Genomic DNA, 72,089 nt, shown 5'->3' with positions numbered 1-72,089 from the left:
ATGAATTGGTTTAGTTAGCCTTAATGGATTTATATATTTAGTGTAATAATTTGTTTAATGTTAAAAAAAGAAAAGAAATATATAATATTTGGATGGCGTATTTATTAAGAATTAAATTAAAATCCGACTTCTCTCGGTTGAAATTAATAAAACTATTTACTATATCACTTAATTTTCATTATAACATACAACTTTTTTATAATTTATAACTGAATGTACTTATTATTCGATTATACAAATTTGGAGAATTTATTTCATCATAATTGTGGGTAAGTTTCATTCCAATGTAGAGCTGCACGAAATTATTTAAATCAAGAATTTAAAAGTAAATTTAAATAAAATTCTTATTCATTTTTTAAATCTACAGTAGGAACTATTTTAAATTTTAATATTCACGGTCGAAATCAATCCATGCAAAGGGAAATCCGCTAAGCACGTCACGTAAAAATTAAGCCTTTTTTGATAACCTCTCCCCCTTGTCATCCTTCAACCCGAATTAATTAATTAAATTTCCTGTTTCATAAAAAAAATTCATAACATATAACACTAGTTGTAAGCCGCGGCTTTGCTTGCGTGTTGATGTTTGGTGGTCATGTGACAGGCAAAAGTGAGCCTATGTCCTTTTTTGCAGCATTTGCTTCATACCAAATTCGATTCAGTAGAGAAATAGCGACGGACAAACAGAGTTACTTTCACATTTATAATAACAGTTTAGATTTAAAATGTATTTTAGCTGTAAAACCTAAATTATAAAAATGAATCAGAGATAAATTGATTTATAGGACGTAATGATTGTACTAAGCAGGTGCCTTGTTTCCTGAAATACTTCGATTATTGGTTTTTAGATCATAATTTGTGCAAGCCCGCCTGGGTAGGAACCACCCATTCATCAGATATTCTACCGCTAAACAACAATACGCAGTATTGTTGTGTTCCGGTTTGAAGGGTGAGTGAGCCAGTGAAACTACAGGCACAACGGACATAGCATCTTAGTTCCCAAGATTGGTGGCGCATTGACGATGTAAGGAATAGTTAATATTTCATACAGCGTCATTGTCTATGGGTCATGGTGACCACTTATCATCAGGTGTTCCATATGCTCGTCCGCCAACCTATTCCATAAAAATATATATATACCTAATCCCATAACAGAAATGTCAGTGGATTAAAATTCAATGAATAAACAATGAACTCGCCAGTGTAATTATACATTTCAATCAAACGCTTAGCCTTAGCCTGATTGATTTGTTTTTTGTATATAAACCAGATTGGCGTTTCGAGCGATTATATCGACACGTCAAAAAATATCCCTTTATGAATGTAAGTGGATTAGTTTTATGCTATTGGTTGAGAAACGAGCGTGTGGGCCACCTGATAGTAAGTGGTCACCGCCGCTCATACATTGGCGCTGTATGAAACATTAACCATTCCTTTCGTCGCCAATGCGCCACTAACCTTAAGCTGGTGTGTGTGCTGTCATGTCCCTTGTACACTGGCTCACTCACCCTTCAAACCGGAACACAACAATACCAAGTACTGTTGTTTGGCAATAGAATATCTCATGAGTGGGCGGTACGTAACCAGATCATCTTGCACCTGCAGTAAAGAAGTAATTAATAATAATAACTTCATTGTGGTTCTTACTTTAACAAATATTAATAATACCTACATCCAAACTAGTAAGAACCGTGAATTAAGTCACTTGACATACACTAACTATTTCTTTTAAATTAAGAATTGAGTCAATGAAATATAGTTCGCATTTGTTTTTTTTTATCAATCGTAGATAAACGTTTTTAAGAAAGAAGTGTGAGATCTCCAGTTTCAGAACGATGCAGATTTGTAGAGTCCAGTTAGCGTTCACAAATTAACAACTTTTATCTATAATTAAAAAGTTGACTGCATTTACACCGAATGGATCTTTTTTAAAAAGGATAATTAAAATAAGTTCTGGTAACGAACTAGACACGAGCCTGATGTAATTTTTTAGCGCCTTTGATAGGAGCTACGAAACAATTTACCTAAAAGTTGTATAATCCAACTGCTTAATTTTTTTTTTAGATTTACTCGACATTGGAGTTTTCTTTGTATTTTAATATTATTCAGTGTTTTAAATATTTCTTTTCATTTACTACTAGCAACAAAGCTTTCTGAATCTAGGCCTATTGTATTTATGAAATCGACGTAATAATTACTTTATAGAAGTTGTATTAATTTTAAAAAATCATTTCTATTCCATTAATTACTACAAAGTAATTATATTTTAATACAAGGTAAATATTGAAAGAAATTTAAGGAATTTTAATGATTATAAATAGTCTGTAAATAATTTTCTTTTTCAGGCTTATTGAGCTGAAGTTTTAGAGGTTTTTTGCAAACTGTTTGTGAATGTATGACCATTGTCACATGAATAATTTATTCACTCTATCTTATAAGATATGTATGTCAAACTATAAGGACATAAAGGCGCGTCTACAATGGTACCGCGTGGTTGAGCCTCGTAAGCTTATAAGCGAGGCTTGAATACCGTGGTTTCGCTAAGTCCGATTACGGGCGTACTTCAGATAAATCCCCTCGTTCCTTAGTAATTACAACGAGCTGTTCGAACGATTATTACATGTTAACAACATTGCAAAGGATTAAGTATATTAATAGTTATATCAAAATAGATACGTAATTATAATTATAGTTTATTTGTGTTAAACATGATACATATAATTTGTTAATAACGTATATATATTGAGCATATACTATTACTAATAATTTGAAACTAATGATAATAATTACATCAGAATTGTCATATCATATCGTCAGTATAGCTTAGATGGCCCAGTGGTTAGAACGCGTGCATCTTCAAACCCAGACAAGCACCCCTACGTATATGTGCTTAATTTGTGTTTATAATTCATATCGTGCTCGGCGGTGAAGGAAAACATGGTGAGGAAACCTGCATTTGTCAAATTTCATTGAAATCCTTCCACATGTGCATTCCACCAACCCTGATTGGAACAGGGTGCTCTTCTTCTTAATGGGAAAGGAGACATTAGCCCAGCAGTGGGAAATTTACAGGCTATTAATTTACTACTTTACTATAGTTCGTATTATTAAGGTTCCAAATCCAATGACAGAGATGACAGCTATCTCCAAATTCATTCAAGTTTTGGGAACAAACTCATGGTAATATCACTAATCATATTGTCAAGAAATTTTACGTTGCTTAGTTTTATTTTGAATTAAAATAAATAGCTTATTAATTGTTTTGATCTCGAACGGTTGATCTTACATAGACGGAAATACAAATTTTATGTTAATTCCTAGTATTAAACGACACAAAATTTTGACGAGTATCACAATAGCCATTATTATTTTATTGTAAATATAAATCATTGTCAATATTTCTAAACTCGTGATAAGAGGCTTCCGTGATTGCATCGGAATTTTGTTTCAATTTGCCCTAATAAAACCCTATATATATATCTGAAGTGTGTATCAAATCAAAGCTGTACCTAATATTGGAGTCAACATAATGGTTAAAGATCTTTATTCCCATAAGAACATACATAAGTTCACTTACATGAGATTAAATAATGTTAAACACATACATTGATATTTGATACATGGAATGGCTAGTGCTACTTAATATTGTCTTATATATATTTTTTAAGTTTATTTTTAAAAGTATTTAAACATTCACATTATTTTATGTAGTTCGGCAAATCATTATATAGTTTTACTTCATCAAAACGTATATTTTTATGTCCATAATTTAAGGTTCTGACTTTAGGTAATTCAAGTTTGTGTCTGTTTCTTAAGTTATGCTTGTCTTAACATAGCTATAATATTCCAATCAATTTGTATATGTTTTTAATGCAAATATAAACTTCTTGGTTTTATTACATAAGCATGTAAAGCAAAGAACCCAGGAGCAAAATTCATGAAAGCTAATTTATAAAAAATTAATTGTATTTAAAAGTTACCTGGTCTAAATATTCCTGAGTCCATATTAGCGATATTTTTTTTTAAATATAATTTTTCTGTTTTTTGATTCATATATTTAGTTTTTCTTAGATTATATATATTTTTATATAATATATATTACGATAACTTCTATAACTTCTTATACAGACAGTAATGAGAGTGTTGGTTATGAATATTGAGGTCATTTATATAGGTTAAAAATAAGAGTGGCCCAAGAATACTCCCTTGAGGCACCAAAGCATCTCTAGAGATAAATGCAATAGAATCGAAAGGGAACCGAAATTGGTTGATTATTTTTTCTCAATTAATTAATATATATGATAAAGTTATAGCTTTTGTTGATTTGTATCAGAAGAGCTCATTGTTATAGTGGTCCTCGTCTTCGTGAATAATGCGACTGATGTGGACGCCGTTTAATTATTTTCGCTATTCATTGGCTGCCATCTTTTGTTTTACTCTCTGAGCAATTGTTTTCAAAAACCAATGAGAATGTATATTGAATATTAAACAGACTTTGATTGTGTGGTTTTTTCATTAGCGTGCATAAAACCTTATTTATTTTTAATCAATTTAATTAATAAATGCCAGAATATAGTTAATTGGCGGGCGTAGCGGGCATAGATAAACATCTATGATTTCGTTTTATCTTATATATTTTGGTTTCGTCTTTTAATTAATTAATTAATAATATCAATGTTTCTATAATAGTGAATTAATTGAAATACATAAACGTTAAATATAACATAAAAATTAAAGTTTTAAATTATATTCCGATATACAAATTAATTGGTACTTACTACCTTTTTGCAAGTCTAGGTAGATTACCGCTGGACCTACCCCCCGCCCCCTCAGATCAGTAACACTCAGTATTGTCATGTTCCCGTTTGAAGAGTGAGTGAGTATAACTACAGGCTCAGATTGTAAAGTGTTAATTATTTAGTATTTATATTATAATCTGTATTGATATTTCAAGCATTTAAGTAATATTTTTTTTAGTTAATAGCTTGTTGCCCACGGTTCGAATTGAAATTAATCATATTACCTGATATTTCAAATCCTTTTTCACCCCCTAAGGGATACAATTTCCATTTTTTTTCCTTATTGGATGTCTACTAGATAAAACGATCCTACCCACCAAATTTCAAACTTTAATAAATATAATAAATATTAGACAACATCACATACATTACTCTGAGCCCAATGTAAGTAGCTAAAGCACATGTGTTATGGAAAATTGAAGTAAAGAAGGTACCACAAATAACCAGACCCAAGACGACATAGAAACCTAATAAACCTTCTACATCGACTCGGTCGGGAATCGAACCCGGGACCTCAGATTGGCGTACCCATGAAAACCGGTGCACACACCACTCGAACGCAGAGGTCGTTAATAGTTTACGCTTCGCGATGATGTGTCAGTCTCTCAGGACTTATTATGTTATAAGTATATATAGGGTCGAATAAAAAAACATACAATTTCATAGAATTCGGATTTTTAATGGTCATTTACACTTTTTAATAATTATTATTTTTTTTACAAAAATAATACAAACGATAATATTTATCATTATATTTATAATATTTACAATAAATACGTAATTAGACTTATCATATAAACAAGTTATACTTGAGTACAACAATTACAATCTATAACAGATTAATTAAAAACAAAACAATCATTACAATTAAGTTTCATTATAATCATTACTAATGAATTATTAGTAGTTTTTTATTTACATCACAATTTGAAAAGACTTATTAAAAAATGATTTACTTAATTAATGATTTAATAAATATTCCCAATGATTATACTATAATGATTGAGCTTGGCTTTTTTAGTTAAAACATTTGCTTAAAATAGTACATAATATTATATTTATTTAGTACGGGATATTTAGCATGTTTTTATTATCTACGAATGTCTTGTTCACAAGATTATATATATAAATATGCCGTTATAAATAACTGTATTAATAAAAATAACCATTTAATTTAATATCTTATATAGTACATAATACTTTTTACATTTAAGAACGTACATTTTTTAACATTGAAAATAATTATATACATATTAATTATTTCAATTTTTTCTCACAATCATTCAAAATTGACAGTGGTTTTTTACGTTAATTAATTAGATCTGACACAAAGTGCAGACGAAAACATTCCATCGAATTGTGCAGAAATCTACAGTCGTAGTAAGAAAAGGTTCGTCATCATAAGATCTATTTTCGTGTGCTCAGTATGAGCGAAATCTCCGAATCTCCTATACCGTTCGAGAACGATATATGCGTCGCAATTATTTGACGTTTAGATTCAAAAGGAGAATGATTTTGAGAACTGACGAAGGGTTTCTTACTGACTGTACCAACATACAGAAATACTAACAAAATTTATTATAATTTTAAAGAGAAAATGTTTTATACATTGTGGCAGTACTTTATATATTTTAATGAAATTTTCTTAAAATAATAAACACAATATTATATAATGAAATTATTGAAGATATACAGGTGTGCGTGTATATGTGTGGGTTGAACCATTTGTGCACAACTGGATCCAATTATCATATAGTGTTTTCTTACTTAAACTATCCTTAATTAATACAATACATCAATGTCTTATCACGTGATATCATTTTAATAGTTTTAACAGTGATGACACATTATGGTGAAAAGTAATTTATATTATACGCAATCTTTCATACAAAATTATATACAACAGCCTAACAGCCTAACCAGTGGCGGATTTACATATCTGCCGCTAGTAGGCTAGTAGGCTATTCAATTTTTGCCGCCCCTACTTTTTTTGCAACATTTATGATTTGTGATCTATTGTCCTCATTACATCGGTTTTTACCCGTTATTACTATGAATATAAAGTAGGTGATATTTCTGTCAGTTACTAGATTATTTTTCCAAACCGCTATGTAGTGACGAGTATACGGATTACGGACGTAATGTGCATACATATAATTTTATTTTTATTTTTGTAAGATAACAACAAATTTGGGCTAAATTTACCGCCCCTCTAAATCTGCCGCCCTAGGCACCAACCTACTTAGCCATTGGTTAATCCGCCACTGAGCCTAACGAAGATCATATCAATCAAAAGGCTGTCATCTAAGATGTCATTGATTTTGTAAAAATAAAGATATTAGTATAGTTATTTAATAATCTTGAAAGTCCATTTTTTTTAATTAAGAATTATGCTTATAATTTTACAATCAAGCTAAGAGAACAAGGAGGCAGCAATTTGCTAATAAAGTGTAACTTCCTTTAAATTATTCGTTCTTTAATCTTAATTCTCTTTGAACTATATTTTAGCGCATGTAGCAAATATAATAATACCAAACGATACTCATATTTCATAATAATTCTCCATAAAGTATCTCTTTATACAGATTACCCAGAATAATGAACGGTTTTGTAAGCTTAGTCTGCCTAAATAACGTTCTGTGAATAAATTGACCTGACTTAGTAAATTTATACAGTCAATACACTTTGAAAAAAAAGGTTTTATTATATCGTTTATTTGGTTACATTTACATAAAGCCGCAGTTTTCAAGGTCTGGCGTTCAAACCTTAGATGGGACTGATAAATTATATTTTCAATAAAAAGTTTGGCATTTGTGTGTATAATCACGTTTCTTGGAAACACGTAGAAACTATTGGTGTACGACCGAACTCTTTCCGGAAATGTATTTGTCGTCTCATCTAATTATGAAAGGGAGAAAGAGTATTTATTATAGTGTGCACCTCTATTTGCGTACATACTTGAGCACAAGATATCATAAGAAATCCATCAAGATGACGTCATCGTCATCACGTTTATCTTTACAGATATTTTTAAAGATGGAATGAGGGTTATAAGATAATTATTATTGGGGAAACAGATTTACAGAATTTTCTTGCCGATTGAAGTTCCTGGACTATATATTATACAGAGATTAGATTTAAATAGTTTTGTAAAGTTATAATTCAAGCTAATTTGAATAAAGAAGATAATTTTTTGTGTTTCTTAACTATCTTAATCAAAACAGAACTTTTCAGCTACCAATAATTATTCTCATCTCACATTTCAAATTATTATTTATTAGTTGATTAAAACAAGTTTTATTAGAAATATTTAAATATAATTTTATATTCAATTATATTTGAAAAGCAATCAATAATTAAATACATAACTTTTATAAAGGAACTCAATTAAGTTCACTATTTAAATATCAGTATTGTTTTAAATATTAATAAATTAATAATAACTGACAAGCAAATAAAATAACTATAATCCTAAATGACAGATGGATAGGGAATATTGAAACGTGATTACGTAATCTTTTAACAGGTCACAACACATATAACATACATATACACAGCGTAGCAATATGTTTCAAGTGTTTAACACATATGGGAGTTAACAGCTGCTCGTAGGGGTTAAATCATGTTATTGCATAAAGTTTAGTGGTATTAAATTCTAAGATATATATGCGTTAATATATGATAATATTTTTATAACATCTACACTTTTTACGGGACGTCTTTGTATTGATAGGCTTATACTAACTACTGATACTGATATATAAAACTATTATCTATAATTCAATTGTTAAAAAACATTTATGACCTAACTAAAGGGAAAGTTATGTTTATTAAATGTATATTGTTTTAACATTCAATGTTGTAAAATGCAAATTCGTGTGACTTTATTATCTATATGTATAATAAAATTTGAGTGTCTGTTTGTAATATTAAAATAGCCTTTTTTTACTCAATGCATATGTATGTATAATGGTACATGTACCAAAGTAACATTTTTTACAAATTTTGTCTGTCTTTTCTTTTGTTTGTTGCGGCAAATCTCTGGAACGGCTGAACCAAATTTGATGAAATTTGAGCAAGGAAACATAAACTCCAAGAAATGACAAAGGCTATTTTTACCTGAGACATGACAACCAACACTATAACGCGAGAGAAGCCGCGTTCGACAACTAGTGACACATTTTCTCCAAAAGTAACTATTTATGTTTTTGGAGTTGATGTATATGATAATAAATAGATTTCGGAAATTGTCTGTGTTTATAACACTATCCTATGAAAGAACAAAGGACATATAAATAATGGATGCTGTGATATCAATCTTGTTCAAGAGACTATTTATCAATAGTCAATTTCCGAAATCTATTTATTTGCCCGGCCTTGAGGTTTGAACTTTATCTAGCCACACAGACTATGACGGAAAACAAGACATATTAGGCCTTTTATAATAATCTATACATGCAATGAAATTGGAGTGTCTGTTTGTAACATAAATATAATCGCTTTTACAGACAACAATTCCTGCCAATTTTTGTTTTCCCATATTTGTTACATCTAATCTCTAGAATGACTGGACCGATGTTGACGGTACTTTCACTAGCATATAGCTGATCTAATAAGGAGTAACAAAGGCTACTTTTATTTAGGAATTATATATAAAATAATAATAAAGTTACGCTGCAAAGTACAAATACTATCCAGTACCGTAGCCCTCACATGCCAATCAAACTAAATTCAAACGAGCGCGAAGTCGCAGGCACAGCTAGTAATATTATAAAAAAGCCGGGTAAGTGCGATTCGAACTCGTTCACTGGGGATTCCGTATAACCAGACAGATATACAAACAGACACTGATCGCTGTCTCAACAAATTACCGGTTTTCGGATTTTTCCTATACTTATGCAACAAAGTATTGCTTTTACCAACTTTTATGAATCTAGGTCAACGGGAAGTAGCATATAGGTTTTGATTCCCTTTGCCAAATGCGACATTTATATTATGATTGCGTAGACTTGAGGTTTGATATATTTAAAACCCGGTCTCATTTTATAGACTTTGGTGTTAAATTCACTTTGATCACTATGCGTTTCTGAGATAAAGGGTCTCGAGGGGCCGAAGAAGACAGGTGCAAGAAATGATATTACTTGGATTTCTTTTTTTCCATCAAAGGTATACGGAACCATCCGTTTTCTTCGTATGATATTTTCCATGAAAAGGTTAGTTAGAAAGATGAATAAATAGGTCATCTTCGTTCCACGTTTCCATAGAAAATGACATAATAGCCTTTATGCCAATTTCTATGGTACAAATGGGTATACTGACTGTGAATGCGCCTAATATCTACGGGCTCTAGAGTCTATACAACGTTACATACCAATTATTAGTAATCAAGTATTGCTTTTGATTGTAGATAATCTGAAAGAGTGATTTTTACAGGGTCAATACCTTTTAATCACAACATAATCTATCCCGATAGTCTGTAGTTTCAAAATTTTGGGTAGTTTTTTTGTGTTCAATATAGTAGGTATAGATAATAGATCTGCCATCAGTAATGGCTTTTTTATGGAATAGGTGTGCAGACGAGCATATGGGCCACCTGATGGTAAGTGGTCACTATCACCCATAGACAATGACGCTGTAAGAATTATTAAATATACCTTACATCGTCAATGCGCCACCTTGGGAACTGAGATGCTTTGTCCCTTGTGCCTGTAGTTACATTGGCTCACTCACCTACCCAGGCGAGCTTGCACAAAACCCTATCACCAAGTAAAAGGACTGATAAGTATATAAAAGCAATCCTATATCTTAATTAGTATATGGAACAATGTCCTAAGTGCTTAACAGAAAATTACATTTTGCCACATATTCTAATTTCTAATAATATAATATTAATTTTGTTCTTATAACAACCATTTTCTTTATATAATATGTAATATGCCGTAACAATATCTAGTATGAGTTATTGGGAACCTAGTGCAAAAAGATTTATCAAAGTCAGTTTCTGAACATAAGTTATCCCGGTCATACATAAGACAATATTTCGTTACTAGAAAGGAATAAGGGCTTAAGCGCCATGAGGATACTTTTCGAAAATGAGTATTAATATTTTACCTATAAATCTCATTTCATGAAAGTACAAAGTTAGCACTTTATCGTTTCCTCCTTTCCTCTCAGGATATGTTTAATTATATACGGAGATTGCGAGATAAAACTCAGAGAAGTAACGCTGTATTTTCATGTTCTTAATTAGAGTTTCTAATTTATATCATGCTGGGCGATGACGGAATATATCGTGAGGAAACCCTTTTTTTTATTGTATAGGTTGGCGGACGAGCATATAGGCCACTTGATGGTAAGTGGTCACTATCACCCATAGACAATGAAGCTGTAAGAAATATTAACTATTCCTTACATCGTCAATGTGCTACCAACCTTGGGAACTAAGATGTTATGTCCCTTGTGCTTGTAGTTACACTGGCTCACTCGGCCTTCAAACCGGAACACAACAATACTAAGTACTGTTATTTTGCGGTAGAATAACTGATGAGTGGGTGGTACCTACCCAGACGGGCTTGCACAAAGCCCTACCACCAAGTAAACCTGCCTCAAATATAACTGGAATTCTGCAATATACATATATATACATATATATAGTACATATTGTACCTGCATTGGAGAAGCGTGGTAGAACAAACAGCAAGCCTAAAGGCTATATAAATACATACGTTAATATACTAACAATTGAGCACTCCATCTTCGAAGTCGACTTAAAAATACTTAAATATTCTAATTCATATTCTTAAGATGCCACATCGAGATTAAATTACCTCAGATATCAATTTGTATATTACAATTAGGTAGCACTATTCTGTGATAAATCACTTCGGATCTCACTTTTAAAATGTTGTAAATTTCTGTGTTACACCATTTTGTTACGTATACCCTATATTTTTTTAACTATTAAATTCAACCTGTCAATTTTTAATCTTATTGTGCAGTAAGTTTCGAGTTTATTTAACAGAATAACTCTACAGCCGATTTAATTACATAACAATCAATAAATATTTTCTTTACTTAATTACATAATTAATTACATTATTTTAATACTATAAAATTATTTTAATTACAATTAAATTAGACACCAATTAAATAAATTGTTTTTCACTTATCGTAGTTATTTACACTTTACGCCCATGAATGAACGCTGAAAGAAAAATCAAAATGTAATTAAAAAAACTTTATTAAATTAAGTTATATAAAGCACTTTTGAATCGTCATATCACACTGTTGAATCAAATGTTAAGCTACTACCGGTTACGAAAGTAGATTCTACTTAGAAGAGCAAGATACTCAGTACTTACTATTTGTCACTCTTTTCCACTATAAGTAACAGATTATGTCGGTATAATACTATTATTATTTTTTATATATTTATCCTAGATCTCAGTACAGTAGTTAATGTTTTTAGTCCAAGCTTTTTTTATCTTAATATACTCTAGTATTAAGTATATAATTTATCGATTTTTGTTCCTATGAGCTTTAAAAAAATCTATGGAATATTATTAAAGGAGTGAATATCGTGTCTCAGGCAGGTATAATAATTAATCAATAAGTATATTGAGCATTTGTTAAAACATAAGACGTAATTCATTATTATAATAATTCTTTTTTTTTAATTAAATTCCATGATTTTAAACGTAGAACATCAATAATAAATTATAGTATTACACTAAAATGTGTCTATATTTAGGTAAATTATAGAAATTCCATTTCTTAATTGTAAATTAAAATTGTTTTTTTTTTGTTATTACTTTCAAATAATAATAATTTACTTATTAATATTAAAATAATAGTTATTCTTATAATAAATATTAGTATTTTTTTTCTCATCAGTCCTTTAAAACGAACTAAAATTCAAAATTATCATAATTAAATTAAAGAATATATTAAAAGCAAACGTTAATATTGAAAACTTCTTCTTATTTTCAAGCCGTTTCAAACGGGTAGTGAACATATAGCATGAAACGATACGACAAAGAAAATATTTCTATACGATTAATAAACCTGGTCCACAGTAATAGAACAGATTCTAGTTCAACTATGTTTAGTTGAACAATAATACGATCTATTTTTAGGGGTAGCCTTTGTATATTCAAGCGCAGACGGAAATCTCTCTTTCTACACATTTCATATGAAAATTTAATTCAATTACGAAAACAATACGTACAAATAACTTATCGAGGATTAGGTTAATTTTATTCTATATGTTTTAAACTAGCAAACTATTGGTACATAATGTACAAATAAATTTTATTATTTTAGTGTAGTCAAGCATTAATAGCACAATAATTTACAGGCCGCCTAATGATGTAATACAGGATCAATACTGATTGACCGCGCTGTTGTCATCCCTGTTTCTAACAAATGACAATCTACTGTCCTTAGAGAATTAAAAAACTAGCACTTTGTTCCGTATATTCGGTTAGAACGCGTGCATCTTAACCGATGATTGCGGATTCAAACCCAGGCAAGCACCACTGAATATTCATGTGCTTAATTGTGCTTATAATTCATCTCGTGCTCGGCGGTGAAGGAAAACATCGTGAGGAAATTTTCGTGTATCTAATTTCATAGAAATTCTGCCACATGTGTATTCCACCAACACGCATTGGAACAGCTTAGTTGAATATATTGTATACATTCTCCTCGAAGGGAGAGGAGACCTAAGCACAGCAATGGGAAATTAATAGACTTTTGTTGTATATCCGCAACAGTACTAATCAATTTAATCTTACTATGAATACAGCTTGTAGTCAATTCAATAATTAGGTTAAATTAAGCGCGTGGTACTTAAGAGCTTTGATATATTACGGCATCTACATTTGTATAGGCTATGTTATATAACCATATTATACTTAGGCTGAAGCGTTTCCAATAGATCTTCAAGGTTCAGGGATGATGATGGTTATGATGATGGTGAAGCTAAAATATGATGATTTATAAGGACAGTATGATTGATTTATGTTTTTCTTATATTTGTTTTTTTTACTATTAAGTGTAATTATAATTGTTTGCTTCCCCAAATAAATAAATAAACAAATAAATAAAATAATGTATATTTTTGATAAGTCATAAATAATTGTTAATGGTGATCAAATAATATTCTTAACTAACCAGCTACCTCCCACTGGTGCAATTCTGATAGAGAATATACTACAGAATGTGTGGCTGACTTTTTTGAAGGTCTTTATAATGTGTACAATATTTTTTATTTTGTCTATCTAGGGTTTGCAATGTAAGCGAAAAAATATGTATTTATTTACGACATCACTTAAGAAACCTCTAAAATGATCAATGTTTCTCTACTATATTGTGCATGAGTTCGTGCCTGCGATTTTTATTTTAATATAATATCTATATCTATAAATTCAATTTTATTTAACATTATTACATTATTATATAAAACCTTATTTTTACAATATTTAAATAGAAAAAGTAATGTGTAAAATCGAATATTCTGTGATCTTCTTTTGTTTTATTATTCACTTACTATTTTTTGCAACGAAACAATATATAATATTAATATTACTAAAATTATTAACATAAACTAGTTTTTAAAGCAATTTATTGTTTTAATTGATTTCTGACTCCAGTGTCTCAGGAATAGATAGCATGTATTATACATATAAATCTTCCTCTTGAATCAATCTATCTATAAAACAAAACGCATTAAAATCCGTTGGGTAATTTTAAAGATCTAAACATACATAGGACTAACTTTGTTTTATAATAAGCAATGATAATGATTTACGTCTTGGTTATTAATGATATTTCTTTAAAATATATAGAAATAATAGTGATACACCACAGAAGGCTAATAGTCTCGTAAGTCCTTAATATCGAGACGTTTAGAATATAATGTAGATACGTAAAATCAGAAATAACAAGGAACAGTGAAAACTGTTGAGTCGATTCTTAGATTTAAAATTAAATAATTTAATTTATATAACTCATTAAATAGAATCTTATTAATTGTGTTTAAATTAAATTAATATGATAACAATAATAATATTCTACTTGTTAAAGACAATTGTGAACGTATCGTTAACTGTTCTATTTTCAAAATTTTTACCAATTATTTTTTTTATTATTGCTGAGACGGCACATATTGTTTCGCAAATGTCACATGCGTTCAATTTAATTGGATATGACGCAACATACCCTCTTCCATTGAACACGATCAACTGTCATAGTCACGATCATAGAACCTCTAAATATAAAACGCGTGTGAAAATGACAAACGCTTATACCGAAAATAAAAATGTAACAATGACAATAACAAGATAAAATGATCGCAGATACTCGTTGGAATTCTAATAATAAAAATAAATTTAAGGCCGATGATAAAAATAAGTGAATAAATGAGGCATATTGATATGTAAAATATTTTCTAGATCATAAATTTTAAGGTTATTTATTCGGCTATTTTCGGCTACAATTAATTTTAAGTAACTTAATATTTCACATACTTGATTGGGGTGATTTTTATCTAGATCTACAGACGGAACCTGGGGTGTTAAGAAGAATGACGACTCAAAAGTGCTTGTAAAGACTATTATGGAATAAAGTATAGTACCACACAACTTAGATGTAGCATCGGAAAAATTCGTAGAATCGATTACTGCCAATATAAATAGCTCCCTATCGCGCCATTCGACGTTATTCGTTGCTAAAGATTCTCGCGTCAGTTCAAATCGAGAAAGCAAATCGACGTGTCATATTGACGAATATATTAAGTCGTATGATTACAAGTTATCACGTTTGTGTAAAGGTCATATCCACATAAGAAATAAATATTGATAATTTGGGACAGCGTACTTAATTCGGATGTGATCGGTTTTACGATTTTGCCGATGCTACAACTAAGTTGTGTCGTAATATACATGATTATGTATTGTTCTTACCGTCGTAGTACGTCCGGTGCGGACACCGTGGACAGCTAGCAAGCGAAGGCGGTCTCTGCGACCGCTGGACGAGCTCCCGACACGACGAGCGCGGCCATGCGACTGCTGCATTTCCTCTTGAACTTCTGGGCTCCTCTACAGCTATAAAATTAATCATACATAGTGCAAAAACCGAATATGTTCTTTGTACTATAAGGTCTCACTCGTTGAGTTGACTGCAACTCTGGGCAGGCAGACATTGATATGAGAAATTTTACTTTCAGTGCATTTTTATCACTATAGGCTAAGTTGGAACTACAGTTATCTCTACATTTGAGGAAATGTTTTGCACAGGAGATACCCATTTGGTAAAATATCAACCGGTTATTTTCCTTCATCGCTGAACACGAGATTAATACAAATCTTAATACACAACATTCTGTGATGCTTGCGTGGGTTTGAAGCTGTGAACTTCGATTAAACTTTCCACGATCTTCTTTGCCATGTATGCGTTTATATAATGTGTATGAAAAACCTAAGACGTTAAATAAGGACACGTGTAGCAAGTTTGGGAAGTCATAACTTTCTTAATTACAATTTATTACGTGCCCTTAAGAATTTTCTTATCAGCACGTAAAAGATTGATAGAATTTTTACCATTAAAATAAAAGTGATGTTCAAGATTTGAATTCAGACAGACAGAGTTATTTTCACATTATTTTATTATATTATTATCGAATTCCTAGTATAATAATTCTTATATGTAATTATTGTACGTATTAGTATTAAGTTGTTAATGGGTTAAATGTAAATAAATAAAAACCTCTCCTCAGAAAGTTAGTGCGCAGCCAATCACTGGATCTCCGATGCTTTATATTTTACTAGATTTTGAGAACGACTGGTCAGCGTAGCGCCTTAAGATTACAATTAAATCGTCAGATTTTAATCTATTGAAATATTGTGAACCGTGAAAAATGATTGCATTTCAACGCATTATTTTTCGCTATATTGCAATTTATTAGTGCATTCAAATTACAAATACAATAAAAGTAATTTCAGTTCAGTTTTTTTTTCGAAATTGTAATATTTATGCTAGAACTACATTAAAACTACGCTTAAAACCAGAATACAAATTTTATTGGGTATAGACTAATATACTCTTACTGCGCGACCTTACTCGTTAATTTTACATTTTAATACAATAAACTTAACAAACACAAACACATTTTGAATGAGTTTGTTCGTCAGAGTTGAACTTTGTGGTCATTTAATGTTAACCCGAGTAATTTGAATGACATTCAAAATCAAATTCAAAATCAAAATAAACTTTATTCAAGTAGGCTTTTACAAACACTTTTGAACCGTCATTTTACAATTAATTGAAGCTACCACCGGTTCGGAAAGTAGATTCTACCGAACCGGCAAGAAACTCAGTAGTTAAGCTTTTTCAACATTTAAAAAACACAAAGCCATGTTAGTTAATACAATTATTTAAATTAATATATCCTGCCTGGAAGTCAACAGGTAATTAACTCCACTTTTTTATCATCTATAAAATCTTGTATCGAATATTATGCCTTATTTACCAATGTAGTTTTTACAAACGATTTGAATTTACGAAACGGCAAAGTTAAAAATGTCTGCGGAATTTTATTATAGAAACGGATACCTTGCTCCAAGAAGGATTCATTGACTTTGCCGAGTCGGAAACTTGGCGTTATAATCCTATCCTTACTACTAATGCACATACAATGATTATTACTGATTTTATCAAAGTGATCAACGTTACTATGAATATACATAATATTGTTGTAAATGTACTGTGACGCAACAGTGAGTATTCCTACTTTGTCAAAAACATCTCCAAAGAGAGTCTCTAAGTCCAAGATTATAAATAGACCGGATTGCTCTCTTTTGTAAAATAAAGACAGATTCAATATGTACAGCATCCTTTTTGCGTCGCTACAAATATACAGACACTTTATTTTTATTATATACAGTGTTTTAATATATATATCTGTCACAGTGTATGTCACAAATAAAGTTATTTCAAATTCAATTTAATAGAACAAATGGTGTTTCATTAAAAATACGAGTATGAAATCTCGAATTAAGACGATAAAACTAGTAGTTTAATTTCTTCAATAAAAGCGATTGCACGTTTAGTTATTTAATGAAATACTCGTCTGCAATATTTCTATTAGTCTCCTGTTTCAGGTGTAATTGGATGAAACTTCTGTTAATTTAATTATATGAAGCCAAGTGTTGTCTGATTGGACAGATCTTACGACTTTAGTTGTCAATTTTCACATTGCACCATATGTTTAGATTCGCTGGAAATACAAAATGTTTTTAGAACATGGAGGTTTTATAAAAAAAAATGAACCGTCTATTCTTCTATATTAATATTATAAATGTGAAAGTAACTCTCTATGTCTGTCTGTCTGTCTGTCTGTCTGCCGTACTTTCACGGCCAAACCGCTGAACCAAATTGAATGAAATTTGGTATGAAGCAGACTTGAGCTCCAAGAAAGTACATAGGCTACTTTTTTGGCTAACACATGACAATCAACACCCCATCCGAAAACTACTTCTAAATATAACCTAGAAAGGTGCATTCTCCTAATTTTTAAAAAAACAATTCTCAAAGGTTATATGATCATGATGTACCAGAATTAAATTAAGATCTTGATTTCTCATAAGAATTTTACAATTCACTTGAAATAAGATTGAAAGTATATAAAATAACTGAATGCTTGTTAGTTATCAGACCTGAAATGTTCCATTACTAGTCTAAGGTGGTTGCAAGGTGGGTGGTGCCTGTTTGAATTTGAATCGTCAACCTTCAGCTGAGCGATTAACGTGTTCTCACCACTTTCCTACATCAGCTCTTGGATTATTCAGGATTTGTTCGTGGTTTAATCTTTCACAATAAATCTGAGACAGTAACTGACAATTAACGATAAAGCTCATTATTATTTTTTTCCTATTTTGAAGTTATAAATGCCTGCACTTGAATACCGTGAATATCAGGTTCCGAATTAGTATCTTTATTTATATTAGTAGATTTTGATCATTGATTCCAAAAGCATCAGACTGGTTGAATCAGGCAGTTATTATTAACCATTAATTAGATTTTTTTTAACTAGTTTACAACAACCACAGGCTCGCAGATGCCCGTGCCTTTTTTTACATTTTACATTAAACATTTTGGCGTTTTATATTATATATTTTTACTAAACATCAGCAGATCCTCGCTGGATTTCATTCTTGTCTTCTTGGGAGACGTGGCCACACTGACTACTTTTTTTTCTTTTTTTTTTATATATTTTTTAATTCGATTAAATATTTAATCAACCAAAAGACCAAATATTAACATAGAAAAATAAAAATATGAATAGAATTTAAGGCTAGAAATCCGCAGCCTGAGTTTATCACATTCACGTGATTCAATACATGAACAAAAACATTTCCTCATTGCACTTTAAATGTCCGCCACATGCTGTGTTGTGATATAAGGTCTAGGAATTTGAAAGGTATGTTTCATGGACGTTATTAAATTGTATATTCTGTATGAATAGAAAATGGAATGCAACATAGTCATTCGTTATGGTATATTCGTACTGAAATTGGCAATTTCTAAAATTCTTTAGAAAGTTAGGTCCCTTCTCTGAGACCGCTCTCTATTCCTGTAGTGTGCACAGTGCTTACTTCTTAGCATAAGTATTCAATAAAAATGTACTAACAAAACAATATTTTTTTTATTCCATTTCCTTCATATTTATGTGATAGTAGAGATGGTCCAGTGGTAAGAACGCGTGCATCTTAACCGATGATTGTGGATTCAAAACGAGGCAACAACCACTGTGCTCGATGGTGAAGGTAAAAATTTATAGGTTGTTGTTATTGTTTACGTTTTATTTATAAGTCTTTTTGATATTCATCTATAGCTATTATCATGAACAGTGATTAAGAAAATACATTTATGAAATCAATGTTAAAATGATAACACGTACTTACTGATTATAAATTATTAACAGACTTATACGAGGTTATGTTATTGTTTAAACTTTAAAGCACGAACGGTATAAGAACAAATCGATTTGATTTGCATATTCGATACTGATTTTCTGAGCAATATTCCAAACTAACTATTCAAAAAATTGGCATCACAATAGAATGATAGACTTAAGCATTATACGAATCACTAGTTCTGAAAGAAACCGATGAATTATCCACTGCTATCAAAAGCTTTTCTCTCGTTTTTTCTCAACACTGTCTGTTGATGGATTTATAATTCTCCTGACACGTGGAGATTTTCTCTTTAACACGTTGTGATAGGCAAACTTGAAATAGGTCAATTGATGGTGAGTGGTCACTGCTGGTCATACAGCTGCAGTTAGAAAAATTAATCCTGCATGTGTCTAATTTCATCAAAATTCTGCCACATTCCACCAACGTGGAATATGTTCGAAACCCTCTCCTTAAAGGAAGAGGAGGCCTTATCCCTGGAGTGGGAAATTTACAGGCTGTTGCTTTATATTACCAATGTGCCACCAACATTGGAAGTTAAGGTGTTACAGCTGTGATTTCACTGACTTACTTACTGTTGAAACCGGATCATAACAATGGAAAGTATTGCTGTCTGGTATAATATATAATTAGTAGGTGGTGCTAAACAAGCCCGACTATCAAGTAAATAACAGAAAAAACATTCTTTACAATTTAAAATCTCTGGAAAGGCTGGACCAACTTTGACGGGACTTTTACTGGCAGGTAGCTGATATAATGAGGAGTAAATAAGGCCATAGTACAACTGACTTTTTTGTAAAACTCAAAATACTGCGAAGTCGCAGAAACACACAGTTCGTAAGTAATTTAAGCAAAAATCAAGCAGAAATAAACTTTCGTTATGATTTCCCAGATTTGCTTCAGCTATCTTCACTTGCAATCTCACGTATGCTACATTATCTAAATTTAATATATTTAAAATCACTTCAAATTATAATTACGTTAACGAGTAAAAACCTGATCTGGATCGGCTGCCTGATTGGGAGATGAAATCCGGTGGCGATTCTGGCATCGGCCGTTTCCTTCGGAAGCACGTATCTCGCCAACGGCACAGAATTGCCGTGCGGAAATACGACCTAAACCTGTGGATGAGATATTATAAGTTACAGACAATTTATCAACTTTTTGTAACGAATTAGAAAAAAGAAATACAAAATATCAACAATATGTAATACCTATCAATATAAATATTTGACAACATCACATACATTACTCTGATCCCAATGAAAGTAGCTAAAGCACTTGTGTTATGGAAAATCAGAAGTAACGACGGTACCACAAACACCCAGACTCAAGACGATATAGAAAACTAATGAAATATTTCTACATCGACTTTGCCGGGAATCGAAGTCATAAAAACAGGTGTACACACTACTCGACCATAGAGCTCGTCAGTATCAACATTATTATTTCTATAATGTCATTCAATCTCGACTTAGATTTTCGATAGAAGCGGTAGGTGTGAATGATCAAGGTTAAAAATAGGAACATTTTTCAACCAATACTAGTTTCTCCAAGAGGAAATAGCCAATTTTGCCCGTCCAATTGATTTTCCTCTTATCGAGAAAGAAATATTTTCGAAAATCTGCATGAAAAATGAGGTAATCTTTTTGATTTCAGACACTAACATCCGCTAGATTCTATTCGGAAATATCTGTCATATAAATAAGTTTATTTTTTTTTAAATGTTATCTTTTGAAGATATTTGTCCTCCAGTGGAATCCACAAAAAAGTTTCGTTTTCCTGGCATTTACATAAAATTAATTAACAGCCTCTAAACGTCTAGTCTTATCACTGAAACCGCTTATAATTTGCTCAATAAATTAATTATCAATACCATAAGTAATCAACATTGTGTAGTAATTAATATTTTGTTGTAAAGGAAGAAAGTTATCGTGAACAAATAGGAAATATAACTTTCTTAATTAATTAGACGTAATAAAGGAGATTAAATAATAAATCCTTCTTGAGTATAATGTGTTTCCTTTTTATTTGTATTATTTTGACTCTCTCGTTATCTCGTAGCTCGTTACCAAGATATCAGATTTAGTCTGGTCAGGCTATCTGAAGTTTCAAGATTGGAAGTACAACGCAAAGTATGTAAAGTTATGTTATTGTCATATCGGCATTGCTCGACTACATTCGGTGAAGAGATAGGCTATATATATAGTTGATAATTCGTTCAAAATGGCGAGATCATCATTTCAATTATTTTTCGATAAAAAGCGTTTGATTAGTTTAATTTTGTTGGTAAAATATTAAAGCAAGGCTATTAAACTTCACTAAATGTTCTGAAGAAGCCATTACATTTTAATTGTATTATTACGTACGATATGATACGATTTCCTGTTCAGCGCTCGTTCCATTTTCCACTTTTCAATTTCTGACACTTTTAAGCTTGTGTGCGTGTATATATGATCGACTCACAATCCCTTTAAAACGTTCGTAAAAACCAGCGTAATGATATACAGTATGCTTGTCTTTGTTGTTCACGCAACTCCAGTTTTGATTAGTAGATATGTATACGTTGTGGGATTTTTTGATGGTTTGGAGTTTTACCTGCCATATACAGATTCCTCACGTTTTTTGTCCCATCATATCAAGTAATTAATAAATATGTTAAATAAATTCATATATTTCATTGAAGATTTTGATGTCATATTATGTTTTAATTACAGATTACTTACAATGACTTATATAAATGAAATGAAATGAAATGAAATGAAATTTATTTGCAAGAATATGGTTACAAAGATCTTACAGTAATTATGTCCTTATCATATTCAACCGTTTTGGTATGCAAATATTATACTATATTACACTGAATCATGCAATCAAACTACACAATTGGAATAATTAAGGCAACCATAATGTCTTGAATAAAATATTTATACAATAAAGGTAATATTTTCTAAAGTTTTTGAATAAATATAGAAAATAACAGCCGATTTATGTAACGTTATTACGTTATAATTATTCATCTACAAGTACCCGATTTCTAAAAGTAATATAATACACAATTATACAAAAGCTGGGGAATAATGACGATTGAATTTCAGATTTCCTCGTCTAAATATTAACGTTTTTTATCTCTTATGGCCCGTCTACACGCAGCGACTTAACCTTGAATACGTTTATTTCAATTTGAGTAAAACAGCAATATTAAGATTGATGTTGGCATTTTATATTTATAAAAGTTTCATTGGGCTACATGTAATCTGTGTCTATATGTAATTTATTCGATTTGACGATGATATCGTCATCATGCAGTTGCTGGAATCGAAATGCTGCTTTAGGCTATTAGACCTTGGCCAAAACTAAGATCATGTTTAATATGTCGTACCGAAACCCATACACGTCAAAATTTAATCTCTGGAATATGGTTTGCGTATGATTTGACCCGGATGGGGAGGAATTATGTCTAGGCTGTAGGTTTCAGAAATTGAGGAGTGGAAAATGGAAAAAGCGCTGAGCAGGAAATGGTATCATATCGTACGTGATAATACAATTAAAATGTAATGGCTTCTTTTGAACATTTAGTGAAGTAATAAGTCTAATGGCCTTGCTTTAATATAAATAAATAAATAAATATGACACAACATCACATACATTACTCTGATCCCAATGTAAGTAGCTAAAGCACTTGTGTTATGGAAAATCAAGAATAACGACGGTACCACAAACACTCAGACCCAAGACAACATAGAAAATTTATGATAATCTATATCGACTCGGCCGGGAATCGAACCCGGGACCTCGGAGTGGGGTACCCATGAAAACCGCTGTACACGCCACTCGACCACGGAGGTCATCAAAAAATGTAATAAATGTAATATGTAATGTAATGTAAATGTAATATAAAAAAATGTAATATATGTATGTAATCTGTGACTATATGTAATTTATTCGATTTGCCGATTATATCGTCATCTTTGCAGTTGCTGGTACTTTCGAAATGCTGCTTTAGGCTATAAGCGAGCATCAGCATGAACTTGGACAAAACCAAGATCATATTTAATATGTCGTTAAGAAACCGATACACGTCAAAATTTAATCTCTGGAAGATGGTTTGCGTACGACTTGATGAATATATCTTAGTATATCTTGGTAGGAATTATGTCTAGGCTGTAAGTGTCAAAAATTGAGAAGTGGAAAATGGAAAGAGCGCTGAGCAAGAAATGGTATCATATCATACGTAATAATACAATTAAAATATAATGGCGTTTTTTGAACTTTTAGTGAAGTAATAAGTCTAATGGCCTTGCTTTAATTTTTTACCAACAAAGTTAATATTTCCTAATGAAAAGCTTTTTACCGAAAAATAAAGCTGATCGAAGAATTTGTCTAGGGTGGGGAGTTTTCACAACATTGGTTATATTGTGAATGTTTGATAAAGTAAATTTTCTTATCTATTATGACGTATGGTGCGATATGGACAATAGCTGTGGTGTAAATTGAAGGTCGCTCAGGCTGCCATTATTGAACTATTGTCGAAGCATATTTCAAGGATAAAATCAGGAACGAGATTACCCGGAATAGAACCAGATTTACCGACGGCACTCAAAAAATTATCAAACATATAAGTATCATACATCAGACAGTAAGCAGATATCAGGGTATGTGAATAATGAATACAAGAAAGTTTGTTAATATTTGCTAAGGGAAACAAGTATCGCTCCTCTTTTGACATATCCTTGCATGACGCGATCTAAAAGTTCATAATGAAATAAAATAAGTTATGGAAAGGGTGGTGACACCATATTCGTTATCTTTAAGCAAATCTTAAGTAAATCGACTGATAGACCGTGGAACATATGAGGTATTTGAGTGGAGATCGCAGTTCAATAAGGGTAGTGTTATAGGACGCCCTTAAGCCAGGTGGATAGATGACCTGCATGTGGGTACTTGACTGAAGGAGAAGTGAAGACTTTAAGAGACGCCTATCTAACAATCAATGATGACTGGATTTTTGGTCATATAAATCATATAAATAAAATCAAAGGCATTAAAATGAAAATAAATCAAATAAAATGAAACAAAATTCTCGGTAGCAGCCGGAGATTTGAAAGCTGACAATTTTTAGACACCTGCTCCTCGGATAATGCCTTAATCCATACTGTGTTTGAGTTCTCTCCGGTCATGTCCGATCGCTATCCCATAGGATTAAGAGAAAAAAGAAAAACAGCTCAATAAAATACCTAGCACGATTGAATATTTCCTATTATATAGGTCGCCGTTAAAATCAGTGAGAAGAACATTATTATCCAAGGGAAGTATGAAGGAAACTTACTTCGCATTCATCCAATAGTAGATGATAGGATTGACCATCGCATTCGCCATCGCCAGCCAGTAGAACCCGAGGTAGACGTGCTGTATATACTTCATGTATAGTATTGAGGGGTTGAAGTGTGTGTAGATGAAGTAGGAATGGTAGGGCAGCCAGCAGATTCCAAATATAACGATGACTAGAATAAACATCTTCACAACCTGTTAATAGAAACATATATATTAATAAAATGATAATATAAAGAAGTCGAAACCTGCCCTGCTTAATGGTAAACAATACATGAGCATTTTTGTATATTAATATGTTTATTAAATATAATGCGTATGGTTTTGAAATGTATCATTGAATTTATTTCTATGCGATTATGTATGTTATATGAGAAATAATGATTCTAAAATAATACACTTGATTAATATCTGCACCGGATTTATAAATAGAGAAACTTATCGATACGTTTCGATGTTCTTATATGAGAGAATAAAAAAAAACCGCTGAGTTTCTTTCGCCGGCTCTTCTCAGATCAGGGTATTTTCTTTTCCGATCCGGTGGTACTGTTTCAATTGATCATCAATAAGAAAGTGTAGTACTTCTATAAATATATATTGAATAAAGTAATTTGAGTTTCAGTTTGATTATCTAACTACTCTTTTGGCAGACACGATGAAAGCATTTATTCGAATTAATTAATTTAAAAATCAATTACCAATAAGGTGGATAACATGCATTTTTACTAATCTGTAAGCCTTTTTAAAACCCACAATTTTCTTATACACTATTCTGAAATGAATCAGTTAATTTAATCAAATATATTAAATATAAATTATACATATTACTTATAAATTATTTGTATAAACCAATTTATAAGCTATTAAGTTTTTGGTTGAGATTGAGCGGAGATTTGAACTTCAATGCCTGTAACTACAATTGAAAAACTTTATTTCCCGATCGATCTAGCATTCGCTAAACTAGAATTATAATGAACTTTCCGACCTTGGCAGTCGAAATAAGTCGTCGTTCAAACGTTTTTTAAAAATACAGAAATATATTCACATAAAATTGTTTTGCGTGAATCTTATCATAATATTAATATTGTTAGTTGAAAATATAATAAGTTGTGATCCGATTTTCTTTACTTACATTTGAAAAAATGTTATTGAAAATAATACGATTATTATAATACTGGAAAACAAAGTTCAAATACGTTTAAACAAAAATTGTATTTAATAATAATTTTGTTTATTTTTCTAGTTCTGAGCTGAGATGGTCCAGTGGAGAACGCGTGTATTTAAACCGATGATTTCGGGTTCAAACCCAGGTAAGCACCACTATATACATATATATGGTATGTGTGCTTAATTTGTGTTTATAATTCATCTCGTGCTCGGTGGTGATGGAAAACATAGTGAGGGAACATGCACGTGTCTAATTTTTATTATAATATTTGTGTGTTTGTTCCAAACCCTCTCCTTAATGGGTGAGGATGCCTTAGCCCAGCAGTGAGAAATTTACAGGCTGTTACTGTTATTGTTCTAGTTATGAGATTAGGGACAACTTCTGTGGCAGGTTTGTCAAAGTTCGCGTGATCCAATCTCATTTGTTTAAAGGTCGGCCTTCACTACTACGTCTCAAAATTACACTAAAGATATTATCTACGTATATGGATGATAGGTTATTTCATAAATTTGAAAAATATGTAGACGTTCGTGCAAATAAATACTTGATGCTAAGTGGTCACTATAAAAATTGGCTCTGTTAAAAATATTAGCCATAATATAAGTAATAATAATATAAAATGGCGTTAATACCAACTTTGTTCAGTTTTTAATTATTTTATGTCCTTAAATCAGGAAATACTCTATTCCTCTTATGATTATGCTGGCTGTTATACCTGAACACGACAGTACTAAAGATTGCTGCTTAATGGTAGCGCATACTATGATAAGTGAGTGGTACCTACTCAGACCAAAGTTCTATCACCTAAATATACACAAAAGTGTTCCTTCAGTTTTGGCAATCACTAGACATACTAACACCTGTGTCTGACACGTGACGATGGTGACGACGCTATCGGAAGATTCATCGGCCGAGCGGCGGGTGCTTCAGAAAGGACCATTCTAGAGCACAACCCCAAGGCAGACAGACATCAGAGTCGCCGAAGCTGTACTCTCGAGTGCGGAACAGGGCCCGCTTGATTGCAGTAAAGCTTACTATCTTTTCCCAAGCGCTCAATTTGTATAAGCAAATTTGTATTACCAAATTTATTATATGATATTGTATATCACAATTTAAAAATAAAAGTTTCAGTGTGGGCCTCTTCTTCCTAGAAGACAACTAGCTTAAAGTCCAGCAAAGATATGCTGATGTTTAATAAACATATAATATATAAATCACCAAATGTATTAAACTTGAATGTAAAAAAAGGCTGGTGCAACAGTGGATATTGTGAAATTAAATACATACAAAATAAAAAAATACAAATATAAGTATCAAAAGGACGTAATTCCATTTAGCTTATGCTCGTCTTACATGCTCTTTTACATCATAATAAAACGGAAATGTCATTTCGGACGTTACAGAAATAAGTATGTAAAAATATTTGTATGAACATCGCAGTGTTACAATCCTTATAACGAAAAACATCACAATAAACATCTCCCCCAAGGATGTCTTGCTATTCATGTGTAGGCAATATGAACCGATTTATTATATATAGGCTTTGAATGTTGCGTGAAATTGTTTACTTTATTCTTTCACTTACTTGGTTGACACTATATTATTTGCTGAAAAGGGTATGTACTCAATTCTTGGCGGATTTTTTTTGAAAGACCCAAAAATTATGTCAATGCATCTAATTGCATAGAACATCAGAATCTTAGTCTCATCGAAATAACAATGTATGTATATAATAATCATCATGTATTACCAAGAAAAAGATTACCGCTAATCAAAAGAAGATAAATATATAAATGACATTTACTATTCCTATGGAGTGTTCAGGCAGAACTGGTCTTGGTTAAATAAGAAGGATGTAGTTCCCCATATCACCCGCACCCCATAAAACTAAGTATTTGGATTTGGGGGCTCGAGAGGATAAAATTTCTTCGCATAAAAAATAATACAGGGTAACAAAAATATCGGAAAAACACCGGCGCTAGTCCACCAAACTCTCACAAGTAAGTTCCTGAGTCAATTTTCCTTTACGGCAGGATTTGTCTGGGTATCTAGGAAACGCTTTCAAAGAGTCGTACGTAATCCTTCAATGTAAAACGGAAATTCTGTTTATGTATTCAATTTATGCATATATCTTGGCATGTTTTACAATGTTTTGTTATAAAATTATTTGCTGTAATTCACGTGCCACATATATCGTGTACATAGTATGCCCGAAAGCTACAAAGCAAGCATCAAGTGACATACATATTTGTACAAACAATAAACAATATTCATGTCTAATTACTTAGGGTATTTGGTTCGTAATAATTTACACAAGCTTCATGATATTACTTAGGATATACATTCGTACGCAGCTTGACAAAAGTGTCAAAAATCAAAATATATTTATTTTTGTTATTAAGTACATCATGTTACATATCTAATAGATACCCCTAAACTAGGAGAACCCATATTTTAGGAGCCAGCGACTTCGCAATTAGTGTTTTTGTTCAACTTTAAATTTAATGCTTACTAAATACAGGATGTTTGGACAAATCAAGTGGGCGTGTAGAGAAGCTTTTGAGTGCACATTACTAACACATAAATTCTTGATTGTGTTTTTTTTTAAATCTTCAGTGTTGACTTTTTTTAGCCAACTTGTGTTCTCAAAATGGGTCCCCAAACACGCCCACTTGATTTGTCGGACCCTCTACCTCATCCTGTATACGTATTAATAGTGTATAAAGAAAAATAAAAGCCTAAAAACTCAAACCTTGAGCTTGTAAATCATCTCAATAAGAAAGAAGTTATACAGTATGTATGTAAATACATACTATCTATCCCTTAAGGGACTTGAACATTGCCCAAATCGCAAGTTGGTCTTGGGATGCATATCAAAAAAGTATAGAAGTATTCATAGTAATCTCAGATGTTGAGGGAGGCTTACTGCGACCAAATATTTGCAAGTATAATAAGGATAAGTTTTGATAAAAACCACATGCTGGATGGCAAAAACTTCATGAAACAGTTCACGACTTTTGTTTTGATAAAACCTACCTATATCTCTAACTAATGCTAAAAACACATTATATTATTAGTAAACCCCAATCTTATACGCATAATATAAATCAGTAATAACAAAATTTCAAACATGATTTTTTTTTAAATAGAAGGAAAGAAATTAAACATTTTTTTATTAGATGCGAATGTTCGTACATTGCTCTAATGGTCTACTGGTCTCGCTAATGCGGACCCCGAGATCTGGGAAGCGGGTAAATCCAGAGATTTAAAAAAATAAATTATAAATTGAGTCTACTTACTAAGAATTTAATTTAGCAAGCGAGTACCTACGAATGTTTTATTCAAATAAAGTGTACGAATTATAAAATGAAAAAGCCGGAATTAGTGGCTCTACCTAAGCCACTTGTTTAATTAACTTCATAACTGCAACGGTTATGAGATAATGTATGAATGTTTTATGTATGTTCGTCGATCACTTGAATACTACGGAACTAGTAACGTTTATGTAGATGATCCACGGATAGACTAAGACTGTACTTTTGGGGAGGAGATTAGCTCATTTTATTTATAAATTAATATTAAACGGCTTCACATTAATTACTCTGATCCCAATGTAAGTATCTAAAGCATTTGTGTTATGAAAAATGAGAAGTAACGACGTTACCACAAACACACAGACCTAAGACTGCATAGAAAACTTTTTCTACATGGTGTACCCATGAAAACCTGTTTACACACTACTCGACCACGGAGGTCGTCATATATGTATATCAAAACTGTTGTTTTCATTCACTACCAAACATAGTATTAATTATAAACAATAACTAAGCGCAAGAGCTTTCAATAGTGTAGCCCAGATCGTATACGCAAACTTCTTTTATGATTATGAAAGAAAAACGTTTGTCAGTAATCACGCATTTCATATTATCACCTAGAAACCATAGTATATTATTTATTTTAGTTGTAATCATTTCATTGCATCCATTATTATAATTACATAAAATTTGAATGCAAAGTATTAACATACGAATGATGTACTGCTATAATTGGCTTCTAGCCAATAGTTAATAAAATTATTTACCGAACGTAAGTTTTATTAATCGTTCAATAATTTTCTCGATCCACAGACCTAGGAATATTTATAGAAGTCCCTTAAGTATAATTATTGTTTCAAATAAGGTTTAAATGTTAATCATTTTTAAACTAATTTATGCTACGTCATAGTTTAACCATGCATAAACCGAAAGGCAATCAATTCCTAGTCTTAAAAGGACAGCGTCGAATCCTGAGAACTCTTTGCATATTTATGTAAAGCTTAAGATGCTTTATAAATAAAACAGGAAATGTACCAGAGAGTACAACGTGACGCGAATTCTTTATACATAAATATTAAGACGAATACATTTTGGAACATACGCTATTCTAGTCTAATGCTCTAAGTTACATTGCACAAAAGACCGTGATTTACTATGAAAATATCCTGTTGAAAAGGCGGTTTTGGGCTCTATTCCAGTAATAATAGATTATTTCAAGAATTGGTACGTAAAATATTCTAATTCTTATTAATATAATGCCTGAGTTTAAAATATGTATGTCTGTAACTCTTTCATGCAAAAACTAATGTATGGATTTTAATGAAACCTAAATAATACAGCTTATACAGAATATGTCAGAATAAAATATAGGCTACAAATTATACAGATATTGTGTCAATAATACCTGACACTCAACCAATAAACCGCGAGCGGATCCCAAGGGCAAACACTAGTAAGCAATATATTAATACTTAGTAGGGACAATACACTAGATACAAAAGCCTTATAAATATCATGATATCAATAAGCCATTTATCTACGGAAAATGTCATTGCTATCATTCTTGCCACATTTATGCAGTAACTATTTTAAATTTATATTTGTATTTTTTATGGAATAGGTTGCAAACGAGCGTATGGGCCACCTGATGGTAAGTGGTCACCATCACCCATAGACAATGAAGCTGTAAGAAATATTAACTATTCCTTACATCGTCAATGTGCCTCCAACCTTGGGAACTAAGATGTTAGGTCCCTTGTGCCTGTAGTTACACTGGCTCACTCACCCAAACCGGAACACATCAATACTGAGTACTGATGTTTGGCAGTAGAATAGTAGTAATAAGTGGGTGGTACCTACCCAGAAGGCATTGCACAAAACCCTACCACCAAGTAAATGTATATTATATACCATATAATATATACCACAAAGTATGTATTTGTATGTAAGTATATTATATGTATAAAAAAGCTAAGATGTTCAGTTCTTATACAGTACCTTTCGTTTGGATCGTATCGAGTCCGCTTGCCGTTGCGTGAGTTCGCCGATTGATCTTGATCCCCAAAGAACCCTTCCCATCGCTGAATAGAAGAAGGTCATCCCGAGCATGGGTACCGCATATGTCACCACGAAGAATAGCACTTGATATCTGTGACACAAATTGATCAAATTACTGTTATACATCATAATAACTATCTTTTAAGTGTCAAAATCGATTTAGTCTACTGGATTTGAGAAATGGAATAGTCTTGATATTTAATTTGATTTGTTTGTATCATATAATTTGATACCAATTTGCTAAATATCATAATCTATGTATATGCCAGCAGTTTCGTCTTTATGATGGTATCAAACAACAACAACAACAGCCTGTAAATTCCCACTACTAGGCTAAAGGCCTCCTTTGCCGTTGAGGAGAATGTTTGGAACATATTCCACCACGCTGTTCCATTGCGGGTTGGTGGAATACACACGTGGAAGAATTTCTATGAAATTTGTCACATGCAGGTTTTTTCACGATGTTTTCCTTCACCGCTGAGCACGAGATGAATATAAAGACAAATTAAGCACATGAATGAGCAGTGCTTGTTTGGGTTTGAACCCACAATCATCGGTTAAGATGCGCGCGTTCTAACCACTGGGCCATCTTGACTCATGATCTCGACTTATGATGGTATGGCAGGCACTAAAAGCTTTGGAACGGGAGAGAAGGTGAGAACACTGTAAGGGAAGAAGCGACACCATAACGGTCTTAAAACTATGTGACCTTTTTTTAATTACATAATTTTCTTACATCATTATAATCACGGCTATGTAAATATAATATAACACATTAATTAAATATTTCTAGAAGCCGTTTTAGAAGTGACTGATATATAAATCAAAATGTACTTTATTAAATTAGGCTTTAGAAATCTGTAAGAAATTCAGTAATTACTATTATTCAACGTATAAAAAAAACAAAGTCATGTTAGTTAAATTCAATTTAATATGTATGTAATATATTCCGCCTGGAAGTCAGCAAGTATTAACTCCACGTTATTTTATCCTCTGTATAATCTGTATAAAGTATACTGTTTTAATATTAAATACAATTATAATTATTTTAACGTGCCATACTATAATAAAAATTAATAAAACCAAGACTTTAGACGGGAAGTTTTAAAAAATACGCCGTAGGTCGGTTTATAATATCACGCGGGTGATATACTGACTTCTTTCAGAGGGCTATTTTGTAAGATCTTAGTATCTCACTCCTGCCTTTTAACTTATCCTGAATAATTAATGTACTTTATGTTAACTTAAACCATTAGTGAGTTATTTTTAACTTTACAAGTGTTTACGATCAGTTGTCATTATTGTGTCGTTTTTGGAAAAAAAAACCTTTTCCTAAATTACGACAGCGATGAAGACTGTGATCACTAAACTGATATTATTTTAAAACGACTGAATTTTTGCAAGTTGTAACTTGCAACTTACTTGAAACTGTTTCAGGTTTCCTACATAAATGTTGTTTTCGATGATTTTTTTACGGACTCATGAAATTAAATCATTTTTCCGTAAGCCTATAATGGATATTAAATTATTTTTAGCAACAGCATAAAAACTTCATTCAGTCAAATGACAAGAGTACCTATAATATTAAAAATAGTTTTCGAAATATTCGATTTTTTTTTTTAATTTTAAAGTAACAGACTGATGCCATATCACAACGTGTAATATTTCCTCCTTTGAAGTGAAATAAAGTATTTTTATTGTATATTCATTTGTACGTGATGTTTTTCAATTTTTTTTCTGGTTCGCTTTTGCCGCTTGTCAATCCGTGATATTTTTATATTCCTAATAGTTTTTTTTTATATATATATATGATAAAATTTAACACGTTGGCTGCGATACCTTTTTATATTTTTTCTATTCCTGCGGTACAGGGCGTTTAAGACCTTTTATGAAAACTATCATAATATCCCATACGAAGCTTTTTAGACCCGTAAGGTTTAGGAAACAAAACGATGTGGAATAAAAGCATGTGATGTGCTGTAATAGGAACGATTTCTATTTCTTCAGTGTCATACACGGTCGAAGAGACCCCGTATTTATGTAGGTGTGTACCTACATAGCATTCTGTTTTCAATCATATAAATATATTTATCACTTGTACAAGTCAGAAAAATCTATGCTTTTCTTAGCCGCTACGCAAGGGATAGCGAGGTCTAACATACGAGGCATGTTAGACCTCGCTCCGCATTGTACGTGTTAAAGCTTAAGATTTAGCCTAGAGGTTCCTTTGCTTCTCAAGAACCAAGAATTCTTATTTGTTTTACGTAGCAACGATTTTTTTAACAATATAACCTAAATTAGATACTAAGATTAGGTAAACTCGTTTATGTGGTGTTTACAGATACATAATATTTTAAATTAACATGGTTATTTTTATTATTAAAGTTATAGATTTCGGGATATTTACCATGTTTTTTTTATTTTTGTTCGATGGAGCTCGATATTTCGACATTATCTACGGATGTCTTGTTCTATTCCATAAATCAATAATTTTACAGATATAATTGACATCTCATTTTTATGACTAAACCAGCGATCAAATCAAAATTAATTGTTAAAGTTTTGACAACATGCATTTTAGCTGACTTTTTATGTAACTGAATATATTTGGTTCAAGATCTCGTTAAAAATACTCGTGAAAATAAATTCACCATAAAAATTCTTAAGCACAATATCACATTAAACATAGTGAAGCATTTCATTACACACGAAAGTTTGACCGTAAAACCTCTAATAGAGGTTACTTACGTAGTGGATGAAACTAATGACGCATCTTACAACAAACGATGCACTCTTAGTGACATTTCAAGTCGTCTGTTTTTAAAAAAAAATTAGTACTACAGCATCTTGTTTAGCTATGAGATCGTTACTTGATATAATATTACTACAGCGTCTGAGCTACAAGATAGTTAGCCAATATAACTTCTATACGTTAACAGCCTGAAAATTTTCCACTGCTGGACTAAAGCCTCCTCTCATTTTGGTTAGTTTGGAGCATATTCTACCACAGTTGCTCCAATGCTGGTTGAAATTACATGCAGGCTACCTCACGCTGTTTTCTTTCACTACCACATCGAGATGAATTAAAAATTCAGTGATGGGTGCCTGGGTTTAAATCCGTAATCATCGGTTAAGATACACGCGTTCTAACCACTGGGCAATCCGCGCATAATATAACTTCTATAATAGCGATTAAAACTTTCGAAAACTACACATATGTGATATATTTTCGTGACTCAGATGATAGTCTCTAAAACCAATTATAAATCCGACAGGTAATAGAACTTAGTATATTAATACCAGAAATTATACATATAGAGAAGTATGAACTACGTCTGTTATCCGACACAGGATTAATCATTATTTTCTTGAATACGCTTTTACAATAAGATCCCAAAAACATTCAGAAATATTAAATTCAAAAATTCTATACAACATTTTTATATTAAGGATATAGAATGATTATTTAGACCACAACAAAGCCTGGACGATATAATTAGAAAGCCGTCTCGATTGCTCAAAAGGCTCTTGATAGTAAGGGTATTGTAGATTTAATCAATAAATCTATAAAATCTTATCACCAAATTTCGTACATCACTGAGTAACTAGGATGCTGAAAACAGACTATTTGAAACAATTTGAAGACAATGATGATGCCGGAATTATCTTAATACTTATATCATATACAACAAACAATAACAACAGCCTGTAAATTCCCACTGCTGGGCTAAAGGCCTCCTCTCCCTTTGAGGAGAAGGTTTGGAACATATTCCACCACGCTGTCCCAATGCGGGTTGCTGCCACATGTGTATTTCACATGTGGCAGAATTTCTATGAAATTTGTCACATGCATGTTTCCTCACGATGTTTTCCTTTACCGCAGAGCACGAGATGAATTATAAAGACAAATTAAGCACATGAAATAGCGGTGCTTGCCTGGGTTTGAACCCGCAATCATCGGTTAAGCAGCCGGACTGGGCCATCTCGACTCTCGAATGACTCTATATCATATAGTTTCATAGAAACATTGAATAAATTTAAACAAGAACCAAGATCAATGATCTCGAACGTTCTCGAAATTAGGTAAATGTTTTATTTGTTCAATTTATTTCTCATTAAAGTATCTTTGCAACGATTATGAGCATGTTAGAAATCTCGGTAAGTATTACAATGTATTTGTTTCTTCACATTTAGGGACTGATTTCGGGGAACAGCGACGGTCTAATCAGTTTACTTTTGGAAACAACAGTGAATACAAATGAAGCGACTCTTGGGAGAAAAACCTGTTTCTAAATGGTCATAGGTGATTTACCTCTTTAAGACAACGCAGTCATAACTATCATCGTTCAATTTCATTGCACAAAATTTCATAATCGATAATATAAAGTAAAAAAGCCATCCAAACTTTTCGTCAAAAAAAAAAACTATATTGCAAAGTGTATTTTTAAAATAAGTAGCAAATTTTGAGGTTATGCACGTTTTTCAAATTCTAGCGAAATATGCGAAAATAACCGGCGTTCAAGCAAGTTTAATGGCCACAGAAATTTTCATCTGAAATGTTTTTAGCTCAGTTACAAGGCTGGCAACAAAAAGTGAGTTTTGTTCTATCAAAGGTTAAAATTTTGCGCTTCGTTTTATATATTAACCAATGCAAGAGTGCATATATATTATTGGCATGTATCTAATATGAGATGAGATGGTCCAGTGGTTAGAACGCGTGCATCTTAACCGATGATTACGGGTTCAAACCCAGGCAAGCACTACTGAATATTCATGTACTTAATATATGTGTATAATTCATCTCGTGCTCGGCGGTGACGATAAACATCGTGGGAAAACCTGCATGTGTCTAATTTTATTGAAATTCTGCCACATGTGTATTTCAACAACCTGTATTGGAACAGCGTGGTGGAAAATGTTCCGAACCTTCTCCTTAAAGGGAGAGGAGTTCTTAGCCCAGCACTGGGAAATTTACAGGCTGTTGTTGTTGTTGTTGTATGTATCTAAACGATCATTTTTAATATAATCGAATTTTGCAATTATTTACGCTTATTTCTGAAAACATAAATTACGTTAAGCAATAGAAGAATAATTCTATTATGTGCTTTACAAATATTTTCTGCGCTATGAAAATTTACTTTGCTATTTTAATGACAATCTAATAATTGGCATATTAAATTTAGAATAAAAATATACTATAGGATATTTAATTCATTCAACTACCTAAGAAAAGCCTTGGTCGTGCGTTCAGCTAAATCATGAAGATATTTTTATATTAAACATGTAAAACCGACGCGCTAATGGGCCCCCTGTTGGTATCTAGCTACCTATGCCAATAGTAATTTGTTTTGAAAGAAATATTAAATACACCTAACATCTCCAACCAACTTTGGAAACAGGAAAGTTATTTCCCATGGGTCTATTGTTACTCGGGTTCATTCACCTAAACAAAACAATAGCAAATATTGCCGTTTGAAGATATGTGATGAGGTACCTACCTAGGCAGAACTCCAGTAAGCCCAGCAGTGTTAGTAGAACAGATTCAAATAGACAGATACAGTTTAGAAGATAATATGAAAATCATCCTTTATAACTAAGTGAACGGTATATCCAAGTAAATATTTTTACTATATTTATTAATACATTTATCACTTTCCTACAATATATTAAATAAATGTTACAGCCTCCGCAAGTCAGAAAAATCTATGTTTTTCTTAGTCGCACCGCAAGGGAGACACATGCGAGGCGTGTTAGACCTCGTTCCGCAATGAACGTGCTAAAGCTTAACATTGTGCATTTGGCCTAGTCATACATTTGCTTCTCAAGAACCAAGAATCCTTATTTGTTTTTCGTAGCAACGATTTTTTTAACAATATAACCTAAAGAAGATACTAAGAGTAGCTAATTTCTCGTTTATGTAGTATTTACAGAAATAATATTAAAGATGACCTCCGTGGTTGAGTAGTTAGCACGCCGGTTTTTATGGGTAAGCCACTGCGAGATCCCAGATTTGATTCACAACCAAGTCGACGTAGAAAAAGTCCATTAGATTCCTATGTTGTCTTGGGTCTGGGTGTTTGTGGTTCCGTCATTAATTCTGATTTTCCGTATCACAAGTGCTTTAGCTACTTACATTGGGATCACAGTAATGTGATATTGTCCAATATTTATTATTTTATAATCCGCATTCATTAACTTAATGTAATACTTTCGTTGTCTCTGCTCGTTGACGGATAAAACCGCCAATGCGCCATTTGCCGACAGAAAACGATAATTCATTAGTTTAGATCATAAAAACTCAAGTCAGCCATAAACGAGTAAAGTTTTATTCAGAAATTCCTTTATTTGGACAACTTCAGACTAGGCATTACATAGCATAAAACAAAGTCGCTTACCGCTGTCTGTTCCTAAGTATGCTTATATTTAAAATGACGAAACGGATTTTAATGCGGTTTTTGTAATAAAAAGAGTGAGTCGAGAGGAATATTAATGTGTACAAAACATGGACAATATACTCAAAAAACACTGATAATTTTAGAAGTTTTTAATGTCATCGTATTGCACCCGTGTGAAGCCGGGGACAGTCTCTAGTTATGCTATAAAATAATGCGTTAATTTTGCTCGTAGCCGATCAAACAGCTTTGTGAATATAAACCCTCAAGAATAGCCTCAATTGTTAAACAAATTCAATTGAAAATAATTGTTTCACTGAATTGAATTTATTTAACTGAGTATCGTTTAGAGGATCTATTTTATTGGGTTTTAAATAACGCCAACACAACCAAAAATTATTATTCATTTTCAACTGTAAGTATTTTAGTTACATCATTGGAGTCAATTAAAAATAATGTACAGTATTACTTACGTTCTTACAACTATCTAATTTCATACTCTTAAGGTTTAGCAGTAGATTACCAGTTCAGATAATTGCTTTTATTATCGCACGACAATATTATATCATAAAGTAACAATTTATATTTGCTCTATGTTTGATGGTGATTTTATACTAAAATTTAAAAAATCCATTCTTCTATTTAAGTCATCTAAGATAATTTGTCATAGTTTGTAAAATGAAACGCTTTCATGCTTAAAGCGTTAATGTATTTTTAGTTTTTGATATTTTATGTTTGGTAGTGGGAGATAACGCCGTCCCAAGCGGTGAAAACTTAGGACTCGAGTTTTATTTGCTCGTATCTTTCAAAGAACAACGCTTAGCGACGCAAAATTTTGAATAAACAAAACGCTTTGGATTTTCTGTTATATTCATTTCATTTGAGAAATTTTCCTTGTGCTGAATACGGAGACCTTGTCCAAAACTCATTCAGTTGAGAACCACTAAATTATAATATATCTATTCTAGTTTAGAATTCAGCTTCCATTCGGTGATAAGGAACCAGCCATGAGAGCTACATTTATTTATACATTTGTTAGGTTTGCTCGCAATTTTAACATTTGTCATTCTTAAATAAATATATATATAAAAAAAAAAACGTTTAAAAACAATCACTTCAACTTATTAAACTATAAAGTACTACTGTTTGCTACAACAATAAAATTGAAAAAAAAGCCAAAACGAATATGAAAAAAAAAGGTTTACACACATATTGCAGCTTAATATATAAACTTTGGTATATAAACATTTCTTTAGACTAATAAAAGTTAACACAAAATAATAACACAAAGGTTACAAAGCTAAACAATAAACTAAGTGCTAAAAAACAATATAAATATTTCACATAAAAGTCTGTCACGTGAAATCTCTATTGAAACAAAATGGTGGACTCATTTTCCCTCATTCAAACGAGCTGTGAAATGTTTATGAGTAAATTAATAAATACTTACACGAAATCCATGTAGGAGACGTCTGGTAGGCCATCTGGCCACGAAAGCAGGCACGCTGTCTTTAATATTCCCTTAGACCTGTTTCAAAGAAAATATATTTAATAAATCACTAAAAAAATATTTGAAACAGAGTGATACATTCTAAGATTATGATTTAACACAAAGATACCAAGAAGGGTACGATAATCGTTTCAATAAATATAATGAATAAGGATATTTTTTGTAAACATTGGTCCCGCATTGCGGAAACTTCCAGATGTTAAGCTCAACAGACACTTCACTTAGATGTTAGCCAAAAGGCCTATGAACAAAAATAATAACGATATACTTAAACAACAAAAATTATCAAGAAGACGAATTATAAAATATTTATTGAACTGTACAGCTATCAAAAATCATTCCGAATTACAAATAGGCGTTTACCAAGTTTTACTTAACATCAGATATATGACCTCTTATATGCTAATAATAGCAAGGCATCGCTGATTTAATTATTATATTGTTAGGAAATAGGTAGTAGGAGCTAAGATGGCCCAGTGGTTAGAATATTAATTTTTCATTTTAATATTAATTTTTCGTTCTTATATATAAATATTTTCTTTAAAATTAAGTGACAAAAGGTCAGCGAAAATTTTTGGGCTACTTAATTTTATAAAAACAAATTGTGAACATTAACTAGTTTGACCCAAATTGGATAGTCTGACAGAGATGAAAATGTCACCCACTTAATTTATAGCCGGTAGTAATTGAAATTTACGTCACAACTGTGACCAGACTCGCTAATATATGCTCGGGTATAAAACGTATCTCTGCATTATTCGGTCTCGGATGCCACTCTATTTGACTCAATCTCATTTTGTTATCTAATGATAAAGATAATTGCATTTTAAGCTGCTTAATTTAATTTCCTAAGTGCTTCATTATTTAAAAATTTACTGCTTTTCATTTCGAATTTCTTTGAACTTTTGTTCCATAAAATTCTACATAGGTATAAGCAGAATAACATATAAATAAATCTGCAATTGTCTTTGTTATTAATTCTTTCTTGCGTCAATCTATTAATTCCCTGAAATGAAAAATCTATCACGACCGTAACCAATCAAGATCAATCTTAAAAGAGACCAGTCAACTACGCATGATACCTATAGTATAGTAAGCATATGTGTGCGCTCTCAAATTCCGATAGGGCAGAAAATATGATCGGAAAGAGTTTAAGATACAACTACTTTACTTCCAAACTTCAGGATTACTATTAAACATATTCGTTTCGACTGAAAAACTCAAACAATACCACCTACCCACTTATCAATTATTCTACCGCCAAACAACAGTATTGTTGTGTTCCGGTTTGAAGGGTGAGTGAGCCAGTGTAACTAAAGGGACATAACTATGGGTGATTTTGCTCGTCATCCAACCTATTCCATAAAAAAAAATTAACCCAGAATTTCGCATTTGCGGTCTATCTACTAAACTACCAAGTTATTATGGGAATTCGTAAGTGTCGATTCAAATTACATCTATCTTTATTTACTGTATTCATTTTACTCAAACCGATTTTAATAAGAGGATTCTGATTTAACATTAATGAGGAATGTAATTTCATCGCTTAAATCTGTCCATCGAATGGCTATAATTTAAAAAGACGACATTAACATGAAATGTGAGTCTGCCTTCACACATCTTTTATAATTGGCATAAAAATATTATACCTTGTAGGAATTAGGTACCTAAGCATTTTTGGAATACTTTTCCCCGAAAAGTCTGCCGTCGCAGGAATGAATTTAGTTCGTCTGCAAATTTTGCCTTGATTGGAAGCAAAACTCACGTTGTTTAATCTCCTTGAAGCCTGACAAATCTACCTTAAACGAGCAACCTTCCCATATAAATAAGTTTTTAGACTCATTATTTTTATCAAACATTTTGAATTACACAAATTATATTAATAAACTTTCAAAAATATGTCATTCGTATTAGAAGACTACTAAGATTATTAAAATATTTTATGGTACACAAAAATTAGAGATTTTTTTACCATAAACACACATGAATTTACCACTGCTGAGCTAAAGCCTCCTTTACTTTTATGTAAGCCTCTATATTTTATTTATGACAAGGTTAGAAGTACATATATTCCACCACGCTGCTCCAATACTGGTCGGTGGATAAATATGTGGTAGAATTTCGGTTTAATTAGACACATGCGGGTTTCACGGTATTTTCCTTCAACCACAAAGATTAATTCCAAACAGAAATTAAACTCATGAAAATTCAGCTTACCTGGGTTTGAACTCACAATCATCGGTTAAGATGCGTTCTTTCTTTTCCATAAGCAATTATCTAACAAATAATAGTCGTGTTGTACAAGGAAAGAACGTTGAGCAATTATTATTACTAGTCACATTTTCCAGACAACTCAATCTCAACGAGCTAAATAAAGATACACAATCTGGATGAGTAGTGCTGTCATAAACTGGAATACAAATGTTTACATACATATTTATTTTAGCGGAAAAGCTTGAAGCGAATGTTCCGTTCCAAATATTCATCTCTTTAATATGACTGTGTCATTTTTAGTTGCATAACTTGGGCCTTGTGATAGTGATACTTTATTAAAAGCATAACACCTCGTGTGAAATGAAATTGACAGGAGAGATGGTTTATTTTTTGTCCAAAAACCGGACCAAACGGGAAAATTGTTATAACATTTTTGCGACTATTTCACGCGGCCATTTTTTACTCAAATTGCATTATTAAATATAAAGGTATTACACTTTCTTATTAATGGTCAATTGAAACAGTACCACCGGTTCGGAAAAGAAAATACCCTGACCTAAGAAGAACCGGCGAAAGAAACTCAGCGGGATTTTTTGTCTCATATATTATATAAACATATTGATATGAAATTAAATAGCCAGGAGGCAATCGTTTCCTTCCCAAGGTGTGCGATAATATATATTAAGTGATCGCATGAAAAATCGTGCTAATACCACATCAATACTATTGAAACTTCTTATAATTTAGCTCTGGAACCAACGCTTAGATAAAAATTTAATGATTATTAAAACTTTGGCTAAGTAGTAAATACTATCAGAAAGTTCGCTAAGAAATATGTATATATAATAATATGAAAGGATATTTATTAAGTTCTTTATCAAACCAACAAAAATGTTTAAAGTGTTAGTATATTTCCTACACATACTTTTACATATTGAATATATATTTTAATAGAAGAAAATAAACTTTATAATAACATGAGGTTGTCGAAGATTGCGAGCGACTTGACACTAATTGATAGTTTAGCCAGTAATTTCCTCCTCTAACTCAACACCGAGAATTACACTACGTTACGCTATACAACATCAGCTGTATCACAGGTAATATAAATAATATATATATCGAAGCATCACAAAGTTTAAATAGGATTTATTTATTTTTTATCGTACATACTGGCGACCTCATTATGACGTAGAACACATGACAACGAAAAAAGGGATATTTAAAAGAATATCGAAAGAAAGATGTTACGAATGTAAACGACTAGACTCATATTTTGAATATCATGATGTCTTATAACGAGCTGATGCCTAACTTCTCATTATATATGTCTAGACTGATTCTATTTTGGTGGAAATTAGCAAAAGTGACACATTTTTTTTAGTTCAACATAGAGTTTAAACACCTTCTGGTCTTATTATAATAAAACCTAATTTTGTTGAGGACGAGATGGCCCAGTGGTTAGAATGCGTGCATCTTAACCGATGATTGCGGGTTCAAATCCAGGCAAGCATCGATGATTCATGTGCTTAATTATTTTTATAATTCATCTCGTGCTCAGCGGTGAAGGAAAACATCGTGAGGAAACCTGCATGTGACAAATTTCATAGAAATTTTGCCACATGTGTATTCCACCAACCCGCATTGGAACAGCGTGGTGGAATATGTTCCAAAAACCTTCTCCTCAAAGGGAGAGGAGGCGTTTAGCCCAGCAGTGGGAATTTACAGGCTGTTGTTGTTGTTGTAATTTTGTTTTCGTGGCATTGAACAAACAATACGAATTTTATTTAGTAAATAAGTAATTGTAGTAAAAGATCAAACCGAAATAAAATTCAGTTCACCATAACCTTTGTTACAGTGTTAATCAAAGGAATATAACTGATGCTGGAATACTTTGATGTGTGGAGGCATAAAACAAAACACTAGACTTGAAAGAAAATTAATGAGAAATCACAGAAAGAGTGGTACCCGCGGTAGCGCTGTAGAATGTATGTACTTGTGACTACTGATAATATTTGACGACATCCGTGGATGAGTAATGTGTAAGTACATCGGTTCTCATCGGTCACTCCGAGGTCTCGGAATCGATTCCGGCCGAGTCGATGTCGAATAGCTCATTAGTTTTCTATGTTGTCTTGGGTCTGGGTGTTTGTGGTACCGTCGTTACTTCTGATTTTCCATAACAAAGTACTTTAGTTAGCTACGTATTGGGATTAGTGTAATGTATGTGATGTTGTCCAATATTTATTATTTTATTATTATTCTTCGTGACAGTGTCTTCTTCATCTTTACATAAAGAAATTATCTAGGAATGGTAAGTGTTTATGGTATGAGAGAGAACAGTTTGTTATACGATCTTTAAAACATGGAACACACAATTACGTAGTAAGACTTCAAATGTCAAAACTATAATCACTCAATTTGGCGCCAAAGTAATTAACCTTTTTATAAATGAAAGTTAATATCATTGATGGTGAAAATTGGAGTTTCTTAAGAAAAAAAATCTTTACTTTGTTTCGGTTTTCCATTTGTTTTCTTATGCAGCCCTAATCAAAAATTATCTATTTTCTTCTGCACATCTACGGCTGGAGTTTTTCAAAGGGAGATCATAAAAGAAATTTTATTTGCAGCTATTGTCCCATAATCTCACTGAGACAAAAATCGTCTGACGCTATTAATACAAAAGATTAAATTTATATATTGTTACAAGAGTAACCTTAGCCGGTGTTATGATATTTGATTCTATATCATAATTTATATCACATTATTATTGCATATTATGAATATAGCAGGGGCTATTGAATTTACTTTCTTTTATACAATTATTATTGTAATTAATTGATCAATAATTTGTTAAACTGTAACTAATATTATTTTATATGGCATAGCATTTAATACCGGCATGTAACACTATTTCTTATTTTAATTATGATTGAGCTGTCGCCTGTCATTAGAAAACAATTGGACGATAGCGTGGCATTCGAACTACTGAAATTACAATATATAAACATAATTATGTTGGTGGAATAAACAAGCAACATCTGCGTCAAGTCACACAACTCACCAAAAAAAAAACGGCGGAAGATTCGTGGTTGACACACTGAGATCGCGTAAATAATTATTACGGTGTAATGTGATTATTGATGGTTATTTGTGTTGTAGACTAAATGTTTTTCTATTGTGGTAGATTGATTGTTATTTTAAATTAAAGGTAATTGTTTTAGAGGTTAACCTACTTCCTACTTCTGGTTCTAAAAATATATATTTAACTTAAGTTTTTCACGCTCAATATGTCAAGAGAATTTTCTTTATAAATAAATTGACAGAAATAGTTGAACAATAATAGCGTTGAACAGTTTTGTTATTGGATTCACATCCGAAAGGATGAGATATCCTCGACCTTAATAACGTTTAACAGTTGTGTCTACACGTGTTTACTTCTATTATTTCCATCGATTTGGTCGCAACGTGTGTTGTGGTACTTTCTTTATATAAAAACTAAAAGAAACGTTATTCGTGTGGGTTTTTATAAGCAATTTCAATTTGATATTTTCAAAAGTTAAAAAAGAAAGTTCTATTGTTTATAGATAGTCTCACCATGCACTATGATAGTGCATAGTATGTATTAAAATTTTGAAAATAAAATTAATCGTATATTATTAAAGAAAATAATTGTAACACATTTGTTTAACTATTATAAACTACACACATTACAAACTTCTAAAATTATATGTTTTGTTTTACTATATTTGCAATTTCTTATAACTATTAAAACTTAACTCTAAACTCTTTACATTAAAAAAGCCACATCAATATCATTTTTGTAATTTTTATACTATGTAATAATGATGATAATAATTAATAAATCTAAATATATATACTGTTAAATTAGAAATAAGCACAAAAATATATATAAAAAAAGTTACCACAGATGTTAAATATCTATGCAGACTAGCTCGAAAGAAACTCAATTTCAATAACTTAAAAGTTTTATAAAAACGATTTCAATTTGACCATCAAAGTTGTCATACAAGGCATATCAATATGGCAAAGTAAACATCGGAAACCTCGAACTAGGCCAAAGACCGAAGGTTTATCTGGCAGATGATGTAGGCACAGCTCTTAACACGACTCGATCGCGTTGCTTGGGTGAATTCTAACACAACACAATTACGTCTGCATCAAGGGATCTTCATTCATGAAATTCAGTATAATAAACAGTTAGGGCTGTAACAGGTTTTCGTTGTGAAGCTACCATATGAAGATAAAAATTTAGGAGTGAGATGTGATATAACCATACTTTAAGAGGGTTTTGAGTGGTGTGTTATGCAAACTGCATGATAAGATTAAAACCGGATTCTAATTATATAATCATAATTAATATTAATTTATGATGTAGCCGACCCGAGACGATCCATTGGCTAGAACGCGTGCATCTTAACCGATGATTGCGGGGGTTCAATCTTCAAACTACATTATAGTGTTACGAGAGTAACATAGTATTTTATATGGCATAGCATTTAATACTGGCATGTAACACTATTTCTTATTTTAAATATTATTGAGCTGTTATTATAAAACAATTGGACTATAGCGTGGGGCATTCTAGAAAAACATAGAGACATTGAAGCATCATTGTATAACGATAATATTATTTTGACCATCCCGAACAACTGAACTTACAATAGTAATTCATCTCGTGCTTGGCAGTGAAGGAAAACATCGTGAGTAAGCCTGCATGTTTCTTATTTTACAAAAATAAGAAACACATGTGTATTTCACCAACCCGCATAGGAACAGCGCGGTGTATACCACCACGCTGTTCCAATGTTCCAAACCTTCTCCCCAAAGAGAGGGGAGGCCTTAGCTCAGCAGGGGGAAATTTATAGGCTGTTGTTTGTTGTAGTTGTTGTTATGATGTTGATAAGCGATCCAGGAAATGATCATGAACGCAAGAAAATTAATACAATACATAAATATTTTAATACATGTGATGGAAATGTAACTCAAAAAATTTTTTTTTGATATATCCTGATAATATATATAGCTTAATTTTATAATATTATGAAGTTTATTCACTAAGAGTGTTTCCACCACTCACTTACCAGATGTTGTAAATTCATCAGATATTGCACCGCCAAACACTATTAGTATTAGTACATAGTATTCTGGTGTTGCTAGTATAAGGATGAGTCAGCCAGTGTAACTACAGTAATATTTCGCACAGCGGTATTGATTAGTGGTGACTACTTCGTAACTGATTGTGTTCTTATATTAGTTATTTTTAAATTCGATAAATACCTATTAATATACATTCTTTTAGACATAAATAATTATATATGCAGAATATGTGTCTACAAGAGCATAGTGTGCGAGACAAGACCGCCCATACTATTATAGCATTTAACTCTGAATATAATTTTATTATTTGTTGTTATTTAAAGTACATATTAACGACATAACATAGACCTGAAGAATAATAATGAAGGTACCTCATCTCCTACGTTACAAAAATATTTATTCACTTGTAAGTAACTTGAACCACTTACCGATATTCCTTAGTAGTCGAGTAAAGCAGGCATGGTATGGCGAGCAGCATCCCGCTGACCCATATCCCAGCTATCATGATGAGTGAACACGTCTTAGACATCCGAGGCCGCATCGGCCTCACTATCGCTTGGTACCTGGTGACATATAAAATATAAGACGTCGAAGAAGAAAATATTCTCAACATTTATTTGTTAGAGTCGAGATGGCCCAGTGGTTAGGACACGTGTATCTTAACCGATGATTGCGGGTTCAAATCCAGACAAGCACCGCTGATTCATGTGCTAAATTTGTCTTTATAATTCATCTTGTGCTAAGTGACAAATTTCATAGAAATTCTGCCACATGTGTATTCCACCAACCCGCGTTGGAACAGCGTGGTGGAATATGTTCCAAACCTTCTCCTCAAAGGGAGAGGAGGCCTTTAGCCCAGCAGTGGGAATTTACAGGTTGTTGTTGTTGTTATTTATTTGTTACAATTATTACTACCTATTTAGATAAAAAAAGAAAATTGTGAAATAAATACTCGCTAGTTCTGTTACTTGAACTTCCGCTACCGCGTGTCTAGATTCGTATTTTTTTTTATTTTAAATTTCAAGTTACATTTTATTTCTCTTTGCAACAAATTTGTGTCCGTATCGTTGTTTCAATTTCTGTTCTGACAAATGGTGCATCAGGTTTGATGTGAAACGATCGCCAGCGTAGACATTAATGGTTTGGGAGCGCCTCACGACACTCAAGTTTCAGACAACCTCAGTAGGAACAAGCAAATGACAGGACAGGTCTTATTGAAAAAAAGCCCTTTTTCGTTGGTAATTCGAGATCGCCAGAACACTGCTAGTACAAGGGAGCTTGTTGTTCTTTCAAGAGTTTAGGTAATATTTTTTTGACCTTTGACGCTTTCTTCAACTTTTATCTATTTATCGCTCTTACGTTAAGAATGCCTCCTTTATTGTGAGAGGCATTTAATGAATATCTGCCAGTATTTTTTATTTCTACATCGGCTTTATTAGGAATTTAATTACGTATATATTGCATTAATATTAGCGTTGGTTATATTTACATTAAAATAAAGTTTTTATTCGATAAAGAACCCTGGTGTCTGTAGTTCCAACGCTCCTTAGTTTTTATTTTTAATTAATACATTTCTATCTTATGTTAAAGAAATATATACTAAAGCAAATTACTCAATGTAAGGTTATGTTAAAGTTAAAAGAATCGTGAAGAATAACTTGTTGTATTATATTGTCATCGGCTATGGATATCGGCTATAAATTGATGGTACCATAAAAATAAATGCGACGAAGAGATAGGCATGTGATAACTTGATATATTTATTGCAGGACATAGTTGTAGCAAAATAACCTAAAATACATTGATGAACTTTTATTTATTATGATATTTTGGGCATGTTATGTTATGACTTAGAAAAACTTAACTTGAAACTGTCGATCTTGATATCCTATGTCCGTTCGCCACCATTTAAAAAAAGGGGTTGAATTTTATGTCGTTATTTTTTGCGGTATATCGACTGTGCGCCGTGATATGAGAATTATTAAAAGATATTTTTTTGCTCGCTCTACAATTTATGTTATATACATTTTTTACGTTGTTATCGAAATATCGAGCGTGAATTTTCGGCCTGTTTTTTTGTATACAACTACAGCTTTTACTCACCGTATGTATCGTTAAATAACACTTCCTATTTACTAAATAATAATAATAATAATAATAAAAATACTTTATTGTTAACCATTTGTTACATCTTACAATAGTGCAGCCCTGACTTCTGAACTAGTGTTAACCGTGTGTCAGAAGTCAGTTCCTTCCCAACGTTATTACAATTCTAAAAGGTATTACAATAAGTTCTTAAGACTAATTACTATTATTTTAATTAATAAATTTAAAACCCAGACCGTGTGTGTGTGTGTGTGTGTGTGAGTATGTGCATGTATGTGTGATGAAGATGTGCAGATGAAGTGTATGTGTCTATCTTAAATTGTTATTTATCAATATTTAATAGTTTTTCTGTTTCATAGTAGTTAAACTGTTTCAACCATGTTTTAGTTTTATCTTTCAAATTATAACTGGTCAGATTTTTTATTCTTAAATTTTGACATTTTAAACTTTCATTAAACCTTTTATATAACCTAGGAGCTAGATTAGTGTACTGTTTTTGTGCAAATTTACTTTTTACTTTGCGGAGAGGAAAGCAATCCCTTCTATTATTATTGGTGGGTAAAAGCGGTACAACAGTTTTATGATATTTTTGTATACTTAGGTAGACAAAAAGCTTTCGAACCGACAATACACCCGCCTTTTTATAAACATCTAGTGTTGGGTGTTGGTATGGCAAGTGCATGATCACCTTAAGGAGTGCTCTTTGGGCTCGTTCCGCTTCTAGTAAATGTGATGTAGCAGCGGCACCCCATGAACATATGCAGTAGGTAAATATGCATTCTGCTAGAGCTTTGTATGTATTTATTAAGAGAGGTAGATCAGCAAACTGCCTTAAATTCTTAAATATGTATATAAGCTTCCTTGTTCTTTTTGAAACCGATGTTATATGATTCTTCCAGCTAAGTGTTTCATCAATATTGATGCCAAGGTATTTGATGTCTGATACTCGAGACAATGTCATACAAGAACAATGCAGACGTGATTCGTTACTGTTTCGGTTGCATGGATATGTATGAGTGCATATTTTAGAGTCCATGGGCATGGAGGCCTTGGTTTTACCAAAAATAATATAGTTGGACTTTTTAATGTTTAGTGTTAAGAGATTGTCCTCCAGTCAGGAAGTAACGACAGAAAGCCCATTCTCAGCTAAATTATGTACATTTGACCATGAAGACGGGGAATGAAAAAGAATGACCGTGTCATCGGCAAACATTTGAATATCTGCGCCTTTTAAATTGATGTTACATAGTTCGTTGATATAGACCAAAAACAAGGTTGGACCTAGAGTACTACCTTGTGGTACGCCGTAAGTGATCGTACTAAACTTGCTGATGATAAATGATTTTAATATATATTTGATGTCACTTATTATAGTATAACTGAGACATATATTGCAATTATTGGATCAAAACGTGTGGCCGTATTATGAACTCCCGTCTTAAATCGGTCCGGTTTAACTTTTTTTTTATGGTATAGGTTGGTGGGCGAGCATATGGGCCACCTGAGGCCTGAATCACGCTGTAAGAAATATTAAATATTCCTTACATCGTCAATGTGCCATCAACCTTGGGGACTAAGATGTTATGTCCCTTCTGCCTGTAGTTACACTGGCTCACTCACCCTTTAAACCGAAACACAAAAATACTGAGTACTGTTAATTGGCGGTAGAATAACTGGTGAATAGAATAACTGGGGGGTATCTACCCAGATGGGCTTGCACAAAGCCCTACTACCAAGTAACTTGCATTCTAAGTTTAAATGGGTATGTATTAAAATTTTCAAACTAAGTCAATACGAGTACTTACATCTCGCGAGAAGCTTTAATTTCATATAAACTGTGTCTAAACTGTCAAATATGACTCGATGTAACGAGTTAACAGCAAGTTTCAGTTTAAAAGATTTTGAGTACATTCAAATAAAAGCTTGTTTTTAAAAAGATTACATTTAATTAATTTGACTGCTACATTAATTTTAAATTCTCTGTTACATTATTATAAAACGTCCGCTACACTATAATGGTCGGGAAATATGTATTTTTAGTGACTACAATTGTGTCTGGCACAGAGCTAGCAACCGCAAAACTGTCTGGCAGCTTAGCTTTATATTGCTAAAAGGACATTAAAACAAGTAGTAGTACAAATGGAATATGCATGTTTACTGCTTATAGAGAATATTGCCCATAATCGCCACACTGGGCAGGCGGGTTGGCGATAGCAGGGCGTAGCTTCTCGCACAGGTGAAGCTGCTGCCCGTCATCGGTCTGTGGTATTTAGCTACCCCTATTTTGTTGATGGTTATACCACCATCAGCCGGTTGCCAGAGCCTCGATTACTCGGCAGGACGCACCACGGGCAAGTGAGTTTGGCTTGGGGCACTGAGGTGTAGTTTGCGCCCCCTTACATTCATATGCATAGGAAAACGCAACTGATCCCAGCAGCTAGACAGGTGACATCGCAATCAAACTAGCAGCTAACCTTGAGCAGCTTATATTAACTTTGTGACGATTCTAGCTATTTTACTATAAACAAATTCTTTTATACTTGATTGATAGAATATCTGAAATAAAATGTGTAAAATAAAATGTAAGAAACTTAGCTTTACATATAACTCAATGCTGTATTATGACTCAAAAATATTTTATTTTTACTTTTTTTTTTTTTTTTTTATTTCGATAGTCTTCATGGCGCATAAATATTATTATCATGTATTGATATTTACTACTTCTTTTTATTTCAATACTAAAGAATTGGTGGTATCATCTAGAAAAACTTTTCTAATGGCCCTAATATATGTATAGTCATTTCTTAATATAATATAACTGGATAGTTTTTACTTATATATTATCATGCTTGTTTTTTTCTCCGGATGGAAAACTAGTGGTAGCGAGTGATTTTACAAAAGATTTTAATCAGTAAACACTACAAAAGTCAGTCAGAATTCTTTTTTAGAACACGATAATCTTAACAGATGGATACGGGCTTACAAGGGCAAGGACACTTGGATTAAAATGAACGGCACAGAAAAAATCGCGAGGACACCGTTTGTTTCTGATGACAAATTGCCATGAAAAAATGTAAATCCACCAAGCAGCATTCCATCAGCGTGGTGAAAGATCCTAACCTTCTCTCCAAAAAGGATGTATTAATCTAGCAAAGGGAGTCATCTTTTTACATACAATTGATTTTTATTACAGAAGATTTGCCTCCTATTACTTTACAATTCTACAGTACTCGTATGAATCTACTTGAATAAAAATGAGATGAATTACTAAAACAAATTGATCCAGTCCGAACATAAATGGGCTTCAACTAATCTTAAAATTCAAGTTTTAATCAGCAGCATCTCGGATTAGCCGAAAAAGTATAATTATAAACGAAACAAAAGAAAATTCAAAACAAACATTTGACATTTCAATTTATGAAGATAATTAAAAAGATAAGATAGATAAGATGAAATTAATGACTCTGCCTAATCTTAAAATAAAGCTCGACTTATTATGAAATCAGTGAAGTGTTTTTCTCTGGACAAAGTTTACGACATTCGGTCAATGGCCTTTGTTAAAATATTAATTACATAAATCAACGGCAATACATTAACGAAATAATGAAAGCAATAAAAAAACATTTTGTTTGAAAATGAAGAATATTACGATTTTCAATTATCCAAGAGGATGAATCTGTGACTTACGAGTCACAGAGAAAGTAATTATTCCACTTAACTAAAAAAATGTCTACCGAAGTTCCTATAAAACCTTGGTACGTGTTTAAAATAAATTCTTGCACGAATCCTTGATGAATCATAATAGTAGGTTCTTAGAGATTTCGACTAATAACACGTCGACGTCTAATGTCGATCTTGTCCATCTTTTTTAATCCTTCTGCCATTCAGATAATTTTCTCTTCCGAACCGGTGGTACTGTTTCAATTGAGTATCAATAAGAGAGTGTAATACTTCTATATTGAATAAAGCAATTTGAGTCTGAGTTTGAGTTTGAATATCTACTAGGTACTTGGGTAAACTTTGTTTAAGCTCGGCTGGTTGCGTAGCACTCACTTATCAGATAATGTCCCGCCAACTAGCAACATTCAATATCAATCGTTTTGAAGGTTGGGTCAATGCACAGGCATGAGAAAAATAACATCTCAATAACCCATTGGTGATGTAAGGAATGATTAAAATTTCTTACGACACCAACATTTCGGAGCAGTAGTGATCACTTACCATTATGAAGCTTTTGTTACCAATCACCTTCATAAGTCATAAAAAACGCAATATATAATGTGTGCAAGGATAGTTCCATAGTTAAAAAAATTACCGAAAATCGCAAGCATTCGGAAATACACGAAATAATCTGTATTCATAATTCAATCCAAACTGCTTTGAAGCAGTGATAGCAGATTTAATGAGCTACAAATCTTCTCTTTAAAAGCAGAAGATGCCTTAACAGTGCCACTTACAGGATTCCACTTTACTATAAATTTACTTCAAATATAAGTCTAATTTGCCTGCATTTTTGCGGTAGTTTCCTTTACCGCAAAGGCTAATGCATGTCTGGCAACAAATTTACAAGTGGTAATATTACAGGATACTTCGTTCTGCTATTTAAGATGTCCAAGACAAGCTCATAACCATTGACGGAGAAAATAATTGTTATGTAATCATTATTACTTAAAAAACATTAGCACCAAGGAACATTTATGTAGTTTATCATCCAACTAAGCAACAACGCTGTGCAATCCAGTAAAATAGTATCGATACCAGTAGTATTGTTGTGTTTCAGTATGTAGGATAAGTAAGCGTGTGTAACTATAGGCACAAAAGACGTTTATCAGTCAATCTACCAACCTTATAAAATACTCTGTGGTCAAAGATAAGGAAAGTGTTTCGTTTGGCTTTGTTATCCTTTAAATGATGTCACATATTATGTATCCACCAACCTAGTTTAGTACCATTTCCAAATAAGAAGCCTTCACCTAACGATGGAATTTTAAGAATACAACTTAGCAATGCATGTATTCAGTACAATTCGACGAAGTGTGACACTAATTACAAAAAGGCGCTCATATGAAAATACCAACTTAAATTGAGTTTTGACGTAGTTCTATCTTTTACAAAGTTGAGCATAAAATTAACGTGAGGGAAATGTGCCGTCATAAACAGACGTCGATGAAATTATCTGTTAAAATTTAAATTCATGTTGACAAGAACATAAAATGAACGCGACGTGTCAATAGTCGCATTTAATTATAAGGAATCGAGTGAAATTGCGAAGCACTTGTACTCATAATATTAATATTATATATTGAAACATTCGCTGAAAGGAGTGACATCTTATTTCAGGTAATTATTAGGAAAAATACGTGTCTTGATTAATTAGAAAATATAGACACCTAATAAGTGACTAGGTGAGGGGGATCAATAGAGGCTTGACAAGAAGTGATTATATTTTCTGGACTAACGATAATAAACAAATAAGTTTATTGGTGGGACAATTTTGTACGGTATCATAATTTTACCAGTTATTGTGACAACAAAGAGCACTTACAACTTACTTAAATTACAAAATTGTTCTGGTCTTTCGTCTTTTCTGTTTTAACCTCAACATTTTACTTGCAAGTTAAATTATGGATTTTCACACACACGGATGGCTCGGGACCCCAAATTATGTCATATTATCGCGGAGTACCAAGCGGCTATTTGAAAATTTACTCATTATTGTTTTGGATTTAAACTCAAAATATACTATATATATTTATTTTATTATATATGTTCATCAAAATCCTAGTTGACACTAATTTATATGTGATGACTATCAGCGAGTTTTATGATTACGGATTCTATAATGTAATAAAATTTGATCGGGTTTCATTACACAAATTGTACAATACAAAACAATTCGGCTCCAATTACTATAATGAGCCTTTTAATTACAGAACATAATGCATTAAACGTGATAGTAGTTATTTTATTTTTATTGAACTGATTCCCTTTAAAAACACAAAAAATTCAAGATTCACTGAAACCTGTGTGTAGGAAATGTAGAAACCATATAATTCTGCCTTATTTCGAAGCCGTTCCAAACAACTTCAGGCAAAGCTGAACTGTATTCAAACGATACATCCGAGGTTTCTATTTTATTTACACTTTTTATATTAGTTTTATTATGTACAATTACAGCTACTCAAGACTCTATTGACTAGGTCGTAAAGTTGCAGATCCCGCGGGCTTTGACGTCGAGTTGTATCAATAAAAATGATTGCAATTTTCCATTGAGAAGCATTCAGTAGCAAGAGATAGAAAGTTGTCAGTATTTACAATCCCATGCCTCAATAAGCTCGTGGAGCCGTGGGCTCTGAACTGTGTCCCATCGTGTTCGATCGCATCCTCGGATTACCGAAGTGAAATATAAGGTTTGTTGTAATTGCCTACACACTTTTGAACTTAAAACAAATATGAGTACCTATTTATTTATACATAGTAACTGTCTATAATTTTCCCAATGCTGGGCTAATGTCTCATCTCCCTTCGAAAAGAAGGTTCAGAGAATATTCCACCACGCTGATCAAATGCGGGTTTTTAGATTTACATTTGTCAGAATTTCGTTTAAATTAGACACATGCAGGTTCCCACGAGTAAAAACAAATTAAGCATATGAAAATCCATTGGTGCTTACTGGGACAAGCAATCATCGGTTAACTTGTACGCTTTCTAATCATAGCCTTCTCGTCTCTTTTTTGTACATTTTTATTTACATAAGAATTATTAACATCAAGCCCTTAAATGTATTGGTAAAAATATATACATATATCTGTTGAATTGCAAATCCGATCCTGTGGGCAAAAAGGAACCAATCCTGTCACCATCGGAAGCAATAATAAGTCTTATACATTTATTATTACAAATGCTTGCAAATGGGAATCAGTTGAAAAGTGGTCGCCACAAGCACTTACAACTTCCATGCACCACAGACATTGGAAAATAAGATGTTAGATTATCATAACTGTATACTGTATACTTACATGAACTCACACTTAATAACGGCATACAACAATAATAATTGCTAATAGGCAAGACACCACAAAATATCTTATACGCAATTATATTTACCACCAAGTACATGTAACGAGTATAACATATTTTGTAATTAGGTCGTAACGATACGCCTTAGGGGCTCTTATATGGTTTACGCAGACTTAACAATAGGGGTAGCAAATATTTAATGTACTAAATAATTGTAGCTCATAGATAAGTTATATAATAAAGGAGCGTGGTGGTTATATGACGTGAATCTTGTAAAATCCAATGATTCTGAGTTCAAACCCAGAGCCCACCAAGGATCCGTTAACAGACCGTCACTTAGATAGTTTAGTATAAGACGTTTTCTGTTTTGCTTTTAAGAATATGTAAAGGACAAATTATATTTTTGATAAATAAACATGCTAAAATTTAAACGAATCAAAATATTCATTATTATTCGTTTTTGTTTGTGTTAGTGTTTATTAATTTATTATTATTCAAAGATCCCTAAGGCAGAATATGAAAGTAAAGGGACAGTGAATTTATTAAGCAAACCATGAGTGCTAATGGTATATGTTGATAGTATACATGGGAAGCAAAAGTGATCTAGCCAAATATAAATTTTCCACTGCTGGGCTAACGGCTCGTACTGGAAAAATTGAGTGATTCGTAATAGGGCTTGAACTTTCAGTCTTCGGTCAAGATACATATATTATTTAGCAGATTTTCAAAAGTACACCTTTCATATTTATTTCAAAGAGCTTTTATAGCACGCCACAATTCAAATGTAACCGACAAATTAAAAAAATAATCAATCAGACGTCAATTCGGTGAATGTATTTGTTTTCATTACAAATTGTTACGTTTGCGTAAAGATCATTATCGCATTATAAATAATTAAAGATTGATGATTTTGAAGACGCGACTTAATTCGGATGTGATCGGCTTTACGAACTTTGCCGATAATACATCTAAGTTGTGTCGTACTATACCTTAGAGCGTTTCACATGACCCGAAACGATATCGGAGTGAGATGCCGATTCTATATCGGAAGTAATATGTACGAAATATGTATTGGTTTCTCATATTGTCCAATTCGATATCAATTATCGGAGCCGACACAGATATGATGGCGGCACTGTCGGTATTGTTTGTATGTGTGCACGTATGCATTTAAATTTGTCTCTATGAGCGGTGGCTTTTTGTTTTAGGTGCATTTTCTAGATTGCTAGAGAGATTATAAAATGCTTCCTCTGAATATCTAGCTTGCCAAAATTAGATGTATTCAATAGTTTCTGAAAAGATAGTTTTTTTCGTCTCAAACATAATACACACAATAAATTATTTTTTCAATTGTAGTCTGCTATGACGACCTGCCTGTACAAAATTATGGAGCAAATCGCCGAATCGGAACATTTTTTTTGAAAATAGCAAATTATGTCGACTATCGACTGTCAGCTATGGTCGTTCGACAGCGATTCATAAACCTGTCTGCCTTGAAATGAAAAATACCTAAAGGAGACTTACCTGTCAAACGATATTCCCGTGAGAGTGAACACGCTTGCCGCGACCGTCACGTTCGCTATGAAATTGCTTAGCTGACAGTAGCGCACTCCGAAGACCCAGTCACTGAAAATAGGCACGAGTGTCAAGTATTGACTTAAGTATTCATTTACAGTTCCTCTTGTTAACCGTTTAAAGATTTTAGTGCAACGTTTCTTTATGATGCTCTTGAGCGTGATTTTTTTCTGGCGCAAAGGAATACTTGCCAAGGATGTACATAATAACAACGTTTTAGAGGAATTAAAAGGAAATAAAATTGAACACGTAACTTATTAGTAAGGGATCCCATGATTTTTTGATTGCATTGGAAGTTGAAAGTAAGTTATTTAAAAAAAAAAGATTATCGATATTTCTTTTAGTGGCGGGAAAGCATGATCATGATTTCAAAAATGTAAGTAAAAAGAACGGGTTAGATATTGATAATTTTAGTAACTAACCTAACGCGACTCTAATGACAAAGTTATTGAAAAAAAATATTTCATTATATAATAAAACAAGCGCCATATTTATCTATATTAAATGCAAAATGTATTTTAGTTACTCAATGGGCTAAAAAATAATGTTATCTTGCTTAAAATCTCTTCGCAAATAAGTCACTATTTTTCGTAAACAAAAGGTATATAATATTTTGTAAATCTACAAAATGGCTATGGTGGGTTATACCTAAGAAATATACATATACTATCCCGGACTTTTGGAGACCTTTCTAAGATGTACAATACCGTAGGACATTATTTTGATCTATCTTGTAGGGTTCGCCTAGCATTTGTAATGTAAGCGCAAAAAAATGTGTTCACTTACGACATTACTTTAGAAACCACAAAAAATATTATTTTTTCTCTAAGATATTATGCATGCATTAAACTTCCTTGAAGCATAAGCCTTCCTCTTGAATCACTTTATCTATTAAAAATACAGCATCAAAATGTTCTGCGTAGTTTTAAAGACCCAACATAAACATCCTCTTATTTATCTTAAGTAGTAAGTAGTGATATCGTCGTCGTATTCGCCAAGTATCTAGATTGTAACAATTAGAAATTGACGTACTAAAAACCATGTACAATCAGAGTAAGAAAACCTTCGTCAGTTTTCAAATTAATTCCCTTATCAAGTCTTAAACTCTTAGTACCTTTTGAATTCAAACAACAAATCATTGCAATGCAATATGTCATTCTCCATCGGCAAAGCATATTATACTAAGCACATGAAAATAGATCTTAAGGTGACGAACCTTTTCTAACCCCGACAAAGTATTTTTACTGATTTTTATTCAGATTTATATATTATTATGTCATATAGAGTAATTAAAATGTCGCCACGTGCCATTTCATTATGACTGCGTTCGGTTGATTAACATAAAACATACAACATACAAAATATTGTATATGTATCATGATGAACTTTAAGCATCAACATTTTGCCGCTTCGATAGTATAATTTAATTATTAATGAAAATTTAAAATGTTTTATAAAACGAATCGTAAAGAGTGTACAGGAATAAAAAGTACACATAGATTTTTAAAAAGGCAGGCCTTTTGCTAATTAATTAAAGTCAATATGAAAATACATATTGCACTTTAACACTCAAGATTGAAACGAATAAACTCGCAAATTAAATTTAAAAGGAGTCAAAAACATTCGAGTATCTTTATCTCATTTAATTATTATCAGTTGCAATTGTAAATTGTAATTGGATCACATCACATACATTAATCTGACCGTAATGTAAGTAGCTAAAGCACTTGTTTTATGGTAAATCTGAAGTAACAATGGTAACACAAACAACCAGACCCAAGACAACATAGAAAACTAATGAACTTTTTCTAAATCGACTCGGCCGGGAATCGAACCGGAACTCGAAGTGACGTAGCTTTGAAAACCGGTGTACATACTACTAGACCAGGGAGGTCGTCAAAAGTTCAGATTTTATATTTAAATTTTTAAAAACTTTGAAAGCGACCTGGTCCTATCTCTTTTTGGGAATATAGAATATTTCTGATGATATGGTTTCCTACTACATTCATACATGCATAATAAAAGTATTCACGTGCTGATCTTAATCATCGAATATTTAATCAGAGGTATAGTCTCTTATCAAATTTACGAAATATTAAAACTATTAGTGAGCTCTCTTATACTGATTTTAATATTAATAGATTTATAAATGACATACCTGTGGAGCATGTAGATGAAATTAAAGAGGCAGTTTAGGGATGCCATCATTAAGTCAGCGAATGAGAGGTTCACGAGGAAGTAGTTGGTAACGGTTCGCATTCTTCTGTGAGCTGAAAAAAAATATAATATTAACACATGACATAATAAAGTATAGATATTCTATCACCAAATGTCATTTATATTTGCATTGTTGTGTTCAAGTATGAGGTCTGAGTTAGCCAATATGACATATAAAGTATAAGACTGCCAGCGAAATTATATTGTACGAAATTGTTTTTAGTTTTGTAATTTGGTAATATCTTTAAATTAAAGAATTTTTCTCATAAAATATTTAAAAAAAGAACTCCAAGTTTATTGAAACAAATATCAATTAAAAAGCTGATTCGCCGTTAAAGTTATTATCTCTGAACCTCCTACCAATGAAATCACTGTTTTATATAGAAAAGTAGGTATTTAATTTATCGAAGTATGAACCATTATGAACGATGCTCTTTGCCATTTTAATAAAAGTTAATTTATGGCTCTGCACTAGAAATCCTAGAAACGAGAATCAATAGTTTCTTTAAATATTAATTTACTGATCGTATATTAAAAATTACGTAAAAGGAGATAAAAAAAAAACAGCTGGGTGAAGGTTGAAGGATTTTCTAATTCTTGTCATGAATTTGACGTAAAATAGACCGATTGACAAGTCTTGGTTATTTAACAGCGAGCTTGTCTATCATCAATTAAGACAGCGGTACATATACAGTACACTTCTGCAGTATTTGTAATAAACAGTATAAGTAAAAGCCCACCATATAAGTCTTACAAGCACTTTTGAGTTATTCAAAAGTGCTTGTAAGACAAAGACACAGCTCGACTTAACCGCCCATGTACTTGTCCAATGTTTCGTCAAAAAGGGTTTTATGCCTAGAAACAATTTTAGCAATCACATTGTGGTGAACTTTGTTACCTCCTAAGTACTGGTTCGGAATTGAGCCTACCGGTATACATATTGGTATTTGCAACTCCGCTAACCACTGACAACCCAAAAGATTGGTCGTTCCCTTCTGAAATACATATAGATCTAATCGTTTTTTTTACATTAGTATACTCCACTATTGTTTCTATAGGTTGGACAATGGAGCCATCATAAAATTTGATATTTAATAAACAAAGTATTAGCGGTAAATCCTCGTCCCACTGTTAAATAAGACACGTCTATTCGCATGAATTGTTTATTCCGACTGACACCACGTTGACAACTACACTTTACTATGTTTATAACATTAAGAACACAACACAATCAAAAACTTTTTTATATTAAGTGAAGCTACCTTTTCGGAAAATAGATTCTACCAAGAAGAACCGGCAAGAAACTCAATAGAAGTAGTAGTACTCTGTTTAACATTTAAAAAAACAGTCATGTTAGTTAATTATAATTATATATGCATGTAATATATTCTGCCTGGAAGTTAACTAGTAGCTTTTTCTCACATAATATCAACCCGTCCAAGCATCACAAGAGACACTCTCAAATCGGAAAACCTTCCATTTTTGTACTTAAGTTCTACAAGAAAATGTAAGATTGCCGTGAGATGAAGAAGTGATTTGGTTTTGTTTTCAATGAGATAATACAGTACCCACATTTTTCTATCTGCGATTACATCACGTAGTTTCCTTTCGACTTTATAAATACAAATAAAATACGTGGAAACGTAACGGGGTTCCCAAGGATAAACTTGCTGGCTTAAGTCACCGATCACTGGTCTAGACAGACTACATAAAGAGCTCTTTATGTAAGTATTTCTCCAAAGATGTATAAAAAGGAACGTATATTTTAAACTCATATGTTTGTATATTATAATAACTAATTATTATTTCAAAGTAACTGCGCCCACGACATTGCACGCGTTTGACTTTTACAAAAAACATTGTAGCCTAAGTTACTCCTTATTATATCAGTTATCTGCCAGTGAAAGTCCCATCAAAATTGGCCCAACCGTTCCAGAGATTAGCTGGAACAAACAGACAGATAGATGGACAAAAATTGAAAAAAATGTTATTTTGGTATATGTACAGTATGTACATACATATGCATTGAGTAAAGAAGGGCTATTTAAATATTACAAACAGACACTCCAATTTTATTATATGTATAGATTAATGAATTATCCAAATATGAATACGAGTATATTGTAATGAGCAATATTAATCATGCAAATATATCATTTGTGGATTGGTACTAATTACACGATATTGATTATTTTGATTGATAACGTTTTTCGTTTCGGTTTTTTAATTACTGTACATATTCACTAGTAATACAGTACTTATGTATTATGAATCTATATTAATATTATAAATGTGAAAGTAACTCTGTCTGTCTGGCTGACTGTTGCTCTTTCACGACAAAACCGCTGAACCGAATTGAATGAAATTTGGTATGAAGCAAACTTGAACTCCAAAGACACACAAGAAAGGACATACGCACATTAGGGATTACCCTAAAACGCGAGGGAACCGCGGGCGTCTACTACAACAACAACAACAACAGCAACAGCCTGTAAATTCCCACTGATCTAAAGGCCTCCTCTCCCTTTGAGGAGAAGGTTTGGAACATATTCCACCACGCTGTTCCAATGCGGGTTGGAATACACATGTGGCAGAATTTCTATGAAATTTGTCACATGCAGGTTTCCTCACGATGTTTTCCTTCACTAGTACGAGATGAATTATAAAGACAAATTAAGCACATGAATCAGCGGTGCTTGCCTGGGTTTGAACTCGCAATCATCGGTTAAGATGCACGCGTTCTAACCACTGGACCATCTCGACTCGGTATCTCGGGCTTAAATATCCATTTTGTAAATATATTTCCTAATTTTTTTTTTAATTTGATGACAATTGTTTTCTTGGCTCTTGTAATCCCTAATTTTAAGGATTACTTTCTCAGTAAAGAAATTGTGATAATATTTCGTAATTCCAAATTATACATTTTATATTGAAACACTTGGGCTTTGGAGTAATAGCGCAATAACCTTTATTAATAGTCCCACTCCTATTGCCTTCACTGGTTTCAGGAGAGCTAGTTCCTTTTCCGTCCTGACGAGCGAAATTGCAATTCTTAAAAAGCTGCTTGCGTTCTTGCCAACATTCCACGCGGTGATTTATTCAAGATCTTTATTAATTTAAGTGTATATAATTAACGGACTGTAAAACTATTTAAAAATATATTTTTTTATGTGATATATGGCAAACGAGCAGGAGGCTCATCTGATGGAAAGTGAATACCACCGCCCATGGACATCTGCAGTGCCAAGAGGCTAGCAGGTGCGTTGCCGGCCTTTAAGGAAGGAGTACGCTCTTTTCTTGAAGGTTCCCATGTCGTATCGTTTAGGAAAAACCGCCGGCGAAAGCTAGCTCCACGAAGTGGTTGTGCGAGGCAGAAAATGTCTTAGAAATCTATATTAGATCTAGTTAAATGTTTTTCTAAGTACTCTGTATGTATCATTAATGTTCAGTACTACTGTTATTGGCAAACATTATTGTTGTTATATATTATATTTATCTAAACATTTTTTTTTGTCTGTGTCAAAATATAAAATTTATCAGTAACGGCAATAAAAACGTATATGTTCACTATTGAAATAGTTTGATTTTTAGCAACGAAATAAAAATGTTATAGATAAGTTAAATCGAGTAGCTTTTGAAAGGTGTATACGTCATTTGTTATTCATGATAACTTGTCATACGGGCCTATTGTTTTAATATAGACGATTCGTTTAATATGTAAATTGCTAAACTAAAATGAAACTTAAATTAACGTAATAGAGTCAAAAGTCCATCGATGATTGAGTGACATAAAAGGTTGTTAAAGTTAAATTGTTGGCAAATAACATTTATGGATACTTAATATTATAAATGTGAAAGTAACTCTGTCTGTCTGTCGGTTTTTCACTGACAAACCGCTGAACCGAATTTAATGAAATTGGGTGTGAAGAAAATTTTAAATTCAAGGAATGATATACTTTTTTCGCTAACACCGCGGGCGACAACTAGATTAAAAAACTAACTTTAAGCTAAGTTTAGTTTAGTAAATCATTAATGAGCAGGTTACTTTATCTAAGAATAATTGTACCTATCAGTTTGATTGCGCTCACAAAATAATTGTCGCTGTGTAGATATTAAGAGAAATGTCTAGCGAAGTTTGTGATCTGAAGGATGTCTCGAGCTACAAGACAATAAATTAATAAGTCCGCTTTTAATATGTCCGAAAAGTAAGTACCGAGAAATATGAAATACAAACTGCCTAAAGACCGATATTGTGACGTCATGACAATGCTTCAAATCAATTAAGAAATCTTTTGGCATCATATGATCACATTCCGATGAATCTAGAACTAGATTGTACACATATAAGTACGTACTAGTTTTACGCCCGCGGCTTCGCTCGCATTTTAGGGGTTGCTAATGAAAACAGTAGCCTATGTCCTTTCTTATAGTTCAAGCCTGATTCACTCCAAATTTCATCAAATTGTGTTCATTAGTTTGGTCGTGAAAAAGCAACAGACGATCGGACAGACAGAATTACTTTCACATGTATAATATTAGTAAAAATAAAAAATATCTCAATTAATAGTGTTCAATCATCGTGATAAAGTCTATATTTTAAATTTTGATTAATTATTTAACTTCATTTTACCAATAAATTTAACGACGGTAATGATTTAATCAAATTTTCCACTCGTCGGTAAACGTTGAAGACTTAAAGCAATTTTGTGAAAATACTTAAAATCTACTCCTGCTTGAAGCATCGGAAATGGAATATCGAACTAATGGTTTCATTTTATGAACTCCTGGTAAGTTTATTCAGTTTATAAAAATCCACTTTGTTTTGACTTGCTCTAAAAAAACTATTTATGTCGTAATTTACAGGGTTATTAGTAATCCAACGTACTCCAGCTAGGGGGTGATAGCGGTGACTCTTTGCAATAATTTTACCCCCATATGCATAATGCAAAAGTAAACCATTTTGGAGTTATCACGATTTTTTGCATTTTTAAATTTTTGTCAAAAATTCAACCTCAAAAATGTATTAAACAAAAAGAATCAATTAAAATCTAATTTTTGCTTCTGATTATTAAAAAGAATAAACACTGAATATTTATCAATACTGAATTAATAATTATTATCGTTTAAATTTAAAATGCGAGACGGAAAACGATATTTAAGCATTGAAATAAATTCCTAGTTTTTGTACATTTTTGGAATGCAAAGAAAAAACGGTTATATTTTGTGCAAAACAAGTTTTATAATGTTTTCTTTTTAGTTTTTAAGCCACTTTTGAGAATAAAAAAAAAAACAAATATTGAAATAATATCGTTTTCCGACTCGTAATTTTTAAGTTGGTACCGATAACTATTGTTTAATTATTGACAAATATCTAGTATTTATTCGTTGTCGCTTCTATCACCTCCTAACGGAAATTCGTCGAATTACCGATAACCCTGTATAATATAAGTCTATTGGTTTACGCGGCGCAGTAGAGCTTCCAGTCGACATGATTATTTCCGACACCTACAACACTCCATTTATAGAAAACCTTAATTAATTTATCACAAATCAATCCGCCAATATTGAATACCGTTGGAAAATTCTTCCGGTAGTAATTGAATTTGTCAGATAGATAGCTGCGGCAGGGAGCTACATTATATAATGTTTAGTAATAATGTGTTCTTTTATAGGTCATGTAGGTAAATTGGAAAATTGACAACTTACTTATATACGTGGTGGTAGGGATTTGTGCAAACCCGTCTGGGTAGTTACCACTCATCAGATATTCTACAGCCAAACAACACTACTTAGTATGGCTGAGTGAGCCAGTGTAATTAAAGCCACAAGGGACATACCATCTTACTTCCCAAGGTTGGAGGCGCATGTCATAGACATGCGCCACCAACCAAGGCGGTGGTGACCGCTTACCACCAGGTGGACTATACACTTGGCGGAAAACCTATAGCATAAAAAAAACTTGACAGTGAGTAGTCACCACTGTCCAAAAAAAATTGTGCTTCAAGAAATATTTAAAATCACCAATAATGTACAGTCAGAGTAAGAAAACCTTCGTCAGTTTTCAAATTATTTCCTGTATTAACTCTTAAGCACTTAGTACCTTTCAAAACTAAACATCAAATCATTGCAATCATGTCATTCTCAATCGGATTGTAAAGCAGATTATCGCTCATACTGAGCACACAAAATAGATCTTAAGGTGACAAACCTTTTCTTACCCCGACTGTACCACCAAACTTGGGGACTAAGATGTCTTGTTCTTTATATCTGTACTTGGATCACACTTAAGATATTTGAGTGAGAGAGAGATTGAGCGATACAAACGCAGACGGGCTTGTACCAAGTAAATTAAAAATATTCAGCTTAATATATGTACATACATATGTGTAATCATGTTAGCCCTCAAGTACTGTACACTGTTCACTGTAATGTATTTATATGAATTTTATGTTTATCACACCTATGCACACTTCTACATCTTTCTATTTCTGTTTCTTTCCTCTACCGGTTTCTTCTACCGTTTTATATAATTGTACAGGTTACCTGGAGCGATAAGGCCACCTCTCGTGCATCATTCTTGAACTTGACTAAAGTATGTGTTTAATGGTGGACAATAAAGAGTATTTTGATTGGATTTGAATAAGAGTGCATGTCGAAATTACATCTTACATATATGTTTTCATTGCATATTCTTCTCTTATTATGATTTCAACACTAACTTAGAAATAATATAGTATTCGTTTTGAATATTATAGATAGTATTTGTATTTATGTTTTATTGTATTTCAAAATATCGATTGAATGTTGACATACTCGTAAAATCCAAATATTCGTTATACAAAAAGACTTTTAAAAGCTCTTTGGATTCGTCATGTTACAGAATGGAATGTTAAAAGCTAACGCCGGTTTGGAATGTAGATACAATCTTTTACTCTCGCTAAATGCATAGAAAAGATAAAACGTTGTCATCTGTAACGTGGGAGGAAGAAGATTAAAAAATACTGGATGAACTTTGACGTGTGATGTAAGGCCATGATATGACAGAATATTGATAAAAAATAATTATTAAAGCTGTCATTATTTCCAATATTATTGTCTAGAACCAGTATTTGAGTATATACTCCCCTGGGCTTTTTATTTTTCTTTTTTATTATAGCAAGGCGGTTGAGCAAGTGGGCAGCCTGGTAATTGATCATCCATAATGAACCATCGCTACTGCAACCTTGAGAACTAAGATGTTACGACCTTTGTGCCTGTAGTTCCTCTGGCTCACCCACCCTTCTATATATCCCATTGATAAAACTCAATGAATTTATCAGGCAGTCATTTAAATTCGGAACGGTTTCTTTTAGAATTGTTAGGAGATATTCAAATAAATGAGCAAGGAATAGCAAACAAGCTAAACCATATCAGTTTGGTTTGCTTTTTTGTTCATTTTTACCACAGGCTGGGTAAAAATATTTTTTCCAAGATAATATCTCTCTTTTACAATGGCATTGTTCTTATAAGTTTATTTCATTCAATTTATTATTTATGATTTATTTGAACGAATAAATATAATTTCAGATAAGTACTTTTGCTAGGACAAGTTGGGAGAAAATTAAAAAAATAAATTCTGTTAAGCCATCTTATCGGTCCCACAGAGAATTTGTTACAAAAAGATTTGGGTCTCGAGAAATTGCCCTCGTTCTGTCAACTAACAAGTTTTTATTGGAAAAGTTTTAGATTTTTTTTTTATAAAACTCTGTATAATTGAATATCCATGCGTTTATGTTATGCAAGTTGATTCGCTTGATAATCGAGATTCCATTACATTATAACTTAATACCAAATATACCAAACAAAAAATGAATATCACTTTTTCCACTTTTTGGTCAATATTTTTTTTAATTTATATTACAATTCGGTTTAGCTTTTTCAAGATATAAGCTTATCGACGAAAAATATTTCATTTATGTTTATATAGAGAGACTACATGAAATAAAACATACTATCTACAGTAAAATTGGGATAAGGGCAAAAGGTTCATCCAAGTCAGACTGATGCTATCAATCTGAGTTAGATAAAGTCTTGAAAAATTTGATCTTGTCAGATTGATTGTATACTTAAGATTGTAATCTTCTGATGCCAATATGCCAGATGATGCCAGAACGCGGTGATACAAAGTATGCTAAAGATGTTTAGCGGTTAAAGAAGTGATTGATGGTAAAAGTCCTTTCCACGATTATTTTAATAATTAGTGTGGTATATAATGGCTCATACAATATTGTCGAATAAAACAAATCCCAATGCTACAAAAAATTACAATTATTACGATTTTTATTTTACCCTTAATATAGATATAAAAAAATGAGCCAAATTCAAGTAAATCAAATCAAATCAAATCAAAATAAACTTTATTCAAGTAGGCTTTTACAAGCACATTTGAATCGTTATTTTACAATTAAGTGAAGTTACCACCGGTTCGGAAAGTAGATTCTACCGAGAAGAACCGGCAAGAAAATCAGTAGTTACTCTTTTTTAACATTTAAAAATATAACATTTAAAAACTATTAAGAATAGTATATTTGACGTACCTGTAACAATCCAAATGACGATCGCATTGCCGCCAATGGCAACAGTCAGCATGGCGGTAAACAAACAGACCCATGAGTTGTGAGCCCACACTGGCATTGTAGACGATGTGGGCGACGGCGTCGGTTTCTTAGGTACTAGGAGAGTAGCTGCGCCGAGGAGGCTTCGGTTGAAGTCCATTTCCCATGTGTAAATAACCTGTAAAATCATAAATTATAATTTAATTTTGTCGTCATTTCAATTGAGTGATATTTTAAAGTAAGCTGGAAGAGCTGGTATGTTTGATTTATACTTTGCCATACCCAACTAAACGATTAATGATAGGGCCATGAAATTTGGAAGTGGGATCCTTTTATTGAGTAGACACCCACTAAGGTAGTAATTTTATAATTTCTAACCCTAAGGGGTTGAAAAAGGGGATTGAAATTTTGTAAAGAAGTCCGTGACCCATTTACTCATACTCATAGCATAAAAACAAACCCACTACTAACTTTTACATAATAAGGTAGGAAATCCCCCAAATGTCTTAGTGGAAGATATATTTTATATCATATTACAGATCTAAGCTTAGCTAGAAGTATTTGTATTGTATTGTTGTTTTGTGACTCTGATGTTAAAATATTTTTCTGAATGATTTAATAATATTATTACAAGAAATCCTGGATTTATTTTGTTTATTTTTACTTATGGATTGTATTTCCTTAATAAAAAAGACAATTATAATTAATGAGGATAGTAAGGTATTTTGATGTTTTTTTTTTTATTTTGATATTTTGTTTATCGTTAATATTGTGAAAAAACCATTGGTTAAATTTTCATAAACAAACGAATCGCTGAGATATGTAGCTTGAACTTTTATTATTATTACTTGATTTGGACTGAAAGCACTTTTCATTAAATAAGTCGCCGTTCAACGATATGAAACCTACGAAATGAACATTTTTAACAATTTGATTTACCAATCTTTTGATTGTTAATTTTGAAACAAATTCAGATTCATTTATTATTCAATCTGTTTAGATTTTATATTAGGTATTTTAATACACATTATTTTTAAGTTGGTATCTAAACCTAGAAAGACATTTCTAGTTCTTTTTTTAAACTTGCATTAATACACTTAATGCCAATTTGGAGCTGAGATGGTCCAGTGGTTAGAACGCGTGCATATTAACCGATGATTTCAGGTTCAAACCCAGGCAAGCACCACTATATAATATATGTGCTTAATTTGTGTTTAAAATTCTTCGGCGGTGAAGGAAAACATCACGAGGAAACCTGCACGTGTCTAATTTCATCGAAATTCTGTCACATGTGCATTCCACCAATCCGCATTGGAACAGTGGTGGAATATGTTCCAAACCCCCTCCTTAATGGGAGAGGAGGCCTTAACCTATCAGTGGGAAATTTACAGGCTGTTATTTTACTTTACTTAATACACTTAAAAAATAGACAGAGTTTTTTTTACGCTCGTTTGAGTAGGTTCCCTTTATATTTACCTGTAAAAAGCAATACCTAGTGACATATGCTAGTTTGAAGGGTGAGTGAGCTAGTAAATACAGACAGGTAGGGATATCAAATATTAGTTCCCAAAGTTGGGGCGTATTAACGATGTAAGGAATTGTTAAAATTTCTAACAGCGCCAATATCTATAAGCAGTATTGAACACTTACCAGCAGAAGCCTATTTGCTTCTCTTAAAATGTGATGTAAAATAAATAAATAAACACTTCATTGGAAACAGTTAATCTCCTTAATTTTATCCTTATTGCTTTAATTATCTTTTAGTAATAGAATTTCTACAAAGTAACTTTAAGTAGATAACAAATAAACTAGCTTACATTTTATATTTCTTAGAGGCACACTTGTGTAATGTTTACAAGCAATTTACAGTGATATGCCATTATGATACGTAATTTCATAACTATTACAGTCAATACCGCATATCACAGTATTGCAGTTAGTTTCTTCTCAGAGCTTGCTAAGGCTTTTTACTTGATGGTAGGGCTTTGAGCAAGCCCGTCTAGGTAGGTACCACCCACTCATCAGTTATTCTACCGCCAAATAACGGTACACAGTATTGTTGTGTTCTAGTTCGAAGGGTGAGTGAGCCAGTGTAACTACAGGCACAAGAGACGTAACATCTTAGTTCCCGAGGTTGGTGGCACATTGACGATGTAAGGAATTGTAATATTTCTTACAGCGTCATTGTCTATGGGTGATGGTGACCACTTACCATCAGGTGGCCCATATGCTCATCCACCAAACTATATCATAAAAAAGGCAAAAAATTACTCGTCATTGTTTTTTTTATTTAGAACGTAAAAATAACTTCTAAAAAAATTGTAATAATTTTACCACCCCGAAACATATTATTGAAGTCTCCACACGTTTTCTTTTATGTTAATTTTGATATACTGTAAAATTAAAATATTTTTAACTCTATCTCGAAACAAGCAGCTTCAATCAAAAACCTATACGGTCATATGGCTAGCCGCCAAGACCGCATTTGGTTCTGCGGAGACTATTTTGTACCTAGTTGCTATGTATAGACATATGAGAGCTAACGTGGCTATCGTAACATATGATATATTAAATATTTGACGCAATCAAATACATTTATAATGTTTAAGATAAATATGGCTACGATAAAAATGTTATTTTATTACAAAAATAAATTTTTAGATCTATGTTATTATAGTAAATGTGAAAGTAACTATGTCTGTCTGTCTATCTATCGCTATTTCATAACCAAACTGAATTTGATGAAATTTGATATGAAGCAAATTTGAACTTCTAGAAATGACATAGGCTACTTTTTTTCCTTTTTTTTCCTTTTTTTTTCTTTTTTTTTTTTTTTTTTTTTCAACAACCAACACCCTAACGCCACCGGCGACTGATAGTATTATATGAAACTACATCTGAAAGAGATAGAAATAATAAGAAAGAGAGGAAGTGTCACTTGGAGAAGCGTTAGTCTCACTACATTTACCTTAGAGTCAATCTACTTAGATTGTTTAAACTATCTTTCTAACAAAAACATATTTCAGCAGAATAAAATTTGAGTAACTTCCTTTAACTTGCCTTTTGTTTGGCAAAACCATCTCTCTCAGAAATAAAATCTTCACTCTTTTTAGAGAATTTAACTTAACTTAGCATTTGAAAAATTTTCAACGTTTTTGACATCTTGTCGTGTTTATTGTCTCACAAAAGAATTACTAACCCTTTGTAACGAACATAAGTGGCTTCTTGCTGGTTTCATAAAATTATGTACGTTACAATTTCTTGAAAAATTCTTTTGGTTTAACGAACGTAATCATATATATATACATATTTATAAACAAGCTCCCCCAACCGCGTCAGTCTGTAAGTTCGCGATAAAATCCAAAATTACTGAACGGATTTTCATGCGGTTTTAACGAATAGATAGAGGTATTCACAAGGAAGGTTTAGGTATATAATTTATTATATTAAGGTTTTTGTGTAAGTAAGTTGAAATAGAACGACAATTGTAAAACATGTCAGGAAAAAGCAAGAAAAGAATATATACTTAAAAGGTGAAACCATAAAAAAATAAAATTATGTCAATACTTACAGCCGGTGCCGCTTGTTAAATATATATTATTTATTACAGAAATGTTAGGATATATCGCTTATTTTTTTTGGCTTCGTTTATGTTCGTCTGATTATCGTTATACCTTTGTGAACCATAAAAATGGGAT

The 72,089-nt window shown here is 32.2% G+C and overlaps 1 protein-coding gene across 1 annotated transcript; it reads right to left on the bottom strand.

Moving 5' to 3' along the window:
* Positions 1-11,974: 11,974 nt before the first annotated feature.
* Positions 11,975-68,551, bottom strand: LOC124532416 (tachykinin-like peptides receptor 86C). The gene is made up of 10 exons (XM_047107318.1): positions 68,374-68,551; positions 59,739-59,850; positions 57,530-57,631; positions 47,308-47,442; positions 39,485-39,562; positions 31,583-31,733; positions 25,101-25,297; positions 20,768-20,892; positions 15,761-15,901; positions 11,975-12,000 (listed from the first exon to the last, which is right to left on the bottom strand). The coding sequence occupies exons 1-10, from the start codon at positions 68,549-68,551 to the stop codon at positions 11,975-11,977; spliced, it is 1,245 nt and encodes a 414-aa protein (XP_046963274.1).
* Positions 68,552-72,089: the final 3,538 nt, after the last annotated feature.

The sequence above is a fragment of the Vanessa cardui genome, chromosome 9, assembly GCF_905220365.1.
Source record: "Vanessa cardui chromosome 9, ilVanCard2.1, whole genome shotgun sequence".
Lineage (NCBI taxonomy): Eukaryota > Metazoa > Arthropoda > Insecta > Lepidoptera > Nymphalidae > Vanessa > Vanessa cardui.
This window is presented reverse-complemented; position numbering and strand designations above follow the sequence as displayed.

Coding starts and splice junctions, on each gene's coding strand:
- LOC124532416 (XM_047107318.1), bottom strand. CDS start 68,551: ATGGACTTCAACCGAAGCCTCCTCGGCGCAGCTACTCTCCTAGTACCT. Junction 57,632..59,738: donor TTCATCTACATGCTCCACAG/GTATGTCATTTA, acceptor GCCTATTTTCAG/TGACTGGGTCTTCGGAGTGC. Junction 25,298..31,582: donor CGATACGATCCAAACGAAAG/GTACTGTATAAG, acceptor TTCTATTAACAG/GTTGTGAAGATGTTTATTCT.